This window comes from Notolepis coatsorum (assembly GCF_963971535.1).
Source record: "Notolepis coatsorum genome assembly, chromosome: 3".
Taxonomy (NCBI): Eukaryota; Metazoa; Chordata; class Actinopteri; order Aulopiformes; family Paralepididae; genus Notolepis; species Notolepis coatsorum.
In genome coordinates, this window is record NC_140167.1 from 89,698,192 (window position 1) to 89,770,280 (window position 72,089).

At 42.1% G+C, this 72,089-nt stretch overlaps 1 protein-coding gene across 1 annotated transcript; it reads right to left on the reverse strand.

The window, feature by feature from the left end:
* Window positions 1-19,692: 19,692 nt before the first annotated feature.
* Window positions 19,693-58,046, reverse strand: LOC311224542 (uncharacterized protein). The gene is made up of 2 exons (XM_084309574.1): window positions 57,945-58,046; window positions 19,693-21,928 (listed from the first exon to the last, which is right to left on the reverse strand). Exon 2 carries the CDS (start codon window positions 21,812-21,814, stop codon window positions 20,843-20,845), a length of 972 nt encoding a protein of 323 aa, XP_084165700.1. The 5' UTR covers window positions 21,815-21,928; window positions 57,945-58,046; the 3' UTR covers window positions 19,693-20,842.
* Between the last annotated feature and the right edge of the window lie 14,043 nt (window positions 58,047-72,089).

The window sequence follows — 72,089 nt, forward strand, 5'->3', positions numbered from 1 at the left end:
GAAAAAGCATCCCTTCACCACCGAGTTTACCTGCCTATTGAAGGAAAACTCGGGGTCAAAGAGCACGCCCAGGTTTTTAACAAAGGGCTTGACTAGGGGAGACAGGTTACCCAGGCTGCTGGCAATGACATTGGTTTGGTTTGGAGGGCCGAAAAGGAGGATTTCACATTTTGAGTGATTGAGTTGTAGAAAATTGTGTGCCATCCAGCATTTGATGTCGTCTAGGCAGGAATGAAGACTGTCAAGATTGTTTATATTGTTGGGTTTCATGGGGAGATAGACCTGAGTGTCGTCAGCATAAAATGGAAAGAGATGTTGTGTTTTTTAATTATCAGACCAAGGGGCAGCATGTATAGGGAGAATAGGATAGGGCCAAGGATGGAGCCTTGTGGAACCCCGCAAGAGAGTTATATTATATTGTAGAAGTTTACATCTGGTATTAATTGAAAGTGTTTGTGACATTTCACATGCTTGTTCCCAGTCCTCTTCTGCTATTTCCACCTCCATGTCCCTCTCCCATGCCCGCAAACTGCTCAAAGAGCTCTCCTCCGATCCTGATAACAACACATCATAAAACTTGGATAATTGTCCTCTTCCCTCCATATTGTCCCTCGTAAGTCTTTCTATTATGGATGTGGGTGGTTCCTCTGTGCCCCTGTTCTTTGAGACTATGTAGCTCCTGCTTTGAAAGTATTTAAATCTATGTGTTCTTGGGATATCAAATGTGCTTACTATCTGTTCGAAGGTAATCAATTCCCCCTCTATGTATATGTTTTTAATCCTACCTAAACCCCTTTCTGCCCAATTTTTGAATCCCCCATCATTTCTTTCCGGTTTAAATTCCTCATTCCCCCAGATTGGTGTATACCCCGATAATTTATCCCTTCTACCTAAGTGTAAGTGCGCTTTGTGCCAGATTCTTACTGTATTTTGGAGGAACGGGTTCTTTGTATGTTTTATCAATAAGTTACTCTGTCGTGAATACATATATGCATCTAGTGTAATTTTTGTCTCTTCTTTTTCTATCTCCATCCAAGCTGGTATATCTGCATATTGAAAGTAGAACATTGCTGTCCAGAGCTGTGCCGCCCCGTAATAAAGCCTCATATCCGGAAGTCTAAGCCCTCCTCTGTCATATGGGAGGTAAAGGAGTGTCAGTCTCAACCTGGGTTTTTTATTGTTCCATATGAAACGTGTGAACATCGTTTTCAATCTCCGAAAGAAGGTTTCCGGTAAGGGCATTGGGATTGATTGGAATAGGTATAGGAATTTAGGCAATATAGTAATTTTAATAATATTCACATGCCTATCATTGATATTGGTAATTTACTCCATCTTTCAAGGCTATTTTCTACATCTGTCATTATTGGGTTGTAGTTATTTTGTACGTAAGTCTTTAATCTCCGGGGTCATCTTTATCCCTAAGTAAGTAAACCCTTTGGGGGAGCTCGCAAACTGCGTGTGTATCGGTGCTTTTCCCCTTTCTCTCTTATTAAGTAACATAAGTGCGCTTTTATTTTGATTCGTTTTATATCCTGAAAATACTCCAAATTCCTCTAGTATTTCGTTAGCATTTCTAATTGAAGTATCTAATTTAGTTAAGTATAGTATTATATCGTCCGCGAAAAGCTATATGCGATGCTCCATTCTCCTTATTCTCATCCCTGTGATTCCCGGGTCCCGTCTAATCGTCATCGCTAATGGTTCGATTGTGAATAAAAATAGCAAAGGAGAAATCGGACATCCCTGTCTGGTAGATCTCTGTAATTTAAATGGTTTTGATATTTGGTTGTTTGTAGTTATTTCGACCATTGGGTCTGTGTATAGAATCCTAATCCATTTTATATATCCTTCTCCAAACCCGAACCTTTTAAGTGTTTCAAACAGGTATCCCCATTCAATCTAAGATGGGAGGCCGAAGGTCTCTAGAGGCTTCCGTTAATGAAATGATTGATCTGGTTTTACAGAGTATATGTTATTGTAATATGAACTACATAATATACTATAATAACACATTTCCGTTTGTTGGCAACGGTTTTTGGGTCATATCTTTATGAAAATTAATGTGTTGATAAGATAAAAACTACCTACGTTTGTGAAAAGGGGCGTTGCTGCGGAACCAATCAAAACGCGTTACAACGTCAGGTGACTTGATTTCTCCCAATGACATTCCTCAAGCTCCGGAAACTAGGAAGTAAATTTGCGACTCGTCTGTTGACAACACTGGATTTAGCTCTGCATCGGTAAGCTCTCAATACTCATATACATTACTATTGAAATGCATTTTTACTTAACTTTACAGCATTATTCAAACGTGATAGGAAGTTATGAGTCATCAGCTGTTTATATGCAGTCCGTTTTGACTTCCGATTACACATTGGAAAATGTTGTAGCCAGCTCACAGACTAACGTTACGTTAGCATTTTAACTTTCTCAGATAGCAATCTAACATTACGTTAGTGTAAATCAAACAACTCTAACCCAATACTAATAATAGTAACTTGTTTCACATCTATTTATGACATACCAGATTTGTAAATACAGTACTGTTTGTCACAAGACGTTGTCACAACCGTTACATATGTACAAAATATACTGTCTCATAAATATACTCTTCCAATATATAAATATACATATAAATATATTGTTTTAGATGCTGTTGTCACTATGAATTACAAATGGGGGGCCCTGATGTAAACAAGACAAACGACTTTCTCTGGTCTGCATCCTCTTAACAATTGTGTGTATTGAGCTGTACTGTACTGTACCCATTCTGCAATCTGTTAATATGATGAATAACGTTATCTATTATAGTAACAATGTTCCAAAATGTATTGATTGTTTTTCTGTTTCCCCAGATGCTCAACCCTGGACCACACGACAGATATATTCTAGGCCTAATTAACCCTAGCCTGAGGGTTCTATAGTAATCAATCATGCAAGCTCAAAGATTGAGCTCTTGAGGTGACTGGCCCTGCTCTATATCAATAACCATTATCAGAGTGGCAACTGCAGGACCTGTATTTCCCAAAACAATGAATATCATGATTGAATGAGAGGCCATGGTAAACAGCACAGTGAATAAACAATGTGCAGTCCCCTTATATATTGTTCTGGATAGAAGTGGGGCCAGGCTAATCTGCAAGAGCTCAACTTTTGAACAAGGATGGTCATCCTCTCACATAAGCTGTCCGGGGACGACTCACACAGCTCTCTACTCTCTGGGCCCTGGACTGGACACCCCTCCACTGTACTAGTTACACATTACACACATACAAATGACAATAACACTATGTAACAACCATCAAATGCACTCACAGCACACACATCCACACGCACACACTCACTTTAAACAAACAACTGACTGCAGCACCCACTTTAGAACACCTAAACACACTTTATATTTATTGGCAAAGAATTTGCACTACAACCCATACCTCATTACACCTTACTGTAAATTGTACCTCATCCCATTTCTGCATTGTACTGTATAGTATATTGTATTGTAACTCAGTTACTTTTCTACTCTGCATTGTACATTGTATGTATATATTGAACACTTGTCTACGTACTTGACTTCTATTTTATACTTATCTATTTTTATCTAGCACAATCTCTGGAGCAAAACAGAAAGAATAATTTTATATAAAAGTATTCTGTACTTCTGTATGACAACTAATAAAGAAACTTGAACATCAAAAAATCAACATTCTGTTCTCTATGCCAGGCTAGATCTGACCTTGACTCATGTTACAGGATTAATACACACTTTATACACAAATTGCATATAGCATTCTCTTTGGTAGCATTCATTCTGTGTTTATTGTGTCATACTGGGGAATAATATTAATATTATTATGTCCTATTGGGGACATAATTTTAAATTCTGAGCAATTCAATCGTTTTTTTTATAGAGAGGACGTCTGACATTGATTGAAAACGGTTAACAGATTGCAGAATGGGTACAATACAGTACAGCTCAATACACACAATTGTTAAGGGGATGCAGACCAGAGAAAGACTTTCGTGAGAGACCAACAAAGTGAGGTATGTAATACATTTCGAATCAAATTGTGGTCGGTTAGATCTAACGTTAATATCACGTTATCCATCTAATGGATAGCAAGCTCACCTGACGTCGGTATGGCTTGCGAAATACAATCTTATAGTAAGAAACAAAACACAAGTTGAACATAGTTTTGAACGTTTTATTACAATAGTATTTAGGTCGGACCGTCGGATAGATCTAACGTTAATATCACGTTAACCATCTAAAGCTCATCTGTGACGTCGTTATGGTTAATACAGTGCGAAATACAATCTTATATAGTAACAAAACAATACACAAATTGAACATAGTTTTGAACGTTTTATTACAATAGTATTTACTGTCTCATGTTGTGTATAATCCAGCTAGCGTTCCAGTCAGATCCATTCTCCGTTGTTCTTGTTGACAATTTTGGGGTCCCGAAATCCCGTTTCTGTATCCTGATTGGTTTATCAGCTAGAGGTGTCCAAAGATATGCATGAGCAAACATTTAATTTAAATGTAAGATTACGAACACCGATGACCAACAGACGGCTGGCCAACAAATGTATTTTGACTCAACATAATAACTAGATATCACACACAAAGAATTGTGTAGTCTGCCAACATGGATCAATCAAGTTCACTTTAGACAGACTCGGCCTCCCATCTAAATCCTGTCAAATGCCTTTTCGGCATCTAATGACAGAACTGCATGGTCTTTTTCGTTTTTCTTAGTATGTAGAACAATTAGTAATCTCCTAATGTTATGAAATCCCTGTCTTCCCAATACAAATCCGTTCTGGTCATTTTTAATCAGATGTGGAATCGATTTCTCTATGCGTCTAGCTAGTGCCTTACATAAAATCTTCATATCACAGGACATGAGGGACACAGGACGATATGAAGTCGTGTCTGAGGGTGGCTTTCCCGGTTTCTTCAGTACCGAAATCATCGCCAATCTTAAGGATGGGGGTAAAGTCCCCTCCTCATATGCTTCCTTGAACATTTCCAGTAGGTGGGGTAACAGTTTCCCTGCGAACCTCTTGTATATTTCTGTTGGTATCCTGTCACGTACGTGGGTTGTTCATTATCATTATTGCCATATTTTTAACACGTCCCTCCTCTGGAGAGTGCTGATTGCCCAAAGAGAAACAGCTGACGGCAATCGCCTCAACAAGGGAAGGGTGGATAAAGCCTGGCATGTGACACACATCGGGGCGCCTCCCTAAGTCATTGCCACTAGCCAGGGTGGAGTGAGGAGGCTGCCTATCTTGCCACTATTGAGTGGATGCTTTTGAGCACCTTTTGTAAATACCATTTACCACTGTGTGTGGGCAATCTTATTGTGTTGGTCTTATCTCCCACTTTGGTGATTCCCTAACAGGTGGGATTATTATTGTATATATTGTTGGCCTCTGCACCATTTCCCTCCATCAAGGGGGATATATATACTGTAGTGCCTTATTGCTGGGTGGTTCCCAGTGTTTACCTCGGCTTAATAGCTTTGTGTCCTATGACACGTCTATATTTTGCTTAGTGTTTGTTTGTCTTATTATATATTCCCTGTTTGTTCTCCCTTACCCTTTTACCCTTTGTGTGTGCTGTGGGTTTAAATCCCCACTATAATAAATATAATTTTACCTTTGGAGAACAGTGGGTTTCAAGCCCCGCTATAATAAATATCATTTACCATTTGAAAACGCCTTTGTTTATTACTTGCCTACCGGGACCTGTGCTAAGGCACCTGACTGGACGGGCTGGTGTTTGTGTACAGCCCGCTCCAGGTATATTCTATGTGGTCATCAGACCTTTGTACATGACATATCCCATCAGGTCCTGCCACTTTCCCGCTATTCATATTCACAAGCGCTTCCTTTAATTCTTCTATAGTCAGATTTTGATCAAACTGTTTCTGTTCCTCCTCCGTTATTTTTGGGAATTCCAACTTGTCCAGGAATTCATTTTGTTGTTCTGTGTTCTTTGGGTATTCTGATTTATATAACTTCTCATAATATTCTTTAAAGGCATTATTTATTTCTATTGGGTCATTCGTTTCAACCCCATTCCCTAATCTGATCGTATTCATCATTCTTTCCATGTGCCTTTCTAATTCTCCATGCCAGTATCTTGCCTGCTTTTTCCCCTTGGTCATAGTATGATTGTTTTAGCCATTGTAAGTCTGATGTTATCTTTGTAGTGGATAGATGTTTGTATTGGGCCTTTAATACCCGCAGTTCTCTCTGTTTTGTTGGGTCTCCTCCTTTATATAGCTGTTCTTCCACCTCTTTTACCTGTCTTTCTATGTCTTCCATTTGTTTATAGTGTTCCTTAGATTTATGTTTAGTATAGCTTATCATCTCCCCCCTTATATACGCCTTAAATGCTTCCCATCTCATCGTTGCACTTGTCTGGTCTGTATTTATGGAGAAGTATATGTCTATCTTTTCATCTATGAACGTCATACATTTTGGGTTGTTGAGCCATCTGGTTTGGAGTCTGAATCTAGGGGGTGCTTTTGCTATTTCCGGCATGTTCATAGTCAACGTCATTGGAGAATGGTCAGACAATAATCTACTGTCATATTCACTTCCTGTAAATTTAGATATTAAGCTTGTTGAAACAAAAAAAAATCTATTCTAGATAATGATGGCTTGCTTAGTAATTTTGAAGCGCATGAATATTCCCTCTTGTCTGGGTTTAACTTTCTCCATATCTCTACCAAGTCGAGGTCATTCATAAATGTATCTATGACTTTCCTTGTTTTTCCGTGGGAGGTGTCCATTCCCCCTGACTTATCTATTTCCGGTTTCCTCACGCAGTTAAAGTCTCCCCCCATGATGAACTGTCCCGTGAGAGTTGCCATTTTCATAAACAGTTCTTGAAAAAACAACGGGTCATCATTGTTTGGTCCATCTAGGTTTATCTGTGTGGAAACTATAGTCCTGTTTAGTATTATAAATCTCCCCCCGGGTCTACAATTTTATTTCTCAAATTAAATGGTATCGACTTGTCTATTAGTATCATTACTCCTCTAGCTTGTGAGTTGAATGGTGCCGAGTAGACTTGTCCCTGCCATCTATGCTTGACTCTCTTGACATCGTCCCTATAGTGCTGTGTGTTTCCTGTAAATAAACAATTTTTGCTCCTGATCGTTTTATCTTCCCTAGAATCTGTTTTAGTTTGACAATATGGCTCATCCCCCTCACGTTCCAGCTCATATATTTTATTTTGTTCCTACCCATCCTTATGTCCTATGTTGCTCGCTCTCTTCTTACCCTCATCCCACCTCCCTCCATTACACACACCACTGATGATAAACGGGGCTACCGTGGACAGGGTGAGCAGCTTCAAGTACCTGGGGGTCCACATCTCAGAGGATCTGACATGGTCAACACACATAGACACAGTCGTAAAAAAGGCGAAGCAGCGCCTCTACCACCTGAGACAGTTAAGGAAGTTCAGAGTATCGGGGAAGATACTCCAGTCCTTCTACTCCGGAGCTGTAGAGAGCATCTTGACTGGAAACATCACTGCCTGGTATGGAAACAGCACGGCACAGGACAAGAAGGCCCTACAGAGAGTGGTGCGCTCAGCCGAGCGTACCACGGGTATTGCACTACCTCCCCTGCAGGTTCTATACAACAAGAGGTGCAAATCCAGAGCCTGCAGAATAATGAAAGACCCCCACCACCCCAATAACAGTCTGTTCCAGCTGCTGAGGTCAGGCAGACGCCTGCGAACCCCAGCTACTAGGACAGAGAGGCTTCGGCTCAGCTTCTTCCCCCAGGCCATCAGAGCCTTGAACAATGAACACTGAGTGCCACAGAGCACTGAACTTTCCACACACAAGCACACATGAGCACACACACGACACGCACGCTGTGCACGCTCGCACACTAGCAGCCACTTTAACATGAGCAGGCACACACTCATGCCGCACACGCCCACACTTAAGGCCAAAAAGGAAAGGTCACTTTAAAAATAGCATAGCAACAGTAACAGTGTATTGCACTACCAAACTAACCGTAAGATGGCGCCGCAACGAACGGCTGCCTGTCTGTGCGCTCCGTCGAGACTGTGCTTACTTTTGTTAATATTTATAGTTTTTAGAGTTTTGTTTGTACCAACTGTTGGTGCATTTAATGTATATGACCGTCAGTCACTCATAGACATTGGATTACGGGAAACTTACCAACTGGATTACTCACTGGACCAGCTTTCCGAACCGCAACAATGGCCTGAAGAAATTTTCCGGAGATTAGGACCAGATCCTTTGTTCCTTGATCCCAGGAAAAGAGGACCCAGACGACGAGGAAAGAGAGCTGGAGTCCGTAACAGGCTGAGAACCAGGCGGCACAGGACACCACTACCCAGTATATTGCTAGCCAATGTACAATCAATTGACAATAAACTGGATGACATCCGAGCAAGGATTCAATATCAAAGAGACGTTAGGGACTGCAACGTTCTCTGCTTCACCGAAACGTGGCTCACACCGGAGGTTCCAGACCACGCAATTCAACCAGCCGATCACTTCTTTATCCATCGCAAGGATCGGACAGCAGCAGAGTCCGGTAAACAACGTGGAGGAGGTATTGCCTTCATGTTTAACAAAAATTGGAGCGATCCAACTAACGTGAAGGAATTATCCAACCACTGCTCCCCAGAACTGGAATATATAACCATCAAGTGTCATCCTTTCTTCCTCCCGAGGGAGTTAACGGCGATCGTCCTGATCGGAGTGTATATTCCACCGCAAGCCAGCAACAAGGTTGCGCTCTCCAGACTACACAACGAGGTAAATAGAATACAAGTGGCGAACGTTAACGCCGCCATTTTAGTGCTGGGTGATTTCAATAGCGCCAATCTGAGAAAGGTATTACCTGACTTCTATCAGCATGTGACTTGCAACACCAGAGGCGGTAACATCCTAGATCACTGTTACACGCAATTTAAAGGTGGCTACAAGGCTCATTCTGATAGTGGCTTTGGTAAATCAGATCACGCGTCAATCTTTCTTTCACCAAAGTACAAACAGAGAATTAAAAGTACTCCTGTAGTCTCGCGAGAGGTGCAGAAATGGGATTTGACGTCAGAGGAGACGCTCCGGTCTGTGTTTCACGGCACAGACTGGAATGTGTTCCGCGACACAGATAACATTAATGTCTACACGGAGACAGTGCTGGACTATGTTTGTACTAGGGTGAAAGAAACAATCCCCACTACCACAATGAGAGTTTACCCAAATCAAAAACCCTGGGTAGACAAATCCGTCCGTGAAGCTCTGAGAGAGCGCACCAAAGCATACAACGACGGCCTAGTGGCAGGCAACATGAATGACCACAAGGTGGCGCGATACAACGTAAGGAGGACAGTGTCAGAGGCCAAACGATGCTACAGGGATAAAATTGAACTCCTGTTTGAACAAGCTGACTCTAGAGCTATGTGGCAGGGGCTCAAAACGATGACAGACTACAAAGGCGCCTCCCTCAAACTGAACAGTGACATCTCCTTAGCAAATGACCTCAATACCTTCTATGCGAGGTTTGATGCTGGTAATAACAACACCAGCTCACAAGCCACGGCAATGGGGGGGGGGGGTCGGCTGCTGATGGAGGCGCAGTGTTCAGGGTAACAGAGCATGAGGTGAGGCGGACCTTTAAAAAAGTGAATATCAGGAAGGCAGCAGGTCCGGACGGCATCCCCGGCCGCGTCCTAAAAGTCTGTGCCGACCAACTGGCCCCAGTATTCACTGACATATTTAACCTGTCCTTAGAACAGGCTGTCATCCCCACCTGCCTGAAGAAGTCCACTATTATCCCTGTACCCAAAAAATCCAAGCCTGCTTGCCTCAACGACTACCGCCCTGTAGCTCTCACCTCCATAGCCATGAAGTGCTTTGAGAAGCTAGTAAAGGGCTACATCTGCTCCTCCCTCCCCATCAACATGGACCCCCTGCAATTTGCATACCGCCCCAACAGGTCCACGGAGGACGCCATAGCCCATGTGCTGCACACAGCAGCATCACACCTGGACAAGAGGCAGGGGAACTATGTGAGAATGCTATTCATCGACTACAGCTCGGCATTCAATACCATAGTCCCCTCCATACTCATAGCCAAGCTCAGGGACCTGGGCTTGGGCTATGACCTCTGCCAGTGGGTCTTGGACTTCCTGACTGGCAGACCCCAGGTGGTGAGAGCAGGCAACTGCACCTCCTCATCCATCACCCTCAACATAGGGGCCCCCCAGGGCTGTGTTCTGAGTCCCCTCCTCTACTCCCTGTACACACACGACTGTGTGGCTCAGCGGAGTAGCAATACAATCATCAAATTTGCTGACGACACAGTGGTGGTGGGCCTGATCTCTGCCAACGACGAGAGGGCCTACCTGGAAGAGGTCAAGGTCCTGGCGGGATGGTGCCAGGAAAACAGCCTCTCCCTGAACGTCAGCAAAACAAAGGAGATGATTGTGGACTTCAGGAGGTCGGGGGTCAAGGACTACAGCCCCCTCAGCATCGACGGGGCACCGGTTGAGAGAGTCAACAGCTTTAAGTACCTCGGAGCCTACATATCCGAGGACTTGACATGGACCACACACATTGACAGTGTTGTGAAGAAGGCACGACAACGCCTCTACTTCCTCAGGCGCCTAAGGAAGTTCCAAGTCAGTCAGAAGATCCTTAAGAACTTCTACTCATGTACAATAGAGAGCATCTTGACCGGCAACATCACCTCCTGGTTTGGGAATAGCACTGCACAAGACCGAAGCAGACTACAAAGTGTGACACGTTCAGCCGAACGCACAATTGGAGGGGGGCTCCCCACCCTCCAGAACATTTACAACAAGCGTTGCACGGGCAAGGCTAAGAGAATCATTAAAGACTCCAGTCACCCGAACAACTGCCTCTTTGAACTGCTGCGGTCAGGCAAGCGATACCGGAGTCTCAAGGCGAGCACAGAAAGACTCAGAAGAAGCTTCTATCCCCAGGCCATCAGGCTGCTAAACGAACAATGAATGAACACTACACAACAACAACCACCAAACGCACATAGCACACACATCCACACGCACACACTCACTTTAAACAAACACACTGTAGCACCCACTCCACACACTTTATAGCACACACCCACTTTAAACAAACACACTGTAGCACCCACTCCCCACACTTTATATTTATTGATGAAGGATTGCACTACAACTCGTACACCTTACTGTAAATTGTACCTAAAATTGTACCTCATCCCATTTCTGCTTTGCACTAGATAGTACTGTACATTAGTACACTGCATAGTATTGTATATTATATGGTAACTCAGAACATTGTACATATGTCTATACCGAACACTGTGACCTCATTTTTCTTCTTCTAAATTACATGCTATATTATGTTATTTGATACTATCTTGTCTAGCACAGTCTCTGGAGCGTAACAGTAAGAAGCATTTTGTATGAAAGTATTCTGTACTTCTGTATGACAACTATTAAAGAACTTGAACAACAACAACAAAGGATCTAGCATGTCCTACATGCTATGTAAATAACTATGTACAGATACCGAGATGTCCCACCATGTTACCTGCTTGTTACCTGTTTATTGCACAATGTTGTTTTTTATTGGATTCTATTATATGTTGTACCACTGTATTGCACATCGTTGCGGGCAAGACCACCCGCATTTCATTGTATACTTGTATGCCGTGACAAATAAAACTCTTGACTTGACTTATGTTTTGTGATGTGGTGTTCCAGCCGAAGTTTCTTATAAAAAAAATAAAAAAAACACAAATATCCCCAAACCCTACATATAAAGCTACCATCCCTCCCTATTGGGTGTGGACATCTGACTTTCCTCTTTTCCGACTTCCTACAGGTATCTTCCTGCTTCCTTTTAACAGGATGCATCTTACCTGCCTATCTCCCTCTCCTGCCGCTCCTCCCTCCTAGTATGCTCTAACCCTTTGCTCCCTTTTTCTCATTTCTGCTATTTAAAGTCTAACTTGACTAAACTATCTTCAACTTGACTCTGTATCTCTACCCCCCCCCCCTCCTCCTCCCGTAACCATCTCGAGGAACCCTCTATTCCAGCCTCTAAACTTCTGGATCTCTATCATTTTAAAACATTGAAACAAAATCAAATCCGCCACCAACCGGGCATTGACCATATCCAATGCCTGTTAAGAAAGGGGATATGATCTACGAAAACCTCTAAGCTATACCCATTACCCATTAAGAAGGGGGGTATCTCTTGTTAATAGTTAAATCAGAACTTGCCGTACCTTTATGCAATATACCCTTTCCCTTCCTCCACAAATCCTAACTATCCACTCCTCCTCACGTCTATGTTGGGTCCTTGACCTCTCCGTAGTGTCCCTATATAACTATCCCGTATACCTGTTGAAAAGTAGAAATGGCCAATTTCCATAACATATACACTTCCCCTTTCTTAACAGTTCCCAAAATCCCCTTCTTTTCCCACGTTTAAGGTGGGTTCTTGAACCTTTCTTAGCGATTTTTTCTATATAAAGCCCCTATACATTGTAGCAATACCATCTATCCTCCAAGAAGGGGGATACTCCTTGTATAGAACTAGGCAACCTCTTTTACAGGTTTGGAATGTGGGTGTATATATACCAAAATTTGCATCCTTTTTATGAATCATATATTTTCCCTTCCTCCCCCTCCCCCAGCTCCCCCCCCCCCCCCCCCCCCCCCATATACCTATGTTGGGTCCTTATCCGGTAAGAAGGGGGGCCTGCCATACATATACAAGCCTTTTCCCTTACATTTCAATAATGGGGGTATGTCTCCTAGAGAGTTCAATCAGAAATTACAATCCTTTTATTAATTATATATTTTCCCTTCTGTCATAGATCTTAACCCTCCCCTTCTTCCCATGCTTATGTTGGGTCTCTGACCTCCCCATAGTGTCTCTGTACTTGTACAGCCTATATATTGAACCATTGAAATTGTCAGATTGTACAGATTATTTCCCTTTCCCCCCTCCCCTCCCTTCTATATACCGTTCTTAGCTACCCGCGTCTTCCTCCTGTTGCGGTCCCTCCTGTTGCTCTCCTTCTGGCCCTTGCCCCGCAGGTGTCTTTCTCTGTTGCGTTGGGTCTGTCCCAACCGTCATACCACAGGCTCGTCGTGCTTGTTCTGGAGTATCGCACAGCGTAGTCCGTCCTTTCCATGTCACCTTCAGAATGGCTCCTCTTACAAAGCCTGTCTGTCCTTTCCCCTGAAAGCAGTAGTCTCTCACCTCCCTGTATTCCTCCCGTTTCTTGACCAGGGATGGGGCGAAGTCTTGGTATATCCTCACCTGGAATCCTTCGTGTGTCAAAACCCGCTTCTTTTTTGCGATGTCTAGTATGGTTTCTTTGTCCCGTTGGTTGGAGAATACCACTATGAGTGGCCTCCTCCCGGTCCCGTTTTCGCCTTTCCTTTTCTTTCTTGCGGGAGCCCCTCTGTACACCGCCTCCAGCTTGGGATTTTTAGTGAAGACTCCTTCTCCCGCTAACCCCCCGAATAGTTTTGAATAGTATTCTGTCAGCGTCCCTCTTGGTCCCTTCGGGTCCTGTTCTTCTGGTATGCCGATTACTCTCAGATTTTTCCGTTTAGTATAGTTGATCATATTTTCCATATTCTCTCCCATCTCCTTACTGTCAGCTCAGAGCCTCTGGCACTCCCTCTCCCAATGATCTTGGTCCGCAGCTCTGCTAACCAACGTGGCCTCTCTTTCCGTGTATCTTCTCTCCTGTTCCTCCATCCTCGTTTCTAGGTTAGCCACGGTGGTTTCACATGCCTGCACCTTTCCATCCACCCCTTCTCTTATCCTTCTTTCCCAACTTGCCAATAAAGCTTTGTTTTGGCTCTCCAGCTTTTCCTCCAACCGTGTAAATTCCCCAATTAACTGTTGGTTCCTCTTTTCCGCTTCTTCTTTCAAAAGTGAGCGCATGGCATCCATTGTCTGTTGGTTTCTTTTCTCGGCTTCCTCTGACAAGAGTGAGTGCATGGCTTCCATTGTCTGTTGGTTTCTTCTTTCCGCATCTTCTCTCAAGAGCGAGCGCATGTTTTCCATTGTCATAGCCGTCTTTCCTTCTCCCTCTCCAGTCTCCGCACCCGCTGTTATCTCTTCCTCGTGTATCTCTTTGCTAGCGCTTAGTTCAGCCCTACTAGCCATCTGTAGCCTGGTGGCTACTGCCGTTAGCTTCTTGCTATCCGCTCCTAGGCCCAAAGCCTCCAGTATATGGCTCTGCCTCTGCCTAGTGGAGCGTCTGTTTATCTCCGACTCTCTATCGCCTTTTCCTTCTGACTCAGAGTTTTTCATTTCATTTTCTCAATAGAGTAGTCTTGAAACAGTTTTCCACTTTGCTTTTCTCGGGGGGGTATTCGGATTTAAGCCGTGTTTTCAGATAGTTTAGTCAATTAGCACCGGGAGCATGTGGTGCGAGCTGTCTACTGCACGGCTGCCATCTTGAAGTCACTCTGTTGGATGTTGGGGGAAGTGAGGCCACGGTCAGTTAGGACCGCCGGTGATGAAGACGGACAGACAGCCAGCGGCCCCCAGGTTCCTGTTAATGCTGAGGAGGGAAGGCTTAACCTCCTGGAGCCAGACGGGGACGGGGATAGAGAGCGCTGCGCTGCATAGCTCCCATACGCTGCACTCGGGAGTCGGGACGTTCTTGTGGACGCAGAGTGAGATTTCCTGATTGAAACCTACAGCCTTGTGGTACACGCCGTCCAGCAGTTTTCCCGGGGAGTTGGACGGTGTCCAAAGCACAGACCCCGGGGAGGGTCGCGCCCGTGAGGGCGAGTTAAGTCCACTTTTAAATATTGTATAGCATATTGTATTTTGTATATCATTCTTGTATTGCGGTATATTTCAGGACTGTTATATGTTAACTAATTGGAGGGTGGCGGGGGGAAGCAGATGAGGGAGGGGCAACTAGTACCCGGAGGTGGTCCCGTGTTCACATTGGACCAGTGATGGTCGGTTGCAGTGCTGGTTGATTGTGTGCATTGTTTGATGTGCAGTGCCTCTTTTTTTTTGTATCCACTTTTTCTCCTTTTTCTGTTTTTCTCCCATCCCAATTTAGTCGTGCCAATTCCCCCCTCCCCTGTCTTGATCGTTGCTCGCATGTGCCCCCTACTGGTTGGTCGTAGGGAGGGTTGAAGAATCGATTGCATGTCCCCTCCGATACATGCAGAGTTAGCCAGCCACTTCTTTTCACCTGCCAGCGCGGACTCTCATTGGCGAGATGTAACGTGTGGGAGGCTCACACTACCCTCGACATCTCCTGTCCTTGGTGTGCAGGCGCCCTGACCGACCTGTAGGAGTCGCTGTTTACAACGACCAGATTACCACCCATCGACTCCCCTCCCGCTGACTCTGCCAATTGAGTCAGTATGACGGCCGGCCCAAGCCGGAGGCAACGCTGACCAGTGGCGATTTTACCACTGGGGCACCAGGGGCACGTGCCCCCCCTGAAATCTCAGGTGCCCCTGAGGTGCCACCCCTTTAAAAAAAAATTCTCAAAAATATAACCCTAACTAACCTTACTGTCATCATGCACTTGTCCTAATATACTCACCTACACTGTAGCACTCAACACTTTGATGAACATTGTTACTCAGCTGATAGAGTTGTGCCCTTCCTGATGACTTGTCGCTTTGGATAAAAGCGTCAGCTAAATGACTAAATGTATGTGCCCCCATTGTGCCCCTGCCCTAAATTACTAAATGTATGTGCCCCCATTGTGCCCCTGCGCTAAATGACTAAATGTATGTGCCCCCATTGTGCCCCTGCCCATATTGGCGCAAGCTGATGCTAATTTAAACCAGTTCGTAGCACTCTGGTTACAGTAGTTACACAGGGGACTATAATTTGTCAGCGAGGAAGGAATAAAGGATACATAACCTCTCAAGTTCAATGTGGGTTCTTCTGAACCGGTCACAGCTGATGTTGAAATGATTGACAGCCATTGTAGGTGTAGCCAAGGAGCTCATTTTGACTGCTTCAAGAAGCAACCCTTGACAACTCCAGCGCTGATTGCAATTTGGAAGTGCAACGACGACAGACTGAGAAGCCGGGTGCACTGCAGATTCAGAACTTCAAGAAGACAAACTTACCTCACTGCTTTCATGTTCAACCCAGATTTGGCTCAAACAAGGGACTAAACACATTTCGCATTCAATGTGGAACACCCTACCCACAATAGGGCTGGGCGATTAATCGATATGATCGATTAATTCGAATTAATGATTTAGGACGATTTTTTTTAATATAAAGTTTGCCAATAGGGATGTATCAGTAGTATTGGCAGTGGTAGTAGTCCTAATAGTAATCCACTATATTTTTTATTTTCTAAAAAACACAGGTAACCACTTTTGCTTCATTTCTTTGATGGCTCAAATGTATGCTCTACCAGTGGTTCCTAAACCTCTCCTCGAGACCCCCCAGCCGTTCCATGTATTTGTTAAATTCCACCACCAGCACACCTTGATTCAACTAATAAAGGGCTAGTTGAATCAGGTGTGCTGGTGGTGGAATTTAACAAATACATTGAACGGCTGGGGTGCTTCGAGGAGGATTGGGAAGCACTAGTCTAGTCGATTTTGTGTTTTGAGCACAAAGTTCAGCCTCTTTATTTTGCTCTCAAAGTGCACCAGATTGATGCATTTAACTTTAAAATGTACCAATAAAAAGCTTCACGCCCCATAGCCTCTGAAAATCCTGTGGGAAACACTGGTATAAGACATGGTACAGGTGACATAATTATAGTACAGTGGAGAAGTAAAAATAAAATAGAATAAAAAAGCAGTGTAAACAATTTAACAAATCAATATAATTAACTCTTAAATCTAAATCTAAATTAATGCTGAAAAATAATAGACAGTTATGATATTACATTCTGCTCAGCATAATTTCTATGCAACATATTGTGGTTCCCTGCTTTAGTCTGTTGACACATTTCTATACTAAATGCTTTTGTAGTCCTGTGTCATATACCTAAATGTCATATAAGTGAATTGTATAGAAACAACTCACCAAAAGTGACTATTGCACAACTGATTTGACAAAAAAAATCCACCAAGGGGGGGAAACCCCCCTCACTGGGAAATCTACCTTATTTTAAAATCCCAATGTTGACAGCTATGACCTTACCTGCTACACTTAGGGTACCTGTCTAGATAAACCCAACTTCCTTTATACTTACCGGTCATACTTATATATATATATATATATATATATATATATATATATATTTAAAAAAAAGTATTTCATGTTTTTATTTAATTTTTTATACTAGCTCTTGCCCCCCCTGTTCCCCTGTTTAAAAATTCCTAGAATCGCCACTGACGCTGACAGCCGGATTCGATACCGGTGTCTCACGCGTTGGTGACGAGCGCTTAGACCGCTGCGCCACCCAGCCGCCATGTGCAGTGCCTCTTGTAGAGCGTGCTGTGGTTAGTGGTGTGCTCTAAAGCTAGGCTATTAGGCTTAGCCCGAGGTGTAGTAGTTTCCTTAACTTAATGGATTGCCCCCCCATGTCTGTTAACCCCGTTCTCCCTGGTAGGAATATGAACTTTGGTTTCATTATTTATGCTAACTATCCAGATCAGATTGTTACCTTTTGTACCCCGTTGTGCATTTGATTATTTAAGAGCTTTGACAAACAGCAGCTTCCCCTGCTAACTAGCAGTTTCTCCTGCTTGTGGTGTAACCCACTTTTTATTACAATATTATCCCAAATCAGCTTACTGTCCATTTGCTTCATTGATTATGCGAATAAAAACTACTTTCTTTAAGAAAGCTGTCCATTGTAGATTTGATAGTGGAGAGGAACAGGTGACTGTCAGTTTCTACATCAGTCCCTGATAGTATATCACTCTTTGCTGCTTCAAAGTGACCTTGGTCAGCCTTGGATTCTGAGGTAGGTCTGCTTTTTGGTGGTAGTCAGATTAAATCCATTCTTAGAGTTTTCTAGATACGAGCGTTAAGGTCAGATAGGCCAGTGACTAAATGTAATGATTTAGTAATCCTCTCTGGCTTGTTACTAAACACTAGGTCGATTTGGGTCTTATCCTAGTTGGCCCTTCAATCATCTGAACAAAATACAATTTAGTTGTAAGTTGTTTGAGGGCTATTCAAACCACATTTATCTTCCCTTTATGTTGAAATCTCCCATCAAAAGTACTTCTTTATCAAAGTTGCACTCTCTAAGTATGGTGTTCAACTGGTCAGAAAATATAGCTTTGGAGTCTGGTGGTCGGTACAGCCCTAGGAGGGTAAAGGACATTTGGGGAGACACTCTAATTCCTTATCTGAAAAGTGGATCTGGGTACAGTGGATGTTATCTTTAACATAAAACATCACACCTCCCATCTCCCTTCAGGTCTCTCTAAATATATTATAGCCAGGTACAGTCAGAGCAGCAGCTGGGGAGTTATCATGAAGCCAGGTTTCAGAGAAAATGTAATTATCCAAATTTGATTACAAGAGTAGTTGTTTAATCTGTTCACTTTTAGGGGTGATACTGCGTATGTTTAGGTGTCCCCCTGGAAGGCCTTTAGGCTTGGCATGGGGGTCCCAGACCACTCTCGCATTATAATAGACTAAACTTTTTGAATTGCTTCTTCAGATTGACAAAACAATATAATAAAAAACAATCTGGACATCCTGCAAAACCTGGTCCCAGCTTTAACTTGTGAATGTCTCAGAAACCCCTTTATCATCAATGTACATTATATACACCATCAATTCTCTTAACACCCCATATCTCTAGTTTCAGAGTAAAGGTTCATGAAGTCAGTTCATATATCTACAGCTCATGCATCTCCATTACATGAAGGTGGAGGTAGATGTGACCTAAATAACTATGGACCAAACTGTCCCATCTAGCAAGAATCCTGGAATCATTGGTAAATAATCAACCTAAAGCATTTATCTGAGGATGGGTGAGTTTGTCTTTCCGTTTGTCTGTTATCTTTTTTATTTAATTGTTTAACTGTTTAAAAAAAACTGGGGGGGGGGGAATGAAAAGCTGACTTTTGGAAATGTTGATACTTTATACATTTCCAATAAAATATCTTGACATTTCAGTTCTGAAAACATACTGTAATCCTTATACACTGTTACTGTGGCCGTTATTAAATGTTGATTCAATGTCATTTCCATGACCCTTCGCACCAGAATTCAAGGTTGAACCGTTTTAACAATTTTCCTCAAATTGACCTGATTTTAGATTCTACTTTTGCTTAAAGTATTTTTAGTCTTGACTTTTTACCTGGAGCAAACGTTTCAACTGAATGTACATGTTTGATATTGTAAGGGCTTGTTTATAAACTATTAAAGGGAGAAAGTAATTTGATTTATTTCTTTATTGATTTTTGTATCCAAAGCGACTTAGATTGTGAACAGCATGTCACCAGGAGGTACATCTGTGGCAGCTAAGGGTCAGTGGCCTTGTTTATCAAATAATATCAAGCTTGAGTGTTACACTCTGAGTGCATAGTAGTAAAGACATTATCAAGATGGGGTAGTAGTACAATATTTTATTTCTTTATTATTTCAGATAGTTTGAAGAGGTGTTTCTAATCAACAGCAGACTTTGAAAAATATGAAAATTACCATTGTTGCACTCAGAAGATGAAATTCTTTCTACAAAGTAGGTACAAATGTAATATTTCATTTTCATACTTCTGAGTTAGTTACTTCTAAGAGATCAATTCACACCTTCCCACTTATCTTGACGCTTACAATTCATCCATATTATTAGCTAATCATTCATTCTAATGAGAATAATTCAAAGTTGGGATCAATTCACTTTTTAATTCAAGATGTAGATTCTATTTAAAAAAAGTTGTCACGAAAAGGTTTTACTATCCAACCTAATGACATTGATTTCATCAATACTACAGCCATTACTCTGTCAATATACACACAATGATGACAAAATAGTTAGTTACTTGTGCAACAGGTTGCTCTGCAATTCCCATACACCCACAAGCAGTTAGATGGTATAAAAACCACTAGATGATAAATTCATATAAAGGGACATACATTACTTTAATAGAATACCAATGAAGACAATACATGGAACATTACTCTAAAATAAACACTTCTTGTGAAAGTAAAAAAAACATGTCCTACTAGGAATGTTGACAATATGTGTGACATTAGTTAAATAAATCACTAGTGTCCACATCAAAATATAAGTCCATACCAGAAGCAATTTTCCCCTCCAGTGTGTACACCACATGTTTGTTAACTAGCTTGGCTTTTGGCTGGTCACCCCATACTGAGGTCAGAAAGTTCCTATGATCCAAGTATTTAAAACACTAGAAGTGTGTGTTCACTCTTATACCAATGACATATTGTCCCAGGAACATCCACACTGTCTGTCTCACTCCTCAGAGCGACAGAAACACAACTGTTGATGTCAATGACAACTGTGTCTATGCTAGTACTGCTTCTCTCTCACAGAGGCTTCTGTGCAGGTCAAAAGCTCTTGGTAGTAGTTTTTCCACTTCAAAAGAACGGTCAAATATTACTACCACTATTATTCTTATGATTGTTGATGGCCTGATAACTCTTCTAAAATCTAAGAATGTGCAGGTAAATTGACAGGTTTGACATGTCCCTGAATCTTCTCTCTCAAGTGAATTTTGTTTTCTCAAATATCCTAATGTACTGAATATCTTATCACACAAACCACAATGATGTGGCTTCTCTCCTGTGTGAAATGTCTGGTGTGATTTAAGACCAGACAAATTACTAAAGCTCTTCTCACACTGGTCACAGGATTAGGGCTTCTCTCCTGTGTGAATTCTCTGGTGTAATTTCAGACTAGACAGTTGACTATAGCTCTTCTCACACTGGTCACAGGAGTAGGGCTTCTCTCCTGTGTGAATTCTCTGGTGTATTTGCAGATTACCCCATTGCCTAAAGCTCTTCTCACACTGGTCACAAAAGTAGGGCTTCCATCCTGTGTGAATTCTCTGGTGTAATTTCAGATGAGACAGTTGCCTAAAGCTCTTCTCACACTGATCACAGGAGTAGGGCTTCTCTCCTGTGTGAACTCTCTGGTGTGATTTCAGACAATCCAGTCGACTAAAGCCCTTCTCACACTGGTCACAGGAGTAGGGCTTCTCTCCTGTGTGAATTCTCTGGTGTAATTTCAGCTCATGTTGACGACTAAAGCTCTTCCCACACTGGTCACAGGAGTAGGGCTTCTCTCCTGTGTGAATTAACTGGTGTGATTTCAGATTATGCGGATAAATAAAGCTCTCCCCACACTGGTCACAGGAGTAGGGTTTTTCTCCTGTGTGAACTATCTGGTGTGTTTGCAGACTACTCAGATGACCAAAGCTCTTCCCACACTGGTCACAGGAGTAGGGCTTTTCTCCTGTGTGAACTATCTGGTGCGATTTCAGATTAGACTGTTGACTAAAGCTCTTCTCACACTGGTCACAGGAATAGGGCTTCTCTCCTGTGTGAAATCTCTGGTGTGATTTCAGACTAGACAGTTGACTAAAGCTCTTCTCACACTGGTCACAGGAGTAGGGCTTTTCTCCTGTGTGAATTCTCTGGTGCGATTTCAGATAATCTCCCCGACTAAAGCTCTTCTCACACTGGTCACAGGAGTAGGGCTTCTCTCCTGTGTGAATTCTCTGGTGTGTTTGCAGACTACTCAGACGACCAAAGCTCTTCCCACACTGGTCACAGGCATAGGGCTTCTCTCCTGTGCGAATGCGCTGGTGTTTATTGAGATTCATCTTTGAACTGAAGCTTTTTCCACACTCGTCACAGCAGAGACCTTTTCTTCCATCCAAGCCTCTTGGTTTCTTCCCAGGCCTGACAGGACAGCTATCTGGATGGAGAAGGGTGTCCTGGATGGAGAAGAGTGTCAGAGGAAGGAGAGATTTGGTGATTTTATTCAGCTTTAATTTCCATGTAAGTGGTTTATAAGGGCTGAACAGTGCAAGCAGGGAGCGAAATTAACTTTTTGACTCACCGGCCAGTGGCGGGTAGATGGGAAGAATCTACCCGCCAAGCATATTTCTTACCTGCCAAATTTTTTTGATTAAAAAAAAAATATATATATTTTATATACATTTTTTTTTAAATAAAATATATATTATATAATCATACTTGCAGTTGTATTATCTGCGAGACATGGCCACCACGCAATAAGTCAAAATGCTCGCTATCTGCAAACAGCTCCACTGTCTGTGTGTATACTTGAGTAGCCTCCAGCTCCAGCAAGGATTCTCCGGCGATGCAGCTAGACCCTATACCAGGGAGCGAAATTAACTTTGACTCACCGGCCAGTGGCGGGTAGATGGGAAGAGTCTACCCGCCAAGCATATTTCTTACCTGCCAAATTTTTTTTGATTAAAAAAAAATATTATATATATATTTTATATAATTTTTTTTTTTAAATAAAATATATATTATATAATCATACTTGTAGTTGTATTATCTGCAAACAGCTCCACTGTCTGTGTGTATACTTGAGTAGCCTCCAGCTCCAGCAAGGATTCTCCGGCCCTGCAGCTAGACCCTATATTCAGCTAGACCCTACATTCAGCATGCAAGGATTCTCCGGCGATGCAGCTGGACCCTATTTTTAACGTTACGGTTATTTTGTCAAATCACATTCAACATGCCCTCAGCTAGAATATGCATTCAATCAATGTAAGACATTGATATCAGGAGCTATCTGTAGCTACTGCTAGCCCGGTAGATAACGTTAAGACAATTTAGTTTACTGGGACAGATCGATCTAACGCGAGCTAGCTAACGAGGGAACGGAGGTATTATGCAGCTCATGGAGGTCCGATCTAGACTAGAGCAGACTGCTACCATTCTGAGAGCTTAACGTTAGCACTAGAGCTGCGGGCGAGCTGCTACCATTCTGAGAGCTTAACGTTAGCACTAGATGCTGCGGGCGAGCTGCTACCATTCTGAGAGCTTAACGTTAGCAGTGGCACTAGAGCTGCGGGCCGCTCTGTGTTGATACGAGCAGAAGCCAATAGTATCCCGCTGCAGGGCTGGCCCGGCTGGGCGGATATGACTCGTTGCCACGTTTTTTTCTCAAAATAAGAATATCATACGAACCGAATGCTGCTAACTGCCGGAGCCATCGATATTATGACTCTAGCTGCGCTTGGGCCGGAAATGAGACCCGCACAGATTTTCAAAATAAGAGTATCGTTATGAACTACACGTCCACACGCCACACGGCGGGCAGGGCTCTCAGTGGCAAGCGCCAAAGGTAAAAACTGAGCGCCCCTGGCCTCTTGGTTTCATCCCAGGCCTGACAGGACAGCTATCTGGATGGAGAAGAGTGTCAGAGGAAGGAGAGATTTGGTGATTTTATTCAGCTTTAATTTCCATGTAAGTGGTTTATAATGGTATGTAGCTGGGTTTTATCATTTAAGAACACAGTGTAGTCCAGAGTGGTCAGGGCTGAACAGTGCAAGATATATGTCGCACGTGCTACAGCAACAGCGGTCTGTGCGATGAATGGATTTACTTCAGTAGCACTGGTGCGATAGGCATTCGATTCCTATCGATACTCTTATTTTGAAAATCCTGTTGCAAGTCTAATTTCCACCCAAGCGCAGCTCCAGCCATAACATCTATGGCTCCGGCAGCTAGCAACGTGCGGTTCATATCGATACTCTAGTGTGCCCATTTTGCGACCCAAAACAAATCCCTGCCGTTTTATTCCGCAACGGGTCAAATGCATCCAACATGCTTTGCAATCCTCGCTATTCCTTTATGACCACGTTAAAGACCGAAATTAACGTTACGTTAGCGTAAGCTAACAACAAGCTAACTCTGTTCAGAGCCATAGAGAGAACAGCAGACGGGCAGAGTGAGGACTGGGGAAGGGAGGGGGGGCAGGCATTCTCCCTTCTGTGTGTGTGTGTGTGTGCGTTTGAAAAGATCAGATGAAGTCAGACGAGTATATTATATTGATAGTAAATGTACTGAGGGTGGACAGATAATGTTGATATTTAAACATAAAAAATACAATACATAATAAATGTATTCATGATCATCATGCAACATAATAAATGTATTCATGATCATCATGCAACATAGAATTGCAGGAACGGTTTGGGAGAGGAAGGGGTTTTAGGTTGCGTGTTCCAAATTTTTTTTACTTAAAGTTTAAAGCTCAATATATCAAAACGTGGCACTTTACAGTGAACAGGAGGTCTATTTGTATTAAGTGAACAGGAGGTCTATTTGTATTAAATATAATAGATTGTTTTACCTTTTTTTAAATCCACGTTTTCTCCTCTTTTTTCTATTTTTCTCCCATCCCAATTTCGCTGTGCCAATTCTCCCCTCCCCTGTCTTGAACGTTGCTCGCATATGCCCCCCACTGGCCGGTTGTAGGTAGGATAGAAGCCTTGCATCACGTGTCCCCTCCGATACACGAGGAGGCAGCCTGTCACATCTTTTCACCTGCCAGCGCGGACTCTCATTGGCGAGGTATAACGTGTGGGAGGCTCACACTACCCCCGCCATTTCCTGTCTCTGCTGTGCAGGCGTCCCCCAACCGACCTGTAGGAGTCGCTGTCCACAACGTCCAGATTACCACCCATCGACTTCCACCCGCTAACTCTGCCAATTGAGTTAGTATGACGGCCGGCCCAAGCCGGAGGCAACGCCGACAGCCGGAGTCGAACCCAGTGTCTCTTGCGTTGGTGAATGTACGCTGCGCCACCCAGCCACCAGATTGTTTTTCCTTTTAAAGTCTGGAAGAGGTAAATACATTTTTTTCAAATTATATTTTAGTTACCTTTTTTGAGTTGATCTAAATGTTACGGATTGTGTTAAATGGGCTTATGATATAGTCTCATATCGATTGCAGGCACCTGCATCGTATCGTGGCAGATATCGGCAAATATCGTATCGTCGAATCGATATCGTATCGTGATGAAACCCCTAGTAGAGTCCATACATCCAACACCAAATCCCATAATTCCTTACACGTAACGTGTCTCGGTGTCTGGCTGTGTGGCGTCAACTTGTCAGCATGAAAATGACAGCCAAACATGGTACTGCAACTAAATAACACAAATACAATAGGCATATTTGTGACTGTTACAAATATAACACGTTTTATACTTGTGCTACAAGATTTTGGCCTGTGCTACAAAACTATCAACCTCTGTAGCACCAGTGCTATGTGCAAAAAAAGTTAACGTACAGCCCTGGACTGGTCTACAGTTCTAGACTTAAACCCCTTTGTTTCAAGCACCAGTTAGTCAACAGTTTCTGGAGCAGGAGTGGTTACATCTTGGCTATGGTTAAGGTCGGTTTAAATTTAGTCCGGAACTAAAGCCCCTTTAGTCTCAGGTTATGACAGATTTAAGTGTCACCTTATGGATCAAACCTTATATCACGCTATGGGAAATTTCATACATCTGTACCGATATATACAGGCAGCAACACATTTTTCATTTTGGCTTACCAGCCAGGCAATTCTTACCAGCCAAAAATGATAAATAGCTTTTTAGTATATAATATGTGTTATTATTACTATATAATACTCTCATTATGCAATTTTCAATTAATATCATAAAAACATAAGGAATATTAGCATAATTTGAGTGGACTGAAGTAATGAGTCAGCGTTAATAGTAGGGATGCCCCGATCACGTTTTTTGTCACCGATACCGATCACAGATGAGCCATATCGGCCGATACAGATCATGATTCTGCGGGATGATTCTGACCGGCCGGCAAAAGATTACGATAATTAAGAAAAAAAAGTTATATTTTTTTTTTACTTTTTTTCTTTTCATGTCAACGTTCACACGCACAATTGAGCCAAAAGTCACTCAATTAATGACAGGTTTCATTGATAAATTGAGGGAAAACTTTGCAAGTCGATTTGATGAATTTGACATGCCCAGAGAATTTATGCATTTTGTGAGCAACCCATTTGCCAATGTAGCTGCTATTTCCACAAAAGGACAAGAGTTCCTTGCATCACTTTGATGAAGGTCTCCTGCAACTTGAAATAATTGACATGCAAGTAGGGCTGAGCGATAAAGATAAATTATTTCCTCGAAATAAACATGAAACGTGGTCGCAAAGTTTCGATATATTGATTTTCCAAGCTTGGATATGAGCACACGCACTAACAACCAATCAGTGAAGGAGATGGCCGAGAGCGAAGGAGACCCGCGCTGCAACTCTGGGTAGAGAGGTAGTCAACCAGGCTGGCTAGGATAATTAGCTTGCACAGCGCTATTTTATAGTTTACGTGCCGAGTGAGTGTGTGGCGTGAATTCTGATGCCACGGTTATAGTAGCATGTGGTATACGGTGGACGTCGTTGCAATGTATTGGGGCGGAACAGAGTATTTTAGGGATATTTAGTACATAGGAAACATGGCTGGCTAGGATAATTAGCTTGCACGGCGCAATTTTATAGCTTGGCTGGCTAGGATAATTAGCTTGCACGGCACTATTTTATAAGTTTACGTGCCGAGTGCGTGTGTGGCGTGAATTCTGATGCCACGGTTATAGTAGTGTGTGGTATACGGTGGACGTCGTTGCAATGTATTGGGGCGGAACAGAGTATTTTAGGGATATTTAGTACATTGGAAACATGGCTGGCTAGGATAATTAGCTTGCAAGGCGCAATTTTATAGCTTGGCTGGCTAGGATAATTAGCTTGCACGGCGCTATTTTATAAGTTTACGTGCCGAGTGTGTGTGTGGCGTGAATTCTGATGCCACGGTTATAGTAGTGTGTGGTATACGGTGGACGTCGTTGCAATGTATTGGGGCGGAACAGAGTATTTTAGGGATATTTAGTGCATAGTCATGGGATACACTGCTTGCTCTGGCTAACTGCTAACGTGCGCGGACTGATGACGACATCAACTCGAGACATTTGCAGCAGCAAAACAAGTCTATTAATAGCCCGTCCATCGGCGCTGGGCATAAGAAGTTAATTAAACTTGACAGACATTATATCGACGATAATTATCGATATCGAGTTATATGAAAATAATTTTATAATTTTATCGCGATAACGTTTTTGGCCATAACGCCCAGCCCTACGTTACCCCAATACTGAGGTACGTACCGAACCGTGGCTTCTGTGTACTGTTACACCCCTAGTCACTCCACATTAGGGATGGGAATTGATAGGATTTTATCGATACGATTCCATTATCGATTCTGCTTATCGATTCGATTCCCTTATCGATACCTGATCAATTTATAATTTAAATAGATAAATTGGAAATGCAACAGAACTAAGCTGGTTAGAATAACAACATGCAACTTGACATTTCTGATTGTCATTTATTGTTGAGCCCCCATGTCAGGGGCGACAGTGGCTCGGGAGGTAGAGCAGTCGTCTGGCAATCCGGAGGTTCCCGGTTCGATTCCCACTCCTCCCGGGCAGCGTGTCGATGTGTCCTTGAGCAAGACACTTAACCCCTAGCTGCTCCCGATGAGCAGGTTGGCACATTGCATGGTTGCCTCCGCCATCGTTGTGTGAATGTGTGAGTGATTGGGTAAAATGTAAGGAACAAATTGTAAAGCGCTTTGGATAAAAGCGCTATATAAAAAAGCAGCCATTTACCATGTCAGAAAAATACAAAAACTGTAAAAAATAAAACATTAACTATAGCCTACACTTAAATAAAATAATGTATTTGAGATTCTCTTAAAATGTATTTATTTTTTTATTCTTAAACTAATTTAATCTATTGAATAACAGGTCGTTATTCCTCTGACTTCTGTCTCACACACACACACAGAGCTCCCTCCCCGGGCCCCTGTCCTGTAAGGTATTGGCTTGTGTTGCTACACGGACACATTTGTATGTTGCACCACGGAACTTCCTGTTCCTGTCTTACAGATTACAGACTTGTAAACAGGGAGCGAAATTAACTTTTTGACTCACCGGCCAGTGGCGGGTAGATGGGAAGAATCTACCCGCCAAGCATATTTCTTTTTTTTATTATTATTTTATATAAAACATTTTTTTTAATAAAATATATATATTATATAATCATACTTGTGATTGTGTTATCTGCGAGACATTGCCACCTCGCTGTCTGCAAACAGCTCCACTGTCTGTGTGTATACTCGAGTGGCCTCCAGCTCCAGCAAGGATTCTCCGGGGGTGCAGCTGGACCCCTAAACGCTACATTCAGCATGCAAAAGGATTCTCCTGAGCTACAGCTGGACCCTATTCAGCAGCCCTCACTCATGCGATGTAAACCAGGGACTCGAATACGCATGTTGTTGTTGTAGGACATTGATGCCAGGAGCTATCTGTAGCTACTGTTGCATGGCGTTGGGACAACGCCTCAGTGAACTATTTAGTTTACTGCGACATTTCGTAGTGACTAGTTACCTAGCCAACGGAGGTATTATGCACTGGACTAGGGCTGCAACGATTAGTCGACATAATCGACGATGTCGATTATGAAAAATCGTCGACGAGATATTGTTGCATCGATTAGTCATTAAAAACAATAACAATAACAATTAATAATAAGTAACTGCAATGCGCAAATGTTCATTTGTAACTGCAATGCACTACAGGAACTGCTGGGGGCAGTATAGTTTCCATTGTCTGACTGCAGTGCATTCTGGTACTTAACGGCGCAGCCTGCAGGTAAGTACTTCACTTCAGAAGAAAGAATGAACGATGGCGGAAGGGTGAGAGAAAGACAGAGGAGATGAGATGGCGGAAGGGAGAGAGAAAGACGGAGGAGATGAATTAAAAAAAGCGAGACCGAGGGCATCAAAGGTGTGGGAATTCTTTACAGATGACAAACCGAAGAAAACTGTTAAATGCCGATTATGCAAGGTGGAATTGGCATTTCACAGCAGCACCACGGCGATGCACGAACATCTAAAACGAAAGCACCCCGGAGCCACGGTGACGTCGTCGGAACATGGGTAAGTTCTAGAGTAGTTAGCCATAGTATTGTATTTTTTACGTTGGAAAACAGAACGTCTCATGGATATGGATATAATGCTTGCTATGCAAACTCTATTGCTGAGGCTTATAGAGGCTGCGCTGCTGCTGTATGTTGTAAGTAACGTTAAACAGCGCCATGCTTAGTAGTTAGTACAGGTGAGGTTACAGCGTTGCTGGCGCTGCTTCACTTTTAGTTTCGTTTGTTATGCCGACCAACCGGATACGGAAATACCTCACGTATATATCTGTAGTCACTCTGTCTGTAGTCCACAAAATAATATCCCTTAAGCGATAACTCCCTCTAGTGGGAAAACATAGATATTGCATCTCAATATTATTAATTCTAGCCTAGGTATATATAAGGCTGGCTGACTATAATTAATAAAAATAAACTGATAGTCTGATACTATAGCCTACAAATTCTGATGATAATTAATACAGCTTTCTGTTTTTTTTGTTCTCTTTCTATTGTAGGGCAAAGCAAACACGTGTGGATGAGTTTGTCCTGAAGAGAGGCTCATGCACCCCTCAAATGGCTGGAGTCTTCACAGAGAGCATCCTCACCATGCTTGTTAAAGACATGAGACCATTATCGATGGTTGAAGATGAGGGCTTTAAGCAGATGGTCACCACATAACATTCCATTCAGGTTACACCTTACCTTCCAGAACTCATTTTACAAAGCTCATGGAGAGAAAGTATGAAGATACTTTTGCTAAGGTTAAAATTGCTCTTAAAGCAAACAAGAACAAGATTGCCCTGACAACTGATGCCTGGACCAGTGTTGCGACAGAGGCATATCTTGGCATCACCTGTCACTTTATAAGTGATGACTGGAAGCTCAATAGCTTCCGCCTCACAACCATGCCACTCGAAGAACGGCACACTGGGACCAACATTGCTACATGGATTGAGCAGGCTGTGGAAAGGTTTGAGATCCCTCCAAGCAAGCTTGTGGCGGTTGTTCATGACAATGGCGCCAATGTCCTGCTGGCTGCTGGCATCAGAAATTGTAAATGGTGTACTGTGTTCCCCTGCAGGAGATGATGATGATCAGACAGACACACGCAATACATTATAATTACACACACACACGCACTCCTCTCACTCACAGTGATCAGAGTAAGACACACACACATTGGACACATACACACTCCTCTCACTCACACACAGCGATCAGAGTAAGACATGTACTAACACCACCACCAATACCACCACTACTAACACCACCACCACTACTAACACCACACCACCACCACTACTAACACCACCACCACCACTACTAACACCACCAATACCACCACTACTAACACCACCACCACTACTAACACCACCACCACTACTAACACCACCAATACCACCACTACTAACACTAACACCACCACCACTACTAACACCACCACTACTAACACCACCAATACCACCACTACTAACACCACCACTACTAACACCACCACCACTACTACTAACACCACCACCACTACTACTAACACCACCACCACTACTAACACCACCACTACTAACACCACCACCACCACTACTAACACCACCACTACTAACTCCACCAATACCACCACCACTACTAACATACACCACCAATACCACCACTGTCTGTCACACACATACACACAGACTTCTCTCACACACAGCAAACAAAAGACCTAGAAGTCTGTCTGATCTGACTCATGTCATCCCCCTCTCCCCCTACAGCTGTTCCACGACGTCAGTACCAGCGTTTCCGTTAGAACATATTCGTGCCGGTCTGAGTGTCCTGCAAGATTTCTATCACGGGACATATTCGAGATATTCCGGTCAGAGTTTTAAACAGCAGTCTATTATAATCACATTTTTATGAGCTAACGAATTCCGTTATAATTGGACATGTGTGTGTGTAGGCGGTTAGGTGGCCGAGCGGAGATTGCGTTCGTCACCAGCCCCGGAGCTGAGCTGGATTTGCCTGTTCGAATCCAGCTCACAGCTCCGGGGTTGTCACCAGCTTGGCTGGCCGTCTGCACTGATACAATTGGCTGTATCAGAGGGTGGGAGAAGCTGGCGGGGTGGGTCCGGGTCGTTGTAAACAGCGACTCCTACAGTTCGGTCGGGGCGCCTGCTAAGCGCGGATTGGACGTGAGGGGGATAGTGTGGTCCTCCCACACGCTACGCCCTCTCAATGAGAATCCGCGCTGCCAGGTGAAAAGAAGCGGTGATTGGCTGGACGTGTGTCGGAGGAAGCACGTGGTAGCCTCCACTCTCCCAGATGATCTGACTGTGGGGGGTAAGTGCGCAGCGACCAGGAAGGGACTGGGAATTGGCATACGACTAACATTGGGATGGGAGAAAAATCGGAGGAAAATGGAGGGGGAAAAAGACCAAAAAAAAAAAAAAAAATTGGACATGTGTATTAATTACATCAAGCGAAGAATGAGAAATTGATTTGCAGAATCAAATTACTATCTCTCGCCTCTCAAGTTAGTGCGATACGCTACCAGCATCAAGCTCCCGCCCCGCAGGCTCCCGCTGCAGCAGCTCTGTCACACGCACCCCCAAATGAATCTCGAGTCGACATCGCTTCACCTCGTTGTATCAGACATGTCACACATATCATAATGTTCAACTTCACGTATACAGTCATTAATATATTCCAAATAAAATAAGTCCCTCGATACTCCGTGCTGCTGCTGACTTGAAATAAAATAGACCGCGTATGTGGGCAGTCGGTCCGACACTAAACAGCAGTCTGTTATAATCACATTTTTATGAGCTAACGAATTCCGTTATATTGGACATTTGTATTAATTATATCAAGCGAAGAACTGAGAAAGCAGAGAGACGGCAACATTATCGTGGTTTGCGTGACGACTCTCTCCACCTCGCAACGACTTATTTGCAAAGAGTATGGCGCTGCAGAGAAGCTGATTCAGTGTTATTGGCTCTTTTCTGGGAACCGCACAGCAGCGCCCCCCACCCAACATTGGCTGAAAATGGCTGAATTGGAGTACTGCTGGAATACTGCATTGTGCTGATAGTGCTCTGGCTCTGCAGCTTCACAAAAGTTCGCACACCCAGCACTAAGCTCTCGCTGACGACGTCGTTGTCATTATTAGAAGCAAAGAGGAAACAAATGTAATGATCGTTTCGTTCATCGCATAGGCTATTTAATTTTAGCCTATTTTAATACAATTCAAATAATCAAATTGTGCTTAGACTCAGGGAATTATTTTCACCGGACATTAAGACCGGAGAGAGTAAATATGTCGGACTTCAACAGATTTTGCCGGTCAAATACCGGTAATTACCGGCTAACGGAAACGCTGGTCAGTACGTCACCCTTCTCTCCTGGTCCTGGACCAAGTTACAGCCCCATCAGCCGTGGTGCTGGGGGCAGATGCTGCTGCTAGTTATTTATTTTTTTAATATTATTATTTTAGTAGTTATTTAAAGTACAGAGCATGTCGATATGCTCGCACTCACTGCAATTTAAAGAAATTGGTGTACTGTGTTCCCCTGCAGGAGATGATGATTATCAGACAGACAGACACACAATACATTACACAGTTACACACGCACTCCTCTCACTCACACACACAGCGATCAGAGTAAGACACACAGCACACACATACTCCTCTCACTCACACACAGCGATCAGAGTAAGACACACACATACACAAATTACACAGTACAGTACACACACTCCTCTCACTCTCACACAGCGATCAGAGTAAGACACACACACATACACAATTACACACACACGGACTCCTCTCACACCCAGCAAACAAAAGACCTAGAAGTCTGTCTGATCTGACTCATCCCCGTCTCCCCCTACAGCTGTTCCACGACGTCAGTACTCAGTAGTGTACGTCACCCTCCCCTCCTGGTCCTGGACCAAGTTACAGCCCCATCAGCCGTGGTGCTGGGGGCAGATGCTGCTGCTAGTTATTTCTTTTTTCTTATTATTATTTTAGTTATTTAAACTTAAAGTACAGTGCACTACACTTCCAATTTTGTATTATTTAATTTATTTATCTTAAGTTGTTATGAGTGATTGCACTTGACTCAATGCACTGACTGACTGTATTCTTGACTTCAACATTTCAAATACATTTCATTTAAAGTTGCAAGATCCAAATTCAAATGTTTCATGAGTCATTATTTTAATTTGCTATGGGATCATCATGTTATGATGTTGTTGTTTGGTCCTGACAAGAGTCTCAAAGTCTGGGGTGATGGTAGACAAGCAACTCTGAGGTCATGCTCAATGTCCAATCTGTTCCTCTGCTCCGTCTTCAGCTGGACCAGAGCTGAGAAGCCACTTTCACAAAGATAGGTAGTTTAAAAAAAAAAAAAAAAAAAATCCCTTTTTTGTTGTTGTTTACATTGGTTTTCGATTAGTCGACTAATCGAAAAAATAATCGGCAGATTAGTCGACTACCAAAATAGTCATTAGTTGCAGCCCTACACTGGACTATTGCTGGAGGATTTGTTGATGTCTGGAGCTATCAGTAGCTAGCCGGCTGGATAACGTTACACAATGCCTCAGTCATGTATTAAATTAAGTGAATAGTTGACTGGGTCATTTTGTAACGGTAGCTAACGTTATCTCACGAAGGTCCCACACTGACTAGACTAACGTCACGGTGACTCGGAGGCAATAGCCTCCGTTTACATGCAGGCATACATGGGTAGGAGCAGCAGTAGAGCTGCCGCGGTATTGATGTTTTCCTTACCGCACGGATTTGCAAAATATTTCCTACCGCGCGGTTATTACCGCACGCACAAAAAAAAAAAAAAAAAAAGTTTGAATGCATTTTTTTTTTTAGTAGTAGTCTACTTTTTATAGCATATAGCCTGCCTCTAGTCTAAATGTCGATCTTTAGAGGATGACTTTGCAGCATGAATATTGTTTGGGATTCGGCAAGCACGCATTAGTTATTGAAAGTGAAACACGGATTCAAAGTTTACCCTCTGGTCGTGCGCCGTTCACTCGGTGTCGCGGGCAGGGGTGGTTACCCCCCCGACCCTTTCTTATTATTATTACTATAAAGTTACTACTTTATAATAAAGGCATTCGTTTTGTGGCATTACCATTATATCGGCGGCACGGTGGTGTAGTGGTTAACACTGTCGCCTCACAGCAAGAAGGTCCAGGGTTCGAATCCCGCTTGGGGACCAGGTTTCCATGATGCCAGTTACCCAGGTGGGGTATCTCCCAGGCCTTTCTGTGTGGAGTTTGCATGTTCTCCCCGTGCTCGCAAGGGTTTCCCCCCCCGATAAGATAAACCCAATGGAAAAACATGCACAACAACAAGATCGCTAACGCTGTGGCGTCCTTGACGAAGACGGACAGGAGCACTTGGATTGGTCCCCTGGCGCGGCTCACGTGGCGCCTGTCTGCTCCCGGCTGCCCTTGGGGGGGAAGGACGACGGGATGGGTTAATCGCAGATACGCATTGTATGCATGGTTCGCATGTGTGCCAAATGGTGACCTCGGAGCAGGTCCTAAATTATTATTATTATTATTATTATATAGTTATACGTTCAATAACATCAGCGTATTTACCGGACCATCTCAGTTCCTTTCTTTGCTCAGAGCGTGCTGAGTTGTCCCATTCTGCGGTCTGTTAATAAAGTTTTCAATCAGACAAGTGTATAGAACGAAGGGCTTTTATTATAACATTCGTTGCAGACAGTAAAATCATTATGTCTCGTTTAGTACTCCCGAGGAGCGATGGTAGTCCACTCCGGCGGGGAGTTAAAGCTAACGTTATTAGCCGTATTGTGATGAGCTCTGATCAATGGCTGACATTCAGGATGTAAAAAACAGCAGGACGCTCCCAACGTGTGACGCGTCTCTCTTCTGACCAATCAGTGGTCTGCAATGTTTCACGTGACTTTTCTGGTAGCCAATAGGGTCGCTTGGAACCTCGATGGAGGAGTAGGGTATATCTGCAGAGCCGCAAGCCCAACGAGAGGAGGGTACTTCATTATTATTATTATTATAAAAAACAGCGGTGATGCGGTATTCAGCCTACTCTGCGGTGGCCGTGATGTAACAGCGATACCGCGGTAATGCGGTAATCGCGGCAGCTCTAAGCAGCAGTGCTAACTAACGTCACGGTGACTCGGAGGCAATAGCCTCTGTTTACATGCAGGCATACAGAAACAGGTGGGGAGGGGGTAGCAGCAGCAGCAGCAGCGGTGCGCGCTTCATGTCTGTGCTGAGACAGCGAGTGAGAACTCCGCTAAAGAATTGGATCATGATTTTTTTCCCCCACATGACTATTTGATTGCCTGCCGCCACACGGCGCTCAGACGTCTCAGTGGGAGGCGCCAAACGTAAAAACTGAGCGCAAATGGCGGGTGGCGCTCTAGTTTCGGTCCCTGCTTGTAAACAAACACTACGTCTCTTATTATATGTGAACTAAAGAGTACAAGGTTTACAAAACAGCCCCCACCCGCTGTTTTATTGTATTTGTACCTGTACTATCCGCTGTCAGCTGTTTATCTCTCTCTGAGAGCTTGATTAAATAGCGTTAGCTCACGTTAGCTCCGCGGCTAATTTTAGCTCACCCCGAAGTAAATCAATGACTAGGTTCTAAAGCATTCAAGTAGTTTTCACTGCACATAGAAGTAGCCAAACAGCAGGAGCATTTCGGGAGCATATTACCAAAACCCAGGCAATTTCGAGCCCTTAATGAATCAAATAGAGTCTGCCATGGCTACATGCTAACGTCATTGCGCAACTGTAGGAAAAACCTGGCAGCGATGATGGAATCGAAAGTCACGGGAGCCACACGGTTCCAGGCATCGGCCAATTAGGAACCGATTCCCATCCCTACTCCACATCCTGCTCAAAATCTCAAAAGCCACCATCTTTATACCTCGCATGAGCCATTTAGCCACGTAGCATTTATTTTTCAGCAAGGCACACACTGAAACCAGTAACATCACAAATATGAAGCAGGTAATTACCCATACAAATAATAAACCTTTCATGGGGTTATTTACAATAATAATTCATTTGATTTCTAAAGCACTTTTCATTGTGAAACAAATGTATGCAGAGTTTCTTGTCCTCCTGATTAATGCAATGGTGTGTGTGTGTTGTGGTCAGTGATGCCACAGATTACTTGTAAAAGTAATCTGATTACTGATTACTCCTTTAAAAAGTAATCTTAGTTAGTAATCTTTGAAAGTAACTAGGTTACGAAGTCGTCGTCCCTGCTGCTGCCACAACATAAGAATGACAAAATTTAGTAAAATGTACTCAGTTTGAGTAAAATGTACTAATAGGGCAGGTAGGCCTATCTTGCTATCTATAGATCTATAGATTTCACAAAAGATAAATGGTCAATAACACCACATGTAGGCTGATATGTAGCCTACCTTTGAGGCCTGCCCCATTCAGATATGGTTCTACGTTATTATTATTTATTATTGTGTGAATGAATGAATGAAAACTTTATTTAACAGATTGCAGAATGGGTACAATACAGTACGGCTCAATACATACAATTGTTAAGGGGATGCAGACCTGAGAAAGACGTTTGTCTTGTTTCCATCAGGGTCCCCCATTTTCAATTCATATAGACATTTATGACATACACAACATACATGACATTTATGGCATAGGGACATATAGGTATTTAGTACCGATACATTTGTGACATAAGCGGTATTCAAATATACAGTACTGTTACCCCTAGATCCTGACAGAGTATATACATATGATGGGGAGGGGACTGTACATTAGGAGGGGGTGGGTGGGTGGGAGGGAAATATACATACGGCGGGGAGGGAATATATATACTGCAGTGTTGTCAGTGTGCTACTGACAACCTACATACTGCAGTATGGTGTTCCATGTTCATGAATAGTGCACTGCAAAAGATGTTTAACTCAAAGGTAGAACATACTGTTTGGCTGGTGCAGCTCCGACTCCGAGTCCTGTAGAAGTCGATGGTCGTGCTGTATATTCCATATGCGGTAGACAGTATTTTGTTTCCTCCGCAAAGTGAATGTTTTTTTCACCCGGCTTAGTTTACACAAACGTTAAGTAGACTAGTGAACTAACCAGTGCCAGAAAGCGTTACGAGCGCGAGTGTCTCCCTGCTAGCTCGCAGGTCAGCCTGATAATAACAATAACAGCCGCGGCCACCAGCATGGATCAACACGCGAGGTTGCGTGCTGTGACGTCACTCCCCAATACAAGGAAAAGCTTTCCAAACGTATATTTGACTGTCGAAAACGAAAGAAAATACTGCATTCCGCCTGCATTATGATGAGATAGTAACGAAATAGTAACGCACGGCCACTTGGACAAGTAACTGCAATCAGATTACTGGCTTGTAAAGATTACCGCGTTAGATTACTATTTTCGGGGAAAAGTAATCAGATTACAATAACGCGTTACTTAGTAACGCGTTAGTGGCATCACTGGTTGTGGTGATCTCATTCAAGGAGCACTACACAAGCGCGCACACACACAGTTTGTTGTTTTTGTTCTATTAGTGATTTACACACTCTCAGTTGGTTCATTATAAAAGATAAACCTGAAAACAAACGCACTTAAATGTTAAATAAAAGGACCACAGTAATGAGGTAGGAACATATTTTTTTAATACTGGTAAAATTGTTATTAAAAGATTTGCCCCTAAAAAATATTTTTTGCCCCTAAATTTCTCATTTAGGGGCAAGTGTGCCCCTAGTGAAAAAGCTTAGCGTACAGCCCTGTCTGTCGAGGTTCCAAGCGACCCTATTGGGTACCAGAAAAGTCACATGAAACACTGCAGACCACTGATGTCAGAAGAGAGACACGTCACATGTTGGAGCATCCTGCAGTGTGTTAACACCAATCGGCAAGCGCGTATTAGGTTTTTACTTCCTGAATGTCAGCCATTGATCAGAGCTCACAACACGGCTAATACGTTAGCTCCCGCCAGAGACCGGAGTGGATTACCGTCGCTCCTCAGGGGGAACGAGGCATAATGATTTTACTGCAACGAATGTTATAATAAAAGCCCTTCGTTCTATACACTTGTCTGATTGAAAACTTTATTAACAGACCACAGAATTGGTACAACTCGGCACGCTCGGAGCAAAGAAAGGAACCGAGATATGAATTGAGTAACGCTTGCCTTGCTATGGTCCGGTAAATACGCTGATGTTATTGAACGTGTAACTATATAACGTTAATGCCACAAAACGAATGCCTTTGTAATCATAAGTAGTAACGTTATAATAAGAAGAAGAAGAAGAAAGGGTCGGGGGGGTAACCACCGGGCGCGCCGCTACCACCCCTGCCCGCGACAGAGTGAACGGCGCACGACCAGAGGGGAGACTTCGAATCCGTGTTTCACTTTTAATAACAAATGCGTGCTTGCCGAATCCCAAACAATATTCATGCTGCAAAGTCATCCTCTAAAGATAGACATTTAGACTAGAGGCAGGCTATATGCTATAAAGAGTAGACTACAAAAAAATATAAAAAATGCATTCAAACTTTTTTTTTTTTTTGTGTGTGTGTGGTAATAACCGCAGCGGTAGGAAATATTTCGCAAATTTGTGCGGTAAGGAAAACATCAATACCGCGGCAGCTCTAGTTCTGCCTCATTTGTTGATGAAACAAAAACTAACATCAACACAATTGACCACCAAGAGCGGAGTTTAGTCTCACAAAAATATCGCCAATTTTGTTAGCTTACGTGCTAGGGATATGCCAGTATAACAGTATAGCACAGGGCTGTACGCAAAGCTTTTTCACTAGGGGCACACTTGCCCCTAAATGAGAAATTTAGGGGCAACGAATATTTTTTAGGGGGAAATTTTTAAATAACTATTTTACAATTAAAGTAGGGCTGGGCGATATGGCCTCTAAATGATATTGCAATATTTTTTGGCCATATCACGATACACGATATATATCGCGATATTTTGACATTTCCTCTAAAGCAGGGCTATTCAAATGGCGGCCCGCGGGCCAGATCCGGCCCGCGGGATGATTCTGACCGGCCCGCCAAAGATTACATGATAATAAAAAAAAAATAAAAAAAATATATTTTTTTTAAATATTTTTTATTATTATTATTTTTTTTTACTTTTTTTTTCATGTCAACGTTAACACGCACAATTGAGCCAAAAGTCACTCAATTAATGACAGATTTCATTGATAAATTGAGGGAAAACTTTGCAAGTTGATTTGATGAATTTGACATGTCCAGATAATTGATGCATTTTGTGAGCAACCCATTTGCCAATGTAGCTGCTATTTCCACAAAAGGACAAGAGTTCCTTGCATCACTTCACATTGATGAAGGTCTCCTGCAACTTGAAATAATTGACATGCAAGCATCATCTGCTCTGAAGCAGGCACTTGAGAATGAATCCACCACAACATTTTGGATAAAGCGTATTCATGTCAAGACATTCCCCAAAATAAAAACGCTGGCAATATCTGTGCTAACAATGTTTGGCTCAACATACACCTGTGAATCCAGTTTCTCTCACATGAATGCCATTAAAACAAGCAACCATGCCTCCTTGACAAATGAGCATTTGCATCACTGTTTGTGGGTAGCCCTCACTTCCTATGAACCCTCTTTCTCTGCCATTGCCCAGTCAAAGAAGTGCAATCGCTCTCATTAGATGTGTGTATGTAGGCTAGGCCAGGGTTCGAAATTAACGGGGGCTTGGGGCAAAATGCCCTCGAAAATTGACCAAATGCCCTCGAACATCAGTTAAGGGGGGCAAAAAAAGTCCCCCGACAGTTTACTAATTATATATATAATTATATATATGCTCTACAGTGCGAGCATTTCCCTCGTATTGCCCCTAATAATATGTGTGTGTGCAAACCGGAAAAATCATTTACTTGCAGTGTGCGAGACAGACGAGTGATTGTGAAGATTACAAAACAGCTCCGCTGTTAATAGTTCAGATTGAAACTGGACTGAAATTCAGTTTTTGGGTGGAATGTTTGTTCCAAGGAGGAGGGAGGCGGGGCCCGCTGCGTGTTACAGGCACTTGAGAGGATGCGAACACAGAGAGAGCGCTCTGCTCTCATCAAGCATTACACTGCTATCTTAACGTTAGCAAGCTAAGCATCTGCATAGCGCGACCTGTGTTCTGTGTAACGTTAAGTAACTTGGGTTCGGCGGGGAAAGACCATTCCATTTGTAACACAACTCCAAAAGAATAACATCCAAATCCGATCCCGATGCGCATTTCCTTCATTCCACAGCGCTGAGCGCGCAACGTATTTCATTGATCGATCTGGCCAGAGCCTATACTCACAAGTCACAAACGTTGCGTGTGTGGGGTTTTTCATCAATTTGAAACAAGCTTCTTGACAGTTGGAATTAGGGATGTTAAAAATAAAATATCTAATAATATTATTCAATATTAGACATTCATTGATCCAGAGGCAACCGGTTATTATATCAAGACAACAACACAACTTGCCCTCACTCAGGGACAATAATATTTAATCTATTTAGATAAGAGTATGTAGAGCTGCCGCGGTATCGGTATTACCGCGGTATCGCTGTTACATCATGCCCACCGCAGCGTTGGGCTGAATACCGGCATCACCGCTGTTTTTTATTATATTATTATTATTATTACGCTCTCGTTGGGCTTGCGGCTCTGCAGATATACCCTACTTCTCTGTCGAGATTCCAAGCGACCCTATTGGGTACCAGAAAAGTCACGTGAAACATTGCAGACCACTGATTGGTCAGAAGAGAGTCGCGTCACACGTTGTAGCGTCATGCAGTGTGTTACCACCAATCGGCAAGCGAGTATTAGGTTTTTACTTCCTGAATGTCAGATCATCACAACACGGCTAATAACGTTAGCTTCAACTCTCCGCCGGAGTGGACTACGATCGCTCCTAAGGAGTACTAAACGAGACATAATGATTTTACTGTCTGCAACGAATGTTATAATAAAAGCCCTTCGTTCTATACACTTGTCTGATTGAAAACTTTATTAACAGACCGCAGAATGGGACAACTCGGCACGCTCTGAGCAAAGAAAGGAACTGAGATATGAATAGAGTATTGCTTGCCTTGCTATTGTCCGGTAAATACGCTGATGTTATTGAACGTATAACTATATAATGTTAATGCCACAAAACGAATGCCTTTATTATAAAGTAGTAACTTTATAGTAATAATAATAAGAAAGGGTCGGGGGGGTTAGGGGTAACCACCCCTGCCCGCGACACCGAGTGAACGGCGCACGACCAGAGGGTAAACTTCTAATCCGTGTTTCACTTTCAATAACTAATGCGTGCTTGCCGAATCCCAAACAATATTCATGCTGCAAAGTCATCCTCTAAAAATAGACATTTAGACTAGAGGCAGGCTATATGCTATAAAGAGTAGACTACTACTAAAAAAAAAAATGCATTCAAACTTTTTTTTTAAATTTTTTGTGTGCATGCGGTAATAACCGCGGCGGTAGGAAATATTTTTGCAAATTTGTGCGGTAAGGAAATAATCAATACCGCGGCAGCTCTAAGAGTATGTATGTATTATTTACAGATAATTGAAGGTACCTCAAAACATGAAACCAAGCCATGATGTCACACATCGTGTGCGTGTGTGTGTGTTACTTGAACAATTGTCACTGTGCTCCTAAATTTCTGTGTGCTCCTAAATTTGTATTTAGATTTTATTTATTAACATTTTATTTAGGAGCACATGTGCTCCTTGGGAAAAAGGTTAGCGTAGAGCCCTATATATGGAGACATTAACATTACGTTATCAAACATAGGGACGAAGACTGTAAAAAAAGTGTCAACAATGTTTTATAATCTTTATGTTAATTTTCATTATAAAAATGTTGTGCCCCCGAAATACAAAAAAAAGCCCCCGAAAAGCAATTAAGGGGGGCAAAAAAAGCCCTTGAAAAAAAATGTTAATTTCTAACCCTGGGCTAGGCCTGTCTGCCCCCCACCCCCCTGATGTTTGAGAGTTAAGAGTCGACAATAAGTGCTAATAAGATGCTGTGATTTGCTGTTGTTGCACAGACATGAAGCACTTTTTCATAAGCTCAGCTGCACTATAAATGTGTTTTTTTGTTCAAGTGTTGATGTTAGAATGTTCATATGCACACCATGCACTTGTTTGTTTTTTATTTTATTTTTATATTGAAATGTTGAAGAGGAGATGTTGCAGTTGTTGCACATAAATGAAGCACTTTTTTTTTAAAGTATACTACTTTTGCAATGTAGTTAAAGGGGATCTTATAAATGGCCTTTTTCAGTGTTTAGCATTGTTTCCTAGCTATGTGGACTTATATTAATATGATCTATGTCTCTAATTCTCATATTGGCGCATTCTTCCAATTCTCCTCTCACAATATTCACCCTCACTGAACCGAGTCATCTGAAAATGTGCTGATTTGTGATGTCAGAGAGACACTGCTGCATGATAATCAGCTGAGTTTCCACACAGTTCCCACAGTGGTTGGAGCCCAGGCTCAAAACGTGTTTGAGTACTTGATTAGAAATACAAAACAATGAATAAAAAAAAAAACATATTACAGAGGTGTTCCATAAACCCACAGGAATTGTGTAAAAGTGCCCAAATAGTGAAAGAAATAGTAAAATAGTTCCCCTTTAAATAAAAGTTGTGAAAATGTGGTTGCGTGTTGTGTCAAGTGTACATATATTCATAGCACGGGGAGGCGCCGTGGCAGTCCGGCCCCTGGCCCCTTGGGTTTCTGACAATGTGGCCCCCTGAACAATTTAGTTGAATAGCCCTGCTCTAAAGCACTTAAAAATGCTTGATTTAACCCTTTGATGCATACAGTCACGCCATGATGATTATAATAAGTCCCTGCAACATGTTTGCATTATTAAACCATTTAATTTAAAAAATTATTTAATGAAAATGTACTAAGAGTAGTCTACTGACACACTAATAAAACAATTTACATCTAAGACCATTTATATAAAAACTCTTGGGTGCCTTTTTTTTTGCACAGTACTGTGTTTTCTATCCACTTTAGCCAAACACACACACAATACTGTGAGAAAATAATCACACAAAGGGATAATGGCTTATAGCAGACTTAATGATTTTAGAATATTTCAGATAATGAAATGAAATGTTTATATCATCAACTATCCAGTTAGTATTTATACTGTCTGTAACATTTGGCTACTTTAAATCATTGAATGTAGAGAGAGAGCGAGAGAGAGAGGGTGAGAACGAACGAGAGAGCCAGCCCCCCCCCCCCCCTCGGGTTTTGTTCTAGGTTCACGTTTTGATAGTCTAAGCTGCCGTAGGTGATGACGTCACACTCGAATGTAAACAGGAAGAGTCTAACACACGGAGATGGAAAGTGGATGATATACAGAAACGAATAACCAATAAATATGAAGTTATGTTTAAACTTCTGTTGTCAAGCGTTGTCAATATAACCCACCCCCTTTCCTCACTTTTCCGCCGTCCCTGCTACACTCGGGACCACTACACTAACGTTAGCCTATAGCTCCGCCGTCCCTGCTACACTCGGGACCACTACACTAACGTTAGCCTATAGTAGAGCCATATGAAATCAGTTTTATTTTTTCCAAATTCCGTTTTTTCCGTTTTAATATTTCAGAATTCTGTATTTTGCTTTGTACGCTCATTTTACCATCAGAAATAGTGTCCAATAAGTGGGAATGAATAAATGTCCACAATTTAATAAGATATAACAGTCCATTTAATAGGGCTGTCTTAAATACTTCGAAGCTTCGTTCGATGGGCATGGGATTCGAATATGAAAATAAAATTTGATTAAAAAATATAAAAATATAAATGATATATATATATATTTTTTTGCAAAATCAACTCTGCCTCTCTTTGATAATTACAACAAGCAATGCCGTTTGTTATTTAAGATGAGGTTGGACTCGGCACTGACAGATTTGTGTTCATTGTGCTGCTTTTATAAAGCCTCAAATGACGGCTTACAATATTTCATGAAAGCAAAGTGTTTTGTTTGTCTAAGATTTAAAAGGGTTTAAACTTTACAGCACTGACGAAGTTGAACAAAGTGCTGTACAAGTCCCACAACATAATTTTTTTTTTTTTTTTTTTTAACAGTCGGTTCCATTTTTATTGCTCAATTCCGCGATTCTGTGATCGCGGATTTCATATGGCTCTACCTATAGCTCCACCGTCCCTGCTACACTCGGGACCACTACACTAACGTTAGCCTATAGCTCAGGGATTAAATCAAAAAAAAAATCTCCTGACTGAACGTTTTCAGGCCAAGTCATATTCTTATTTTAACCTCCACTGTATTTCTTCTTAATAGCGTTGGCGTTTTAAGGGAGCCTACTTATTTCGGTTTCGTCGATAATCCAATGTACAGTTACCCCCCTCACCCCGCCTAACCAACCCTCCCTCCCCCCCCCCCCCCCCAACCACCTCCAATGTACAGTCCCCCCCCCCCCCTCCACCCAACCTCCTCCAATGTACAGTTTCTTCGTCAAATGTATATACTCTCTTTTTTAGACTCTTATTGTAGAGCCATATGAAATCCGTTTTATTATTTTCCAAATTCCATTTTATTTTTTCCCAAATTCCGTTTTTTCCGTTTTAATATTTCAGAATTCTGTATTTTGCTTTTTACGCTCATTTTACCATCAGAAATTGTGTCTAATAAGTGGGAATGAATAAATGTCCACAATTCAATAAGATATAACAGTCTTTTTTAATGTTTAAGTGCTGCAGTTCAATTGTAAAGTGCTTATAAGCTTCAAGTAAAGAAAAAACTGTAAACAAAACATTCCTGTTAATGTTTAAGTGCTGCAGTTCAATTGTAAAGTGCTTATAAGCTTCAAGTAAAGAAAAAACTGTAAACAAAACATTCCTGTTAATGTTTAAGTGCTGCAGTTCAATTGTAAAGTGCTTATAAGCTTCAAGTAAAGAAAAAACTGTAAACAAAACATTCCTGTGGCTTCTGGCTTCTGAGTTAACACATTTTAAGCAAACTTTTCTCTCTGTGCTTCAAGTAAAAAAGAGAAATAACTGTAAACAAAACACTCAATACAATAACTGTAAACACAATAACTGTAAACTGTTACAGTATGCTTTTCATTATAAATGAAAAAGAATGCATCAGAAAATATGCAACAACCTGGGCTACTTAGTAACCTGAATTTAGTTGAAAACTTTAAACTAAAACAATAAAGGGTGTTTCTGTTTCCCTGTAGTAGTATGACTAGTACTACTCCTTATTAGCTCCTGTCTGTTTAAGTCTTCCATCTATCAGAGACATCTCCATTGAAGTACATGATGGTCAGCCTCTTTGTGTTGAGCTCGGTGAGCGCCTCTCGCTTGTCTGTAAGGAGAGTCTTGTACTTGCTAAAACTCCTCTCACAGTCAACTGAGCTGACTGGGAAGTAGATGTAGGACATTGCCACTTCTGCAACTTTTGGGAATATCACACTCATGCCCCTCCAGTAATCAGCAAGCGTGACATCAGCTGCCATGGGCTCCCTGGAGTGCTGGTAGGCAATCCATTGCTCACTGAGCTCTGGTGATGGGTCTGCCATGGGTATCAGTCTTGTGTAGGCTTCCATCCGCTTCTCCATGGCTGGTGCCTGCCTTGGATCAAACACCCTTATCAGCTTGTAGATCTCTCTGGCTGGGTGCGTGTCCCAGTGCTTGGAGAACTTTGTGAAGGCCAAGTGGAAGGCATCATGGAGATCGTCAAGAACCTGCTTCCTCTCTCGTGCACCCGTCTTTCTCAGCAGCTCATCTGTCTTGGCACCAAACCCACATGTTTTTGCTGTTCCATTCACTAGTTAAGAGCCCAGGTCCTCCATGATGTTGTATGCAGACACTGCTGTGGTACGATGGGTTCCTTCTAGGATAGTCAGAGCTGTCATCAGTTTGGAGCAGCCTTCTGCGATGAAGGTTAGCTTCACAGTGAGGGCCTGCAACTTTTCCTCTGTTTCTAGCAGGCTGAGGATGTTTGTGACCGCTTGGGCTGATGAATTTTCTTCCAATAAAAATTCTCTGTACAGATGAACATGCTCTGCGTGGTACTGCACTGCCTCAAACCAGCTATTCCATCTGGAACCCACTGATTCAGGAGGAGCCTTGGTGTGCACAAACTCCTTGTTGATGAGGAAGCTCACCCATCTTCTCTTTCTAGCAGGCTTCCTGCAGAAGACAGATCTCATCACTGCCACAAGTGATGCAGCATCAGAGAAGTATCTGTAGTGCTGCCAGGTCTCACCCACCAGATTGATGACATGGCAGAGGCACGTTACATGGACACTGTTGGGCATCACTCCTTTGAGAATCTCCCTGTATGCCTTCAGACAGTAGGCGGCATTATCTGTGACCACTGCCCAGACATCATTCAGGTCCAGATTATTGCTGTGGAGGGAGTGTATGATGGCTTGGGCAACTGTTGAGTGGTTGCATCGATCCATGAAAATGACATCCACCAGATAGTACTGGTTTTCAACACCTGCAATGAAAGATAACACAAGCAAAAAATTATTATATTTAAGCCAAATAATATTGTGACAAAATAAAAATGCACATGTCTTAATTTTTTTAATTTGTTAAGAATATAGGACAGGCATATATAAGCATTATGCTTCAGTCTGTACCTTTTTCAGTCACTGTAAAATCAAATATTGTTAAATGATGGTGTATATTGCATTGTGTGAGATGACTGAATAAACTACTACACACAAAATAAAAATACACATTTCAAGTTTAAACAATAGATACAGCTACTGACATTTCAAGTTTAAACAATAGATACAGCTACTGACATTATCACAATGTCAGTAGCCTAGCTATATATTATATTCTATTGTGATGAAATACAGTAATGCATAATTTATGCACCTTTAGTTTATTTTGTTTATAAAGGACAGTGTGCACTGACAATCATTTGCATAAAACAGACTGGTGCACCAGATTTAGCAAGGAGCTATAATTTCCATCTATAGTCCTAAATGTAGGCCTACTGTACATAGCTATTTCATCACAATAGTGTCAGTGATTAGCCTCGCCATCTCTAGCTGTAGTCTATTGTGATCACCAGCAGAGATCATCATCATCACACTTTGCAAGCTGACAATGCACACTGCAGCATGTAAAAGAAAATATGATATTTAAACGACATGTTAATAGGCTGCTAAGTAACTCACCAATGACTATGTTTAGAACACTGCAGTCCCTGGTATCGGTCGTCTCATCAACAACCACCGACAACTTCTTCCCACGGATTTTCTCCAAAACAGCAGTTATATGTTGGTCAAACACACGGGGAAGATGGATTTGACGAAGGACTGTTTCGTTTTCAGGCAGCGCTCCTCCCTGCTTGCAGTGCTTAACCAGAAATGGTCGCAGTTTCTTTAGCTTTGCTAAAGGGATGTCAGACTCGGCGCAAACAGCTACAAAGTCCTGCACAAACTCTCGTCTTGAATCTGCCGACGAGGTACTTGCTGTAAGTGTTGTTTGACGTGCTGGTGTGTTTTGGGAAGCACGGTGTTTCCCCTTGTTTTTGACATGCCCTTTCGAGACCAAATGATCATCGCACGTATTTTTGCGGGTCCAATCCACAGTATGTTGACAATATTTACAAAACAACTTATCGCCGGAGGCATAAAAATCATTCGGATACTGCTCTGCTCTGAATTTAGGGTTTAGTGTGGTATTTCGTAGCTTTTTGGATGCTGTTAATACCGGAGCAGCTACACGCTTGGACATTGCTGTGTTGTTGTGAAGCAGTGTGGAAGTGACGCGCGCAGTGTAACACGCGTTAGCGTCCCGGTCATGTTTGCTTTGCACCAAACGTTCCACCGTTATCCCGAAAACGGAATTACAGTCCAAATTATGGCAAATTCTGCAATATTCCACGTTTAACAGGTAATTCCATTTTTATTGCTCAATTCCGCGATTCCGTCCGCGATTCCGTGATCGCGGATTTCATATGGCTCTATTATTGTATCACAAACAATACTGTATTTGTAAATCTGGTATGTCATAAATGTATAGATGTAGCAGTATTATCTATCTGTATGTCATATATGTTATGATGAATTGAAAATGGGGGACCCTGATGTAAACAAGAGGAAAGTCTTTCTCTGGTCTGCAACTGCAACCCCTTAACAATTGTGTGTATTGAGATGTACTGTATTGTACCGATTCTGCAATATGTTATAACAATCAATCAATATTTAACAGATTGCAGAATGGGTACAATACAGTACGGCTCAATACACACAATTGTTAAGGGGATGCAGACCAGAGAAAGACGTTTGTCTTGTTTACATCAAGGTCCCCCATTTTCAATTCATAGTGACATTTATGACATACACAACATTTATGGCATAGGGACATACATGACATACTACAGGACAGGTATATAGTAATGTTACATTTGTGACATATACGATATGCAAATATACAGTACTGTTACCCATAGATCCTAACAGAGATTATGTACATTAGGGTGGGTGGGAGAAAAAATATACATACGGTGGGGAGAGAATATACAGTGGGGAGGAGACAGTCTACAGATACACCTGTGATGTTGCTACGGAGTTAAGCTAATAAAGGATACTCACAACCACAGCAGAGGACTCACATATTTGTACTGTGAAGTAACACGACAATGACAAATGTGTTGTTTCTGTTTTTCTTTTTGACATAGTTGCGGAACACGGAACAAGTTAACAACTCACCACCGTCTACAGCCCCTGCATCATACTGTAGTAGGGCTGGGCGATATGGCCTAAATATGATATCACGATATTTTCTGACCTTTCGGCGATACACTATACACATCACGATGTTTTTCTTTTTTACCCCAAATGATTCATTATGAGGCTTACCAAGACAGTATTTGAGTTTGCAAGCTAACATTAAAGACAAAATAAAATACCCATGCATTTAGCATTTTTATATTATATATTAGATTTAGATTATTGGATTATTAGATTATAATATATTGCATATATTTAGCAATGAGATATTATATGATTTAGATATGAAATATGATTAATTGAAAATGGGGGACCCTGATGTAAACAAGACAAAAGTCTTTCTCTGGTCTGCATCCCCTTAACAATTGTATGTATTGAGCTGTACTGTACCCATTCTGCAATATGTTAATAAAGTTTTAAATCAATCAATCAATCAATAGCATTTTAGCACTTTTATGAAACTACTATATATTTGTATGTCTCTAAATGTTTTGATGAATTGAAAATGGAGGACCCTTATGTAAAAAAGCCGAAAGTCTTTTTCTGGTCTTCATCCTCCTGTACTGTATTGTACCCATTCTGCAATATGTTAATAACGTTTTCATTCATTCATTCTGACGGACAACAGAATAATTTTGATTGACAGTCGAGTCTGCCAATTACGTCACACCGCTTGCACCCGCCCTGCTGTTCTTAGCACCAATCGGCAAGCTCTATTAGTTTTTTACTTCCTGAATGTCCGGTGTGCTGACATCAACAAAGCTACTTACATTAGCTCCCCGCGACCGACTAGTAGGAGACCAGTGCACCACAGGATGACTAAATGAGCCATAATGATTTTACCTCAACGAATGTTATAATAAAAGCCTTTCCATACATCTGTCTGATTGAAAACTTTATTAACAGACCGCGGAATGGGCATATCTCAACACGGGCTGAGATATGAACGAGTAACGTGTGGACCAGATTGACGCGACACAATCCTATTGGGCAAAACATCACGATATCCACGATACGTTGAAAAAGTGTATCGTTAATGAACTGTACCCGATATTTATATAATATCGTCATATCGCCCAGCCCTATACTGTAGCCTAGCCAGTCTCTTGAAACACTGCTATCTTCAAACTTCCATCCTCTCGTAACTTTCTTTTGTTGGGTGGTGCCGCTCATCCTTTTCGTCTGAGAACACTGCGTGTGTTTTCTTTTTAGTGGCCGGCTTACTCCTTCCATTATCGTTATTATGCTGACGTTAGCTAATAACTATGTGTTGGGGATAATGGTTCCGCACGGACCATATTGTTTGTTACATTGCTGTCGGCAAACTCGCTCAGAGTGTCAACATAGTGTTGACATTGAGTTGATGTTAGCTGCTAGCTGGCTATCCAAATCCACAACAGCCAGGCAGCCAACCGTACAAAATACAGTCTCAGCCAATCACACCGATTTGTACAGTTAGTTAGCTCCACTCCATTGCGAAATAAAAGTTAGCCAGCCAGGACAGCCCGTATTAGCAAGCTACAGTTGCTAGGTAGCTAACCGTTAGCCACCCGAAGAACGGTAGCTAGCTAACGTTAGCCACAGCTTCAAAAAAGAATTTCAATTATGTTATGAGCTATCAGCTAGCCAGCTAGATAACGTTAGAGAACGCCTCGTGTAGTAAACTAAAGTGAATAGTTTACTGGGCCATTGTTTAATGCTTCAGTGGTGTTAAAAGAGGACCTGCACGCTTGCTATCTTCGGTGCAAATGATACGGGTCTGTGACAAGACAGGTCTGTGAGGGGGAGGGCACTGTGAGCAGCGTGTGTGCGTCAAGCTCACGTTTGATTGGTTAGAATGGTCAAAATGCCCTACGCATCTACAAACATATTATACCAGGTAGCCAATTCCGTCAGACTCTAAATCAAATTGACGGAAAAAAAATAAAAAAGACTGAAATCCGTCTGGAGACGGAACGCTTTAATGCATGATAGCTCCACCGTCCGTGCAACACTCAGGACCACTACACTAACGTTAGCCTATAGCTCCACCGGCCCTGCTACACTCGGGACCATTACACTAACGTTAGCCTATAGCTCCGCCGTCCCTGCTGCGTGAACACTTAAGGCAACCTACTTGCATTCAGCGTTTCTCTGATTGGCCACGACGCCCATTTGACCGCGGCAGAGAGGAAATAGGCTGCTGCTCCGGCGAAAGAAAGACAGGCATTCTATTGCCATGCTCTGCGACAAACTCTAACCTTAACCAACTCCGAAAGAATGCCTAAACTTAACCCCAACCTTAACCAACTCCGAAAGAATGCCTAAACTTAACCGCCGAAAGAAAGACAGACGCTAGTTACGTTTATATAGAGAGGCGATAAATAAAAAAAAAAATTGAAGTGATTCGAACTCGTCACCAACTGGACCGCAGGCTCCACAGCAAGCTGGCGAACGAGTTGAGCTAACCGGCGATGTTAAAACAGGGGGGATTGCGTGCGGCAACCTGCGCGCCTCTGCCGCTCTACTGTGTGTTGTTCTCTGCTAGAACAACACAGTAAATACATGAATCATTGTTTACAATGAACGGTGGGGCAAATCGGACGCGTTAAACAGCAATTAATTTAATACAACAGTCCGGTTCTGTGTTTGTTTGTTTCTGTAGATTGTTGGTGAACAACTACCTTTAGGTTAGTTTTTAACACGTCTGTGTCGATTAGCCCCACCATTCATTGTAAACAATGATGCATGTAGTTACTGTGTGTTGTTGTAGCCACCGGTAAATCGTGATTTTTTTATTGGATTGTCATGACAAACCAATTCTCTAATCCAACATATATGTAAAGAAACTACATACTCCAGTTAACGGTATATTTTTTTAATGATTCGTTACAGCGTAATCAATACTTCCATTTGTATAAATTGCGTTAAGGGGAGCTTATTATTCCTGCCTTTCTGAGGAGCCTGACGCGGCTCATGTGCGCGCTCGGCCAATCAGAGCAATGCGGAAGGACAAGTGGGTTGCCGAACGTATTCACGCGTCTGGGAGGGGGAGAATTTGGCGTCGGTCTCTACTGCGCATGGGAATTGGGCAGAACGGCTCTGTATCCGGCTCGCGCAAATTACATGGCACCATTGTCGGCGAGTTTCCAAAACGAAATGCCCCCGCGACGGTGGTTGAACTGGAGCTAAGTAACCAGGTAGCTAAATGCCCCGCAACGGTGGTTGAACTGGAGCTAGGTAGCCAGGTAGCTAAATGCCCCACAACGGTGGTTGAACAACAGTTTTTTTCACTGGTAGTTTGTGGAAATTAACCAACTTTCCTCTCTTTCACATGGTAAAATTTGTTTAAACAGCCAGGAGCAATACAAAAAGAACCACGCGGTCCCGTTGTTTGGTAGGCAACGTTGCATTTACCGACACTCCATGTTTACTAGGCAGCTAACCAGCAGGAGCCAGACCAAACCAACACCGTGACGTCAGCAACAAAATGGTGGCGCCCATGGGGAAAACAGGGAAATTATATTTGGTTTTTCAGACAAATAAGCAGGATTTCACATTTGATTATAGGACCCGGTCTTACACAAGGTACACAACAAACAAACTAGGATAACATTGTTCAATGCTTCATCTCCCCTTTAACTTGGACATGCAAACGTAATCATTCAGCAACAAAACGTTGCTGTCTTAGCCCAGTGTAACCATGGCCTATGTGCTCTGGTTCAAAAGTAAATTTTTCAAGATGGCGCCAGCAGGTATATCTTGGATTTGACCTGACAAAAAGTGCCAGGATTTTTGGGAGGGACACACAGGGGCTACATCTTTTATAAAAGGTCCATAGAAGTCAAATCAATCTCAAAACATCTTAGACAGAGAATAGTCACGGAATTGAGGTTCTTGACCCAACTAAATAGAGGCAGTTTAGTCGACCGCAACACGCTAATATAAGACTGCGGTCAAGTGAGCCGTCTTTTGCTTTTGCGTGGTCAAGTGAGCCGCTCTTGTTTTTCGAGTGCGCGATTAGTTCCAGGTTTACGGTAATGCATTAAAACAAGCCTGGGACGCTGTTGTAATGAACCGACGTGACTTTTGAACACAGTCTCACAAGTAGATCTTACAGAAATACTTAATATGACATTGAATGCGCATCGAATCAATAGGACGTTTAGTATAATCAATAGGACGTTTCGTATGTGCAGTATTATTGAACATCGAATCAATAGGACGCGCAGTATATTCGATCACTAAACTAAAGCTACAGACAATTCCACAGAGGAACACTTCCGGTGAGAATTTCAAAGTAAAGGATGGCATGTGGTTCATTTCTATTATTTCATAAGTAGTTTATTACACTGCCATGTTTGTACTTAATACTTCTCAAGACTACTTGCACAAATAATATTAACTACTTTTACTGTGTACTTTGAGTAATTTGAGTTTCAAAGTCCTTTTTATAGAACAATGAGTATTTTCGACTAACTTTGATGTGGGATAAAAAAAGATTTTCCCATAAGCACTTTATGAAACTGCCATGGTTGTACTTAGTACCTCTTAGACTACTTGTACAAATTATATGAAATATTTTTACTGTGTACTTTTTGAGTAATTTCAGTTTCAAAGTCCTCAGAATCAGCATTTTCGACTAACTTTGATGTTGGATAAAAACAATTCTTCCCATAAGCACTTTATGAAACTGCCATGGTTGTACTTAGTACCTCTTAGACTACCTGTACAAATTATATGAAATATTCTTACTGTGTACTTTTTGAGTAATTTGAGTTTCAAAGTCCCCAGAATCAGCATTTTCGACTAACTTTGATGTGGGATAAAAAAAGATTTTCCCATAAGCACTTTATGAAACTGCCATGGTTGTACTTAGTACCTCTTAGACTACCTGTACAAATTATATGAAATATTTTTACTGTGTACTTTTTGAGTAATTTGAGTTTCAAAGTCCCCAGAATCAGCATTTTCGACTAACTTTGATGTGGGATAAAAAAAGATTTTCCCATAAGCACTTTATGAAACTGCCATGGTTGTACTTAGTACCTCTTAGACTACTTGTACAAATTATATGAAATATTTTTACTGTGTACTTTTTGAGTAATTTCAGTTTCAAAGTCCCCAGAATCAGCATTTTCGACTAACTTTGATGTGGGATAAAAAAAGATTTTCCCATAAGCACTTTATGAAACTGCCATGGTTGTACTTAGTACCTCTTAGACTACTTGTACAAATTATATGAAATATTTTTACTGTGTACTTTTTGAGTAATTTCAGTTTCAAAGTCCTCAGAATCAGCATTTTCGACTAACTTTGATGTGGGATAAAAAAAGATTTTCCCATAAGCACTTTATGAAACTGCCATGGTTGTACTTAGTACCTCTTAGACTACTTGTACAAATTATATGAAATATTTTTACTGTGTACTTTTTGAGTAATTTGAGTTTCAAAGTCCCCATTTCATATAATTTGTACAGGTAGTCTAAGAGGTACTAAGTACAACCATGGCAGTTTCATAAAGTGCTTATGGGAAAATCTTTTTTTATCCCACATCAAAGTTAGTCGAAAATGCTGATTCTGGGGACTTTGAAACTCAAATTACTCAAAAAGTACACAGTAAAAATATTTCATATAATTTGTACAGGTAGTCTAAGAGGTACTAAGTACAACCATGGCAGTTTCATAAAGTGCTTATGGGAAGAATTGTTTTTATCCAACATCAAAGTTAGTCAAAAATGCTGATTCTGAGGACTTTGAAACTCAAATTACTCAAAAAGTACACAGTAAAAATATTTCATATAATTTGTACAGGTAGTCTAAGAGGTACTAAGTACAACCATGGCAGTTTCATAAAGTGCTTATGGGAAAATCTTTTTTTATCCCACATCAAAGTTAGTCGAAAATGCTGATTCTGGGGACTTTGAAACTGAAATTACTCAAAAAGTACACAGTAAAAATATTTCATATAATTTGTACAGGTAGTCTAAGAGGTACTAAGTACAACCATGGCAGTTTCATAAAGTGCTTATGGGAAGAATTGTTTTTATCCAACATCAAAGTTAGTCGAAAATGCTGATTCTGAGGACTTTGAAACTGAAATTACTCAAAAAGTACACAGTAAAAATATTTCATATAATTTGTACAGGTAGTCTAAGAGGTACTAAGTACAACCATGGCAGTTTCATAAAGTGCTTATGGGAACATCTTTTTTTATCCCACATCAAAGTTAGTCGAAAATGCTGATTCTGGGGACTTTGAAACTCAAATTACTCAAAAAGTACACAGTAAAAATATTTCATATAATTTGTACAAGTAGTCTAAGAGGTACTAAGTACAACCATGGCAGTTTCATAAAGTGCTTATGGGAAAATCTTTTTTTTATCCCACATCAAAGTTAGTCGAAAATGCTGATTCTGAGGACTTTGAAACTGAAATTACTCAAAAAGTACACAGTAAAAATATTTCATATAATTTGTACAAGTAGTCTAAGAGGTACTAAGTACAACCATGGCAGTTTCATAAAGTGCTTATGGGAAATTCTTTTTTTATACCACATCAAAGTTAGTCGAAAATGCTGATTCTGAGGACTTTGAAACTGAAATTACTCAAAAAGTACACAGTAAAAATATTTCATATAATTTGTACAAGTAGTCTAAGAGGTACTAAGTACAACCATGGCAGTTTCATAAAGTGCTTATGGGAAAATCTTTTTTTATCCCACATCAAAGTTAGTCGAAAATGCTGATTCTGAGGACTTTAAAACTGAAATTACTCAAAAAGTACACAGTAAAAATATTTCATATAATTTGTACAGGTAGTCTAAGAGGTACTAAGTACAACCATGGCAGTTTCATAAAGTGCTTATGGGAAGAATTGTTTTTATCCAACATCAAAGTTAGTCGAAAATGCTGATTCTGAGGACTTTGAAACTGAAATTACTCAAAAAGTACACAGTAAAAATATTTCATATAATTTGTACAGGTAGTCTAAGAGGTACTAAGTACAACCATGGCAGTTTCATAAAGTGCTTATGGGAAAATCTTTTTTTATCCCACATCAAAGTTAGTCGAAAATGCTGATTCTGGGGACTTTGAAACTCAAATTACTCAAAAAGTACACAGTAAAAATATTTCATATAATTTGTACAGGTAGTCTAAGAGGTACTAAGTACAACCATGGCAGTTTCATAAAGTGCTTATGGGAAAATCTTTTTTTATACCACATCAAAGTTAGTCGAAAATGCTGATTCTGAGGACTTTGAAACTGAAATTACTCAAAAAGTACACAGTAAAAATATTTCATATAATTTGTACAAGTAGTCTAAGAGGTACTAAGTACAACCATGGCAGTTTCATAAAGTGCTTATGGGAAAATCTTTTTTTATCCCACATCAAAGTTAGTCGAAAATGCTGATTCTGGGGACTTTGAAACTCAAATTACTCAAAAAGTACACAGTAAAAATATTTCATATAATTTGTACAGGTAGTCTAAGAGGTACTAAGTACAACCATGGCAGTTTCATAAAGTGCTTATGGGAAAATCTTTTTTTATCCCACATCAAAGTTAGTCGAAAATGCTGATTCTGGGGACTTTGAAACTCAAATTACTCAAAAAGTACACAGTAAAAATATTTCATATAATTTGTACAGGTAGTCTAAGAGGTACTAAGTACAACCATGGCAGTTTCATAAAGTGCTTATGGGAAGAATTGTTTTTATCCAACATCAAAGTTAGTCAAAAATGCTGATTCTGAGGACTTTGAAACTCAAATTACTCAAAAAGTACACAGTAAAAATATTTCATATAATTTGTACAGGTAGTCTAAGAGGTACTAAGTACAACCATGGCAGTTTCATAAAGTGCTTATGGGAAAATCTTTTTTTATCCCACATCAAAGTTAGTCGAAAATGCTGATTCTGGGGACTTTGAAACTGAAATTACTCAAAAAGTACACAGTAAAAATATTTCATATAATTTGTACAGGTAGTCTAAGAGGTACTAAGTACAACCATGGCAGTTTCATAAAGTGCTTATGGGAAGAATTGTTTTTATCCCACATCAAAGTTAGTCGAAAATGCTGATTCTGGGGACTTTGAAACTCAAATTACTCAAAAAGTACACAGTAAAAATATTTCATATAATTTGTACAGGTAGTCTAAGAGGTACTAAGTACAACCATGGCAGTTTCATAAAGTGCTTATGGGAAGAATTGTTTTTATCCAACATCAAAGTTAGTCGAAAATGCTGATTCTGAGGACTTTGAAACTGAAATTACTCAAAAAGTACACAGTAAAAATATTTCATATAATTTGTACAAGTAGTCTAAGAGGTACTAAGTACAACCATGGCAGTTTCATGAAGTGCTTATGGGAAAATCTTTTTTTATCCCACATCAAAGTTAGTCGAAAATACTCATTGTTCTATAAAAAGGACTTTGAAACTCAAATTACTCAAAGTACACAGTAAAAGTAGTTAATATTATTTGTGCAAGTAGTCTTGAGAAGTATTAAGTACAAACATGGCAGTGTAATAAACTACTTATGAAATAATAGAAATGAACCACATGCCATCCTTTACTTTGAAATTCTCACCGGAAGTGTTCCTCTGTGGAATTGTCTGTAGCTTTAGTTTAGTGATCGAATATACTGCGCGTCCTATTGATTAGACTAAACGTCCTATTGATTCGATGCGCATTCAATGTCATATTAAGTATTTCTGTAAGATTATTTCTGTAAGATCTACTTGTGAGACTGTGTTCAAAAGTCACGTCGGTTCATTACAACAGCGTCCCAGGCTTGTTTTAATGCATTACCGTAAACCTGGAACTAATCGCGCACTCGAAAAACAAGAGCGGCTCACTTGACCACGCAAAAGCAAAAGACGGTTCACTTGACCGCAGTTAATATAAGCTAACACTAGCCAGAGATACAGCTACAGAATGAAAACGACCGAAATATACAAAATAACAGTAACGAAAATAACTATTGGAATGAACGCGGAGCAAGACCGAAAACAAATAGCATTCCCAACAAAACAAGACCAGTGGAAACGAGAGTGTGCCAATGACTGGCTGTGCTAACTAGGCTAACACCAAGCCCCATAGCGATACGTCCGATAAGAAGCAGCTGGACGCTGCTAACAACACAGTAAGATAACTCTCCTCAAACACTGAAGACATACAGCTATAAAACACATTTCAGTCACTACCTGACGAGCCTCCAGCACCAGGAGGACGGGGCTCAGATGTCAGTCCCACTAGAGACACGAGCAGGAGGACAGAGGAGGACCGACGAGTCGACCAGACTCACTGGAGGAAGCGAGGATAATTACTGATGCGACGTTCAACGGTTCAAGAGAACCAAGGGGATGTGGCTGCAGCCCCGGAGACCATAGTTTTTTCGCGACAGCGCCACCTACCGTATTGGAAGACCAAGGGGCCGCGTTACCATGGACGACAATCAGAGTGTTTGAGTACCTTGAATGTGAATTTGAAGTTTTATTTGTTTAACGTTAAAAACCATTCCGAGGTGCGTAGAAGTGTAAGTAACAACCAAGACAAACGTTTGCAAACTATTTCAAACGTTAGATTTGTGGTCGTCCGCAACAAACCTTTGTTCAAGTTCAAGTTGTTTTATTTGTAACATAAGTACATGTACATTAGAGTGAAATACTTGGTTCTGTATGAGCCCCCTGAGAATGTGCTTCATACAGTAAAAAAAGTAAAAAGAATTAGTCCAAACACTATACAAAATATACAATATACAAATTAAAGTACAACCTAAAGTACAAAATGAAGTACAAAATGCAAACGTTTTAAAAATAGTGCAAATCTTTTTGTAATAAATAGATAAAAAAAATATGGTGTAGTGTTAAAGGCGTTTAGGCATTCTTTCGGAGTTGGTTATGGTTAGAGTTTGTCGCAGAGCATGGCAATAGAATGCCTGTCTTTCTTTCGCCAGAGCAGCAGCCTATTTCCGCTCTGCTGCGCGCCGCGGTCACATGGGCGTTGTGGCCAATCAGAGAAACGCGAAGCACTCTTGGGCTGGGATTAATATAGACGCGGTCGTGTGCGGTGCTATTCCCAAACCAGGAGGGGATGTTACCAGTCAGGATGCTCTCTATTGTGCATGACTAGAAGTTCTGATCTTCTGACTCACTTTGAACTTCCTTAGGCGCCTAAAAGGAAGTAGAGGCGCTGCCGTGCCTTCTTCACTACACTGTCTATGTGTGTGGTCCATGTCAAGTCCTCGGATATGTGGACTCCGAGGTACTTGAAATGGTTCACTCTCTTGACCGGTGCCCCATAGATACTGAGGGGGCTGTAGTCCTTTGTCCTTGACCTCCTGAAATCCACAATCAGTTAATTGTTTTTGTTGACGTTCAGGGAGAGGCTGTTCTCCTGGCACCACAGCGCCAGGTTCTCCACCTCTCCTAGGTAGGCCCTCTCGTCATTGCAGAGATCAGGCCCACCACAGCTGTGTTGTCAGCAAACTTGACGATTGTGTTGCTGTTGTGTTTTGCCACACAGTCATGCGTGTAAAGCGATTAGAGGAGGGGGCTCAGAACACAGCCCTGGGGGGCACCTGTTGAGAGTGATGGATGAGGAGGTGCAGTTACCTGCTCTCACAACTTGGGGTCTTCCTGTCAGGAAGTCCAAGACCCACTGGCAGAGGTCGTAGTTCAATCCCAGGTCTCTGAGCTTGACAACGAGCTTGGAGGGGACTATGGTGTTGAATACTGAGCTGTAGTCAATAAATAGCATTCTCACATAGTTCCCCTGCCTCTTGCAGGTGTGATGCTGCCGTGTGCAGCACATGGGCTATGGCGTCCTCCGTGGACCTGTTGGGGCGGTATGCAAATTGCAGGGGGTCCAGGGTGTTGGGGAGGGAGGAACAGATGTAGCCCTTCACTAGCTTCTCAAAGCAGTTTTGCAAAAAGATGAATGATACTGAATTATATATTTATAATTATATTATATATTTATACTGAATTATACTGACCAGAACAAAGAGTACTGTGACTTGTTTTAACATGATGAATTATACTATCGATTGGTCGATGGCTTTTAGGATCCCTGCACCCTGTTGACAGAATCCGGCTATAGGGCGACAATAATGTGGTCAAGAGGCATGGTTTCTATCTTTGGTGTGGTTTATTTATTCACATGGCAGAGCAGCAGTTCTATAGTTCTCCTCTCACTGAGAGGCTGGGGGAAAGAGAAAGAATGGGAGGAGACATCTCTATTTATACTCGCCACCTGGTGGTGTTCCTGAGTGGCTCCGCCTAGAGCGCCCTCTAGTGGAAACAGTTATATCTGCAGTTAGACAGTTACTAGTGGAAACAGTTATATATGCAGTTAGACAGTTACTAACAATCCTACACCGAACCTCTGACTTCAACACTCCCACTTAGGGTTTGTATTAGCATACTGGATAACTTATTTGAAAACCATTTTACAAAGGAAATAATATAATCCAAAAACATCAACAAGGTATGACAGTCAATATTTACACATTAAACATGACCCTTGTAAATCCCTTCAATTTTTATTTGGAACAGGTTTCCTCATAGTGTCTGCTACCCTGTCGTCCGTTGGACAGTAAACCAGTGTCATTCTTTCTTCTCTGATGACAGATCTGATGAGATGATATTTTCTATATTGACATGTTTACATCTATGTTGACACACTGGGTTCCTAGCAATCACAATGGTTCCCTGGTTGCCCTCATAAACAACAGCCTTCATATGCACACCGTGTCCATCATTTTAAAATGATGTTGACAAAACGCCCCTCATCTTCAAGAACCACCTTATTTGGTATAGAGGATACATTCCAATTACCTATTACATATTAAGCAATATACTCATAATCTTATCTCCATCACTTCTAGCAGTTGTTCTGGATAAATACACTCATGTATGGTCATAGCTAGAGCCGTATATTCGGCTTCACAAGTTGATAGTGCCACTGTGGGCTGCTTCTTTGTTTTCCACGAAACCAGAGAGCTGTCTGTATTCAAACCTTTTTGTATTTAATTTTTTTATTCTTTTTTAAACAAACACATACACAAACATGGCAACATAAAATTAGATATACAAGCATTAATTAACAGTGCACATCCAATTAAATCACCATTTAGATAAATGTCTTATACAAGATATACCCCTAATACCTGCTATCTAATACCCTACACACATATGCTCTCGCTCGCTCCCCCCCCCCCCCCCGGACCCCCCATTGGATAATCCATCCATTATCGTTTGCTCCTAACCAGGCACTACCATTATATGCTAGCTTTTATTCTCTCCACCACTTCTAACCACATTGTCATTTTGGATTAATTGAGACCCAAAATTCTTGCTGTAGATATTTCTAGATAAATCACTTCGAGATATGTAAGAATCCAGACCTTCCGGCAAATTTTTTCCGGTTGAAACCATCGTGATGCTATCAGCTTTTTAGCCGCTGTGATACCAGATAAAACCAATCTCTTTAGCTGTATAGGTACTGCACACTCAAAAACATCATTCAGCAGTAATACAGAGGGGTGTAAAGGTATATTCAGAGTTAAGAGATTTGATAATTGCTGGGTCACTTCTTTCCAGAATATCTTAACTGGTGGGCAGTCCCAGTACATGTGCATAAATGTCCCCTCGTCCCCATTTGTACATAAGGAGCATTTGGAGTCTTGTTTAAGACCCATTCTGTTCAGTCTTATAGGAGTCAAGTATGTCCTATGAATATAGTTAAGATTGATTTGTTGATGGTCCGGGTTCCTTGATGCAAGTCGAACATTTGCCCAGGCTTCTTGCCAATCAAAATCTATTTCCAGGTCTGGCATATCCCCCCTCCAGACTGAGTCTAGGTGGAGGATTTAATACGAGGACGTTAGTAATTGATGATAAAAATCGGAAACAAAACCTCTCGATGTCTCTCTTTCATAGAAGAATTTGTGGTATCTGTGGTGTACAATTGGTATCCTTAATGGAACACCGTGAGCCTTCAAACATAACAATAACTGTGCGTAAAAATAATATGTGGAACTGATGAGATAAATTTTTTTGCGTATTTCCTCATAACTACAAAATCCCTGTTTGTTGAAAACATCTCCTAATGTGTGTATGCCCTGCTTTTCCCATCTAGGGAATCTTATAGGTCGTTTTCCAATCAGGAGTGCATTGTTATTGAATAAGGGAGTATGATTATGCCATTTATGTGAGTTAGAATATTTTTTTGTGTTTCACGCCATATCCGGATCGCATGAGTAATAATGGGGCCAAATTTCAGTTTGCATTGCTTAATTGATCATTTGGTGTATACTATGTCCTGCAGTCTATGTGGTGCTACTATATTTACTTCTAAATTTCTCCAGGATACTGATGCTTGGGGATCAAACCAGGTTGTCAGTGGTCTTAAAGTGTACGCCTTAAAATAGTGGAAATGCCATACCTCCATCGGCTTTGTTTCTCTGTGCGGTGGATCTTTTTATACGTGGTGGTTTGTTATTCCAAATAAATTTGTATGCAGAAGAGTGTAATTTTTTCCAGTAACCATCTGGAGGGGGTAACGGTAGCATTGAGCTGATGAAGTTGATTCTAGGTAAGACATCCATCTTAACTATTGAAACCCGTGCCTGTACTGAGTTTTTAAGTTTTGACCACCTGTCAAAGTCGTATTTTATTTTATTTTGGATTTCTATGTAATTGTGCTTCACCGTTTGGCTTATGGTAGGGAATACTTCAACTCCCAAACATCTAAAGTGTTTAACCATTGGTATATCTTCTGGAAGGCGTATATTTTTTGCAGGGGCGTTAAGTGGAAGGAAAGCCGATTTTGGCCAATTCATCTTAAATCCCGATAGGTCGCCAAAGTCATCAATCAACTTGAGAAGATGAGGCATTGCGGTGTTAGGGTTTTGCATGAACAGTATTACGTCGTCCGCATATAAACTAATTTTGTGTTGTGTGCCCTTGATTACGATTGGTTCTATGAATTGGGATTGTCTTATATATTGTGCTAAAGGTTCTAATGATAAATCGAATAGTCCGGGACTAAGAGGGCAACCCTGTCTAGAAGAGCGTGATACCGGAAAGATTTCGGAGGTGATTATACCTGTTGTAATACTTTAATCATATCAATGAATCCTTTTCCTAACCCCATCCTTTCTAATACTGCCCATAGATACGACCATTCCAACCTATCAAAAGCTTTCATTGCATCCAGGGACAGCATCGCCTTAGGTGTGGTGTCGTCCTTGCTGGCATCTAGTACGTGTAGTAATCGTCTTATGTTATCAGTGATCAAGCGGTTTCTTATGAAGCCAGTTTGATCCGGATGAACTAAAGACGTCATATGCTTTTGAAGTCTGATGGCTAATACCTTAGAGTACAGTTTGATATCGGTTCCGAGGAGGCTTAAGGGTCTATAACTACCGCACTCGGTGGGGTCTTTGTCTTTTTTAAGGAGGACTGTTATGAGTGCAATATTGTCGTTCTTATGGAAGTTCCCCTCCTTGACTGAGTATAAAACCATATTAAGTAATAGGGGTCCAATTATGTCCCAGCATGAGAGGTATATCAAAAAGCAGGGTAGCCGGACCAGCACTCACAGGTTCAATGTTTTTTTAATGGCAGCCTGAATAAATAGCAGACATGTTTCGGACAATGTCCTTCTTCAGTGATATGGCATGAGAGGTACATTTCTGGTGGGATACCGTCTCTTCCTAAAGCCCTACCACTTTGCATTTCGGATATGGCCTTCCTGAGTTCCTCTAGTGTGATAGGTGTTTCTAACTGTTTAGCGTCATCCTCTGAAAGTTTGGGGAGGTTAATTTGATTAAGATATATGTGTCCATTTTGTTTTGATCGAAGGTCGTTTCTGATTTATACAAGTTGGAGTAGAACTCTTTGAATGTCGCGTTTATTTTTTTAGTGTCTGTTACAAGTCCTTGTTGTGCTTTAATGGTAGTTATATCTGCAAATTTTGCGTTAACTCTTAGTCGCATAGCTAGTAGGTGACTTGGTTTGGAACCTTGAGAGTAATGCTGTTGTCTTGTGCTACGTATTTGTACTTCAGATTGTTGTTTATAAATGGCGTTAATCTCTTTTTTTAGTACATTAACTTGAGTTTCCAGTCGAACTGAGTCGTTGTATTGTAAAGAAGTAAATAACGTAGAGTAAAGCGTTTCCAGTTCCGCCAGTTTTGTGCATCGATTCTTGCGTATTTTGGAGGAAAAGCTATCAGTGAAATCCTTGATCATTCCCTTTACCGACATCCATAATATTCTAGGGTCCGGCACCGATTTCACATTCTCTAGTAGGAATACTGAAAGAGCTTCTTTGAGTTGTGTAATGAATTCCTTGTTATTCAGCAGTATCGTGTTAAATCGCCATCTTGGGGCTCGGGATGACAGTATACCAAATGATCCTTTTAGGAGTAAATAACAGTGATCTGATAATGCATTGGGTACCATCTCCACGTCATAGTTATCAAATAGTCTCGGGGTTGCAAAAACATAATCTATTCTGGAAAGTGTTTTATGTCTTGCTGATCGACAAGAGTACTTCCGGGTCGTGGGGTTGAGTGATCGCCATAGATCATTTACACCTGTATTCTTCGACCAATCCTTTAACGCATTAGATGGATTTATCCAACCCAGGATCCCAGATGGCATTAAAATCTGCACCAATTATAAATGAGTATTATAAACTCACACAATATCCTGTACCTTTAAGATAACAAAACAAAACATGTTTGGCTGTAATCCAAATGCTCCTCTGTGGGGTCAGCAAAATGCTGTGACAATCTACTCACTACAAACCATTGGTCAGGGCGGGTACACATTGTTAAATAAATGAGGCTACCCATAGCTTCTCTGTAAATTTTTTACATTTGTCAGTTTCTGAGCATCCTCCTGATAGTCTTTGATCACATGGTGTTTCCCTTGATCTACATTCTTACATGTCTAAACGTTTCAGGGTCTTTCCCACATAGTTACATCATTGAGAACATGGTAAGTCATCCACCTTTGTATTTAAACATGGGATCCATTTTTGTATTCAAACATGGTAAATCATCCACCTCTGTACTTAAACATGGAATTAAACATAGGATCCATTTCAGTATTTAGACATGGACTCTAATCAGGTATTTAAACCTGCATTCTACTCCTCCCGTATTTAAACCTAGAGTATCATCCTCCTGCCTTTAAGCAGTGTAGCCACCCTCCTTCAGTATTTAAACATGGAGTACCCTCCTTCAGCATTTAAGCAATTTGCTACGAACCATACTTTGTATTTGTCGAAGCATTCAATACCCTCCTGGATTGAATACACCCATTTCCCTCCCACTGTCTGTCTGCCCTCTGGTAACTTGGTTGAATTCACCCATTTCCCTCCCACTGTCTGTCTGCCCTCTTCGGGGGACAATGTGACCTCTTTAAAGGTCAGGGTTACCCCACTGACTACCCTGTAGCAGTAAACAACAGGGGTAAGTGTACTGTCCTCCTCGTCACTCCCTTTCTGGGCATAGTCTGTCAGATACCTTGGGGGTTTGTGTTCCCTTGAGGGATACCTCCCACTCCTTGGGGCACTTGACGTCACCCTCGGGTGCTCCTCGTCATCGCCCTCTGGGGGTGGCTGACTGTCTGCCTGCACGACCGTACTAAGTACACTGGGCTGATGTGTCTCTGTTTCTACACACCTTACTCTGGAGTCCAGCTCTGGCTCCTCTGTCTGTGTCTCGCTCTCACATGTTGCCTTTGTGACAAACTTGATTAGCATGTGTTTCTGCACTCTCCCTTTACCGGGATGATAAACTAGGAGAGCGGGGCTTCCCTTGTCGTGTCCTACGAAAAATCCTTTTACACATCTGGACTCTGGCTTTCCCCTGTCCTGCAGGTACGCATAACACACTGATACAAATCGGTGCATTCTGGCTAGATTACACTTCTTTCCTGTCAGTGCTGTATACAGGGTGGTGCCCGAGTGCTTATTAAAGCACCTGTTTCTGGTGTAAGCGGCTTCTTGCACCGCATAATGCCATAGGCTCTTAGGTAAGTTACTTTCTACTAGCTTACACCTAGCCATTTCAAAAAGGGTGCACCATTCCCTCTCTGCCACTCCGTTCTGGTGTGGGGAATATGTACATGACGTCTCGTGTCCTATCCTGTACCTTCTCAACAGTGATTGGAACTTGTAGTTTGTGAACTCGGTTTCGTTGTCGGACCTCAAGCATCCTACGTTACCATAAGGGGCTACATCTGTCAGGAATTTCTCCGTGGCCTGGAGTGTGTCACTCTTTGCTTTGAGAAAGTAAACAAACACTGCCCCTGTGCACAGTGCACACATCTGTAAAAGACTGTACATATCTAAAGCCTCCTATGGACTCGTTGCTTACTGGGCCGGCTAGGTCCGTGTCAACTAATGCAAGTGGTACCCTTACTTTTTCTGTGGGATTTCTGTATCTCGGTTGAGTAAACTTCCCTGTTTTGCACGCTGCACAATTTTTGTCAGGTCTACGCTTTTCACCTTCAATGTGCATGCCTTCTGTCACTGCTTGCAGTTTCAGTAAATCCTTATAATTACAATGACCCATAATCTCGTGCCATGTCTGAATATCGTGACTGGCCGTCACGCTACACATATCATTATTATCATTACACTTGTTGTTGTTATTACACTCCGTTTGCAGATAATATATTCTCTGGTACATCTTTATGTCAAACCGTGTACCGTCAGGTTCTACAAGAACATTTTTACCTTTATCGAAGAATACCTTGGTACCGCTTGCAGTAGCAGCTATTACAGAGTGTTGAGATCAGAGGCTCTGTGTAGGATTGTTAGTAACTGTCTAACTGTACATATGGCTGTCTAGTAACTGTTTACCTGCATATATAATTGTCTCCGCCAGTGACTGTCTAGTTGCATATATATCTGTTCCCACTAGAATGCGCTCTAGGCGGAGCCACCCAGGTACTCCACCTTGTGGCGAGTATAAAAGCAAAGGTATACTCCCATTTCGTTCTCTCCCCCAATGTCTCTCAGTGAGAGAAGAACATGTATGTTGCTGCTGCTCTTTCCATGTGAATAAAAAGAAACCGCGCCAGTTCAGGCTCAAGATAGAAACCATGCCTCTTGACCACATTATTGTCGCCCTATAGTCGAATTCTGTTAACACAGAGAATAGTCCTTGTGGGAACGATGGTACGTAGAGAGCGTTCTTTAGCGTCACCGTACGCCGGCGCCCCCTACTGTCTGTGAGGCATACCTGTGCGTCTCCTCTCTCTTGCACCAATCCGTAGGTGCGTCTCCCGTCTGCCAGCTCCATGCTGTGCCTCTCCGAGTGGGAAGTGTCGTCAAAGTTCTTGAACCGACTCCTGTCGTTGATGACATGGGACGACGCACCTGTGTCCATGATCAGCCCCCTCCTCTGGGCCCGCTGCAGCTGGCCCGGTCCGGCGATGCACGCCGTCCGCGCCCCGAAAGCGCAGTCTTCTTGTCCCGTTATTCTCCGGGCATCGTCTCGATCCGTCTCACGTCGACTGTCGCCGCCATCGTGTCCACTGTCGTCACCCTGTCCACAGCCGTCATCTTGTCCGTAGCCGCCATCTTGTCCGTAGCCGCCATTTTGTCCGTAGCCGCCATTTTGTCCGTGGCCGCCGTCTCGTCCATGGCCGTCATCTTGTCGTGCGCTCTGGTCGTGTTTCTTCATGCACGCTCTGTCTGCGTGCCCCGTGGATTTGCAGAAGCTACACCAGACAGTCTTTGTGCAGTCGCTTCTCCGATGGCCTTTCTCTCCGCATCGCCAACACGCCAGTTCCGTTGTGGTCCTGGTCCTCTCCCTTGGCGTCGCTCGGGCCTTTAGCACCCTCTCTCCCGCCTCCACGGCGGCTGGGTGGGTATCTTCTGAGGCCTCGAAGTTTCTTAGCTTGGCCTTGAACTGTCCCAGCGTCATGTCCGTTGAACCGTGTGTTACCAGGAGTGTGAACGGTTTGTACAGCTCCGGTAGTCCTCTCATCATCATCGCCATCATTAGCCCATCGCTTGGTGCTTCTCCGGCACTCCTCAATGGCGTCGTGATCTGCTCCGCTCTGTTAACGTATTCGGTCACAGTCTCGGTGTGCCCCTTCCTCAGGGCCGTTAGTGCTATGTAGAGGGCCACGACTCTGGGTCTTCCTCGCCCGATGTAATGCTCTCTCAACACCTCCAGGCTTTCTCTGCCTTTGTCTTTTGTGTCGCGGAATATCAGCCCCAAGCTGGTGTCGTCGAGCAGCGGCGCTAACTCACCAGCGTCTGCGTTACGCTGGTCGTCCAGGGCTTGCTCTTCCGCCGTCAGGTCAACCAAACCAAACCTCTGCTTTTCCATTGAATGAGGGCCATTTGCCCCTTCCCTTGTTTTCCATCCTCTTCGTTGGTGGTAGGTGTAGCTTTAGCTCTTGTTGGCCTAGCGTCTAGCCACGCGGTGCTCCCGGCGCTAACCTAGCCTATACTTCAGCTAAGCTTGCTACCCTTATTATTTTGCCCCGGCGTTATCTGGGCCCATAACCTGTTGACAGAATCCGGCTATAGGGCGACAATAATGTGGTCAATAGGCATGGTTTCTATCTTTGGTGTGGTTTATTTATTCACATGGCAGAGCAGCAGTTCTATAGTTCTCCTCTCACTGAGAGGCTGGGGGAAAGAGAAAGAATGGGAGGAGACATCTCTATTTATACTCGCCATCTGGTGGTGTTCCTGAGTGGCTCCGCCTAGAGCACCCTCTAGTGGAAACAGTTATATCTGCAGTTAGACAGTTACTAGTGGAAACAGTTATATATGCAGTTAGACAGTTACTAACAATCCTACACCGAACCTCTGACTTCAACACACCCAACCCTGGATCACCACACCCTTCATAAACCTTGGCAGATAATTTCTCTCACTCTCTCTTGCATGTGATTAGGCCTCTGTTGTGGTTTGGGCCTTTTGTTTGTTACTGTTATTTGGTCTTTGTTGACCTGTTGTTTAGGGACCATAGAATAGAATAGAATTACTTTTATTATCCCGTGGGAAATTTGACAGTGCAAATCGCTCAACATTTGAACATTTAGACAGAACAGGTCACGAATTAGAATAATAAAACGAATCAAATCAAGTTGCCTAGGATAAGAGTAGAGTAAAATAGAATAAAATGGAATAAAATATACAGTAAATAAATACAGTAAAAATATACTGAGGTCTACAGTAGGTGTAGTATTACACAGTGCTGTTTCGAACTAAGTCCAGGAAGATGGTAACTGCCACTCTGTGCTCAGTGATGCAGTGAGGCACAGTGATGCATTGTATAGTCTGATGGCTGTTGGAATGAAGGACTTCCTGTGCCGTTCAGTGCTGCATTTGGGTAGTGTGAGCCTAGCACTGAACATGCTCCTCCTGTCAGCCAAGTCTGTGTTTAGTGGGTGGGAGGGGTTTTCCCTGATGGCCTGGAGCTTAGCAAGGCTCCTCCTCTCCGCCACCCTCGCCAGGGAGTCCAGCTCCACCCCAACCACGCTACTGGCCTTCCTGACCAGCTTATCCAGCCTGGTTGTGTCCCCTGCTCTCAGTCCGCTGCCCCAGCAGGTCACATAGAGCTGGAGTTATTTGAAGTATTTTACTTTGAATGTTTTTGTTATACATTTAGTTGGCAATTGTCTAATGTTCTTCCATATCTTTGTATTATATGACTAATGTGTGTTTTTCTAGTTTTCAGGAAGCACCGATGGGGTGAGCCGCAATTTCATTTGAGTATTGTTTTCTCCTGTTTTTGTTAGTTGATGGTTTAGGTTACTGAATGTATTTTCCTTTACCATAGGTTAGGTTGGTTTGTTTTGAGATAGTGGTGTTTGTTGTTTTGGCCGTGGCTCACCCTTGAGTTACTGTGCTTCCTTTTATGTTAATAAATATCCTTTTTGTTTACAAACCTGGTCATAATATCTGTCAACCAATTTCTATGTTACAGCCCTTTACCCTTAGACATCAGGGGCCATAACAGACCACATCCTCGCTGGTGTCAGTATTCAGGGGTCATAACAGACGTCGCTGGTGTCAGTATTGAGGGGTCGTAACAGACCTTGCCGGTGTCAGTATTCAGGGAGCGTAACAGACCTTGCCGGTGTCAGTATTCAGGGGTCGTAACAGACCTTGCTGGTGTCAGTATTGAGGGGTCGTAACAGACCTTGCCGGTGTCAGTATTCAGGGGTCGTAACAGACCTGGCTGGTGTCAGTATTCAGGGGTCGTAACAGACCTTGCTAGTGTCAATATTCAGGGGTCGTAACAGACCTCGCTGGTTTCAGTATTCAGGGGTCGTAACAGACCTCGCTGGTGTCAGTATTCAGGGGTCGTAACAGACCACATCCTTGCTGGTGTCAGTATTCAGTGTTGCTTGTTGTGTGTTTTACAGGTTCTCAAAATGGCGTCCGAGGGTTCCAGGGGGTCCCCAACAAAATAGTTTAATTTCACTATAATTGAATTAATCCAAATGAATGACAATTAAGATCATATAGGATTAATCCACACTGTTATCAGCCCTACAGTACAGATGGCTATGGACTCATTCTGGACAGAATCACATCTAACTACAGTCTTCTCAGATGGTCCCTGGGATCAAATCGTATCACTATGCTCCAATATGGTGGTTCTTGACATGCTGAAACTAGAGAACCACTGTACATTTACAGTGTAAACCAAGAAGCCTTGCTATAACATCTCCACTCCAATAGGTGTCACTGTAGCACTCATTATTGGATTCCATTTTCAACACAACTCAAGCATGTGATGAGACCTATGGATGGGACTTGTCTTGTAGTGTTTCTCTATCCAGTAGAACGGTAAACACCATGCAGGATACACATCTCAGACATCACACAACTGAAGAGTGGACATTGTAACTGGAGACACAGAGGACCTTGCTGATGGACGCTGGTGGTGGCCACAGATCTCCTAGTCAACATGTTATAATTTTTATAGGTTCTATTTTGACGTTTTCCTTGTTAGGTTATGGTCAGGTTATGGACAAGGAGTGTTAAGGTTAGGCTATAGACAAGGAGTGTTAAGGTTAGGCTATGGTCAAGGTTAGGTTAAGGACAAGGAGTGTTAAGGTTAGGTTATAGACAAGGTTAGGTTATGGACAAGGAGTGTTAAGGTTAGGTTATAGACAAGGTTAGGTTATGGACAAGGAGTGTTAAGGTTAGGTTATGGACAAGGTTAGGCTATGGAAAAGGACCACGCTGTGTGTCAAGGTGAAGAACTCCTGCATCGGGTCATCAATGGAAAACACTGCAGGAAGCAGGCAAATGGTAAATGGTGCATTTAAATAACAGCTTTTATCCAAAGCTTTACAATTTGTTCCTCACATTTTACACATTCACACACAGATGGTAGAGGCAACCATGCAAGGTGCCAACCTGCACATCGGGAGCAATTAGGGGTTAAAGGGGCTATGTACTGCTATTCCTAGCACTATTTGGGCAACTTTACACAATTCCTGTTAGTCTATTGAAGACATTTGTAAGGTTTTTTTCAAAAAAATGCATTGTTTTATATTTCTAATCAAGTACTTAAAACCATCATTTTTCAGCCTCAAGATTTCAGGCTGTTATGGCCTGGCTCCGCCCATAAGCACTTTGAGTGACAGTCAGTCCACACAGTCTGCACTGGTAGACAGAGAGAGAGAGAGAGAGAGAGAGAGAGAGAGAGAGAGAGAGAGAGAGAGAGAGAGAGAGAGAGAGAGAGAGAGAGAGAGAGAGAGAGAGAGAGAGAGAGAGAGGGAGGGGGTGGGAGAGAGAGAGAGAGAGAGAGAGAGAGAGAAAAAAAAAGACAGGTCGTTATTGACAAGGCCCCCTCTCTCCCTCCCTCCCTCTCTCTTCCTTTCTCTCCCTCTCGGTGATGAGAGTCCGTGCGGCAGCTTGTTTTTTTTTTTTCAATCTCCCGTTTGCTGGTGTGTGGCGCGCGGCAGGCCCCCCCCCCCCCACCCCCCACCCCCCAAGTGCTCTCTATCTCTCTCTCTCTCCCCATGCAGAGTATGAGGAAATGGTTTCCACTCGCTGTGTACAGTCAGTCTAGGTAGAATGTGGGCGGGCATTAGCTACAACCACAGAGCCAATCACATCACTGTCTGCTACCCAGCGGCCGAATGACGTCACTCAGCCGTTCAAATCAAAATGGCCTGATTTACTGGAGGAGGAAAGGGGCTGAGCTGAATCAGAGCAATCCGCCAATATGGTATTTAGACACTAAAACACATTGATACAAACTCCTATTACTATAATACAATGCTAGAGACTGAAAAATGACATTTATAGTACATGTCACCTTTAAGTATCTTGCTCAAGGAC

Excerpts from the sequence above, each read along its gene's own strand:
- LOC311224542 (XM_084309574.1), bottom strand. The coding sequence starts at position 21,814 with ATGAATCTCAATAAACACCAGCGCATTCGCACAGGAGAGAAGCCCTAT.